Source organism: Cucurbita moschata, unplaced genomic scaffold (assembly GCF_002738365.1).
Source record: "Cucurbita moschata cultivar Rifu unplaced genomic scaffold, Cmos_1.0 Cmo_Scf00042, whole genome shotgun sequence".
Classification (NCBI taxonomy): domain Eukaryota; kingdom Viridiplantae; phylum Streptophyta; class Magnoliopsida; order Cucurbitales; family Cucurbitaceae; genus Cucurbita; species Cucurbita moschata.
This window is the reverse complement of record NW_019268558.1, coordinates 1,582,428-1,643,739: the sequence shown is the minus strand read 5'-3', so window position 1 is coordinate 1,643,739 and position 61,312 is coordinate 1,582,428. Positions and strand designations below refer to the sequence as shown.

The 61,312-nt window shown below is 38.8% G+C and overlaps 1 protein-coding gene across 1 annotated transcript; it reads left to right on the top strand.

Annotated features, from left to right (window-relative positions):
* Positions 1 to 34,453: 34,453 nt before the first annotated feature.
* Positions 34,454 to 37,499, top strand: LOC111433423 (trihelix transcription factor GT-2-like). Its single transcript, XM_023070475.1, has 2 exons — positions 34,454 to 34,860; positions 35,503 to 37,499. The coding sequence occupies exons 1-2, from the start codon at positions 34,544 to 34,546 to the stop codon at positions 37,094 to 37,096; spliced, it is 1,911 nt and encodes a 636-aa protein (XP_022926243.1). The 5' UTR covers positions 34,454 to 34,543; the 3' UTR covers positions 37,097 to 37,499.
* Positions 37,500 to 61,312: the final 23,813 nt, after the last annotated feature.

The following is a 61,312-nucleotide window of genomic DNA, read 5'->3' as shown; positions in this document are numbered from 1 at the left end:
AATGTACTTTCTATTCTCTGTACTCTCTCTTGTTGTACATATCTGAAGTCATCAATAAAAAAAATTCCTTTAGCTAGAGTTCTCCTTGTAATTTTCTCTATCCTGTTCTTTGTGTTCATCTAGATCGAGCGTGTGCGTTGTTGTGCGATCCTAACAACTGGTATCAGAGCTAGGCAAAATTCACTACGATCTGTGAAGATGGAAAGTTCAAAGATTAGAATTGAGAAGTTTGATGGATCCGATTTCGGTTTCTGGAAGATGCAGATTGAAGATTATCTGTACTAGAAAGATCTTCACGAACCTCTGTTGGGGGTGAAGTCGGATACCATGACCACGGAGCAGTGGAAGCTCAAGGATCGACAAGCCTTGGGGCTGATCCGGTTGATGCTATCCAGAAACGTGGCGTTCAACATTATCAAGGAGAAGACAACGTCAGATCTATTGAAGGCGCTGTCAAATATGTATGAAAAACCATCGGCTATGAACAAGGTGTATTTGATGCGGAGATTGTTCAATCTACAAATGTCTGAAGGTGGACCTCTTGCTGATCATATAAATGAATTCAATATGATCATAAGTCAACTGAGTTCGGTGGAAATTAATTTCGAAGATGAAATTAAAGTGTTGATTTTGATGTCATCCTTACCCGAGTCATGGGATACTGTTGTTGCCGCAATCAGTAGTTCCCGAGGATCTGATAAACTGAAGTTTGGTGAAATTTGAGATGTAGTTCTTAGCGAAAGTATTTGCAAACGAGAAACTGGAGATTCATCAGGCAATGCTCTCAGTGTTGATCGAAGGGGAAGAAGTAAATCAAAAAGCTCAAACAAACATGGGCGATCAAAATCAAAGAACCGGGAAAAATCTCTAAACAAACCCAACGTAACGTGTTGGAGCTGTGGGGGAAGAGGACACTTTCGAACAGATTGTACAAAACTGAAGAAGAAGCAGAATCATAAATCTGAAGATGATGATGATTCTATATATACAACAGAAGATACTGAGGACGTTTTAATCCCTAGTGTGGACAGCCCAGCTGATTCTTGGATTTTGGATTCAGGTGCATCGTTCCATTCGTCTCCAAGTAAGGAATTGTTTCGAAATTTCAAATTAGGAAATTTTGGGAAGGTGTATCTTGCCGACAACAAAACTCTGGAGATTGAAGGGAAGGGAGATGTCTCCATACAAACTCGAGCAGAAAATCAGTGGACATTACAAGATGTCAAATACATTCCTGGTCTCAAGAAGAACCTGATCTCTATTGGTCAGTTGGATAGCACAGGCTATACAGCAGAGTTTGGAAAGAGTTCATGGAAGATTGTGAAGGGTGTCATGGTTGTTGCACGTGGCACAAAATCTGGGACCTTATACACTACTGCAGAGTGTATAAACATGACTGTTGCTGCTGAGAGTGCTTCCAATTCAAGTCTATGGCACAATAGACTTCGACATATGAGCGTCAAAGGAATGAAGATGCTGACTGCGAAAGGATTTTTAGAAGGCTTAAAATCTGTTGATATGGTGGGCCTTTGTGAGAGCTGTGTTATGGGAAAACAAAAACGAGTTAGTTTCACAAAGGCTGCCAAAGAACCGAAGAAATGGCGGTTGGAAATGGTCCATACAGACGTCTGGGGACCATCTCCAATTTCATCACTTGGTGGATCAAGGTACTACGTCACCTTCATCGATGACTTCAGCAGGAAGGTATGGGTTTACTTTCTGAAACACAAGTCAGATGTGTTCACCACCTTCAAGAAGTGGAAAGCTGAAGTTGAAAATTAGACCGGCTTGAAGATCAAATGCCTGAGGTCTGACAATGGAGGAGAGTACAACAAATCAGAGTTTATAACATTTTGTGCAGCTGAGGGAATTAGATTAATAAGAACAATTCCCGATAAGGCAAGACAAAATGGTATTGCAGAAAGGATGAACAGAACATTGAATGAGCGAGCAAGAAGCATGAGGATTCATTCTGGACTGCCAAAGACATTCTAGGCTGATACTGTGAACATAGCAGAATATTTGATTAATAGAGGGCCGTCAGTACCCTTGAAGTTCAAATTGCCCGAAGAAGTATGAACAGGAAAAGAACTCAAGTACTCTCACTTGAGAATCTTTGGTTGTACTGCGTATGTTCATGTTGATCCAGAGAAGAGAGATAAGCTTAATGCTAAGGCTGTGATGTGACCTTTGATGAAAATGTCATGTATAAGGACAAAGAGAAGATAAACTCGGAGACTACGAAGCAAGTGGTAGTTGAACTTGAGTGGCAGGAAAATTCACACAGTGATGGTACAATAGAAGCTCAAGAAACTCCTGATCCTATTGTTGAAGAACCAAACGTGGAGCAAGTTGCACCTGAGCAGCTGTTGAGAAGATCATCCAGAACTACTAGAGCACTAGATAGATATTTAGCCTCATTACATTATCTGTTACTGACTGACGAAGGAGAACCAGAGTTCTTTGATGAGGCTCTACAAGTGGAAGATTCAACCAAGTGGGAGCAAGTCATGGATGATGAGATGAGCTCACTTGAAAAGAATAATACGTGGGTGCTGACTGAGTTGTCCACAGGAAAGAGAGCTTTGTTGAACAAATGAGTGTTCAGAATCAAAGTTGAACCAGATGGCAGAAGGAGGTTTAAGACTCGGTTAGTAGTTAAAGGATATTCACAAAGAAAAGGCATTGATTATGCCGAGATCTTTTCTCCAGTGGTGAAATTAACTACTATCCGAATTCTGCTGAGTATTGTTGCATCGGAGAATTTGCACCTTGAGCAAATGGATGTAAAAACGGTGTTTTTACATGGAGATCTAGATGAGAAGATCTATATGCAACAACCAGAAGGATTTGCAGCTCCAGGCAAGGAGCACATGGTGTGTAAGCTCAATAAGAGCTTGTATGGACTGAAACAAGCACCGAGACAATGGTACAAGAAATTTGACTTCTTCATGAGCAAGAATGGTTTCCACAGGAGTGAAAAGGATCAGTGTTGCTACCTCAAGAAATACACTGATTCTTATGTGTTTCTACTCCTGTATGTGGATGATATACTAATTGTTGAATCAAGTATGAGGGAGATAAACCACCTGAAGGCAAGCTTGTCTTCAGTATTTGAGATGAAAGATTTAGGTGCAGCGAAGCAGATCCTTGGGATGAGAATTTCTCGAGATAGATTTGCTGGCACATTAAATCTATCCCAAGAGCAGTACATTGAGAAGGTGTTGTCCAAATTCAAGATGAATAACGCTAAACCCAGGACTACCCTCTTGCAAATCATATTAAATTGTCAAAGGGGCAATCTCCCAAGACAGTTGAGGAGCGTGAGCACATGGCATCAGTTCCGTACGCTTCTGCAGTTGGGAGTTTGATGTATGCTATGGTCTGCACTAGACTTGACATAACACATGCAGTGGGAGTTGTTAGCAAGTACATGGCAAATCCAGGGAAAGAACATTGGGAAGCTGTGAAGTGGCTTCTGAGATATCTGAGAGGTACATCCAATACTTCACTTTGTTATGGCAATGGCAAAGTAGTTCTGCAAGGTTTTGTGGATGCTGATCTGAGTGGAGATGTAGACTCCAGCAAGAGCACATCTGGATATATCTACACTATAGATAAAACAGCAGTGAGCTGGATGTCCAAGCTTCAGAAATGCGTTGCTCTTTCATCTACTGAAGCTGAGTACGTGGCCATAGCTGAAGCTGGAAAGAAGATGATATGGATGACAGACTATCTAGAAGAATTAGGTCGGAAGCAGTGCAAGAAGATTCTTTATATAGGTAGTTAGAGTGCCATACAGTTGGTGAAAAACCCAGTCTATCATTCAAGGACAAAACACATTAGAAGACGGTACCATTTCACTCGCAGGTTAGTGGAAGAAGGCGATATGTGTTTGGAGAAGATAGAGGGTGCAAAGAATCTAGCAGACATGTTGACAAAATGTGTTGATGTTGAAAAATTAAGGTTATGCAAAGCCCTAATTGGTATGGTGTAGGATCAGTCTCCAAGTGGGAGAATTGTTAGGTTATAGAGTCTGCTCCCTGTATTTATAGCTTGGTCAACGGCTATATCCGTAAAGCTATATTTGGTAAAACCATATTTGGTAAAGCCATATATGGTAAAGCTATATCCAGTAAAGCTATATATGGTAAATAACTATATATAGTAGATGGTTAAATCTGGTAAAGCTATATATAGTAGACTGAACCATATATATATCTCATCCATTAGAGCTTTGAAAATGTACTTTCTATTCTCTGTACTCTCTCTTGTTGTACATACCTGAAGCCATCAATAAAAAAAAAAAAAAATCTTTTAACCAGAGTTCTCCTTACAATTTTCTCTATCCTGTTCTTTGTGTTCATCTAGATCGAGCGTATGCGTTGTTGTGTGATCCTAACATAAAGTTTCACATTCAAATTGAAAAGTTGCTAGTCACATGGTCATGGAATGCGTTAGCAAATATTTGATAAGATTTCTTGTCTCACGAACACAATAAAGGTAGACATGTTTTGATTGATTGTTTGTCAAATGATGAGTATTATGCTATGAGTTGCATGGGATCATTGTCAAATGTCGTTCATTAGGAGTTAATTTAGACTATGGATTATGGATGGTTTTTTCAAGTTATGTGAGGCAGGGAATCAAGAAGAGTTCATTAAACCAGGGTCTTTTGAGGCAAGAGTCTTATCTACACATTTTCCAAATTTAACAACTTCTCTCATTAGCTATCAACTTTCATTGTTTCGAGCCATCATTGCTATGATTAGTTCTATGATCGAAATATTAAAATATTAAAATCATAAAACCGACAACTCAATCTAAAATTTAATATCAAAATTTTCATAAAACAATTCGTGTAAAATAATGACAAAAGAAAAAGGAGAAAACAAAGTCGAGAGCTACTAGGATCTAAAGTAAGACTTTGTTCCATCACTACCCCAATAGACTGTCACAGTCATGCTCCCATAGTTGCATGCCCATAACATGTCAAACCCTTTATTTGCTTTCATGTTGTATTGTTTTAGTATTGTAATTTTTATTTTTATGACGAAATCATGTCTAGGCTGGTCAGAAATAGATCGCCTCAAAATGTACCATAGGGGGACCAAGTAGTCATCAAACCTCCACCGACCAAGTATTGTAATCTTTCCTGCCCACATGTTTTCAATGCAATTAAATTTTACAATGCCTAATTCCCACATGTTTTCAACAATTTTCTTCAACCACATTTTCTAAAATCTTTTCTCTCAAAGCGTGGCTCCGAGGCTCGACCATATGTCAGAATTGACCTTAAAGTTCGATTTTCACACAGCTAACTTTTTCACTAGATTAGAACAAGCGCTGCATAGCCACTAATTCGCTACCTAGAAAGTGTGATTGTGACAAGTAGTATCAGAGCTTTGTTAGCTCCTAGTCCCATCAAAGACTGAAACGATGTCGGCATCAAAACAGTTCGCTAAGTCGCACTTGTTAAGTTGCAAGTGGAGCGACTCACTGAGATCGAATATGACATGTCCTTCTTAAAAGAAATCTTTGACACCGTTCGCTTCCTCGAAGGATGAGTGCGACTTGAATGGAAAGGTCGATGGAATCAACACAATGGGCATTCTCCTGGATGGGTTGTCAATCAAAGAACTGATATTTAAGGGTTGACTCCCTAGGAGAAAGAGCTACATGGTCGAACAACGCAAAACGTGGAGGTAGCTTCGAGAGCTCTGTCGCACACATGGAAGGACATGTTGAAGAGATAGACATTACATAAATGACTATGTTGAAACTCTTCAGCAAGTTGACTGAAGATTTCAGCACAACAATAGACGTCATCAAGGCTGAGAGGGCTGAAATGGCGGAAATGAACACCTGAGTGAACTTGACCATGTGGGACGTAGAACATCAAACTCAAGGTCATGCCCTAGTTGAGCTTAATAAGCTAAAGTTCCCGGAATACAAACCCTTTAAAGGTAGCCAGGATGCAAAAGAACTAACAATTTCATCTTCGACGTCAAAAAGTACTTTAAAGTCACGAGGACTTGTTTAAAAGAGCTTAAGGTCACCCTAGTCACAATGCATCTTGAAGACGATGTAAAATTATGGTGGCGTTTGAAGGTAAATAACATTCAAAATGAGTTATGCACCATAAGCTCATGGAAATAACTCAAGAAGGAATTGATAACTCATTTTTTCCTCGAGAATGTAGAGTTCATAGCAAGGCGAAGACTATGAGAACTGAGACATATTAAAGGAATAAGGGACTATGTTAAACAGTTCTCAAAGTTTTGCATCCCTGGCAAGGACAAAGTTATACGAGAAAAGGGTTCAAGATCTTGCCGCTGTACTTGCTACTGTAGAGAGATTCCTAGACTTTGGGGACGAAGCTGGATATCAAAGAAATAATACACCACCCCAAAATCTAGGGCAAACCTTATAATCCACTCGGTTAGTGGAGTGAAGGCCCCAATAGGCCAAATGGTGAAAAAATAGACCAAATGGGAGAACAAATAGACCTCCTTAGAATACAAATTTCGGGCCATCCTGAGGGTCTTACTCCCAAAGAAACTATCCAACGATGACTTTACATTGCCTGTTATGTAAAGGCCCCTATAAGTTGTCCTATTGTCCTCACCAAGTGTCTCTCAATGCACTCCAAGTCTCCATACAAGAGGGCAATGACCCAAATCAACGGTAGAAAAAGAAGAAGATCAAGCTATCCAAAAAAGGTCAATATGAAGGAAGTAACCAAGAAGGGGTTGATGTTCGTGGACGCAACGATAAATTCGCAACCTAGAAAAAACACCCTGGTAGACTCAGACGCGACTCATAAATTTCATCTCTGACCAAGAAGTCGACAAATTGGTACTCAAATAGAGAAAGACCCTGAAAAACTTAAAGGTGTTAATTTAGAGGCCATCCCTATCTTTTGAGTCTCCTAGAAACTAGGGGCTTGGCAAGGAGAAATGGACCTAGTCGTAGCATGAATGATTTCAAACCGAGAAAGTTATCCCAGAACTTTGAACAAAGTGATAGTACGTAACAAATATCCCCTATCGATAATATCCAACCTGTTTTACCATCTTCATGGGGCCAAATACTTCATTGAGATGGACTTATGATCAGAGTACTACCAAATACGCATTGCTGAGGGAGATGAAGACAACGTGTGTAAAGAGATGTGGGACTTTTGAGTTTTTGGTAATGCCTTTCAAATGCCTACATTCTGTATATTGATAAATTAGGTATTTCAGGAATACTTGGATCAATTCATCGTTGTATACCTTGATAATAACATAGTCATATACAACACGATACTAGAAAAACAAAAGATACATATGAAGCTAGTATTTGACAAGCTATAACAAAATCAGCGGTATGTTAAGAAGGAAAAATGTGTCTTCTTATAAAAAATGTATCATCTTCTTCAGACACATCATTAGATATGGACAAATCAACATGGACAGCGATAAGATAAAAGTTATCCAGGACTGAAAAGTCCCCTCTTCGTTGACTGATGTTTGATCCTTTTTGGGATTAGCAAACTACTACAGACAGTTGATTGAAGGGTTTTCAAGGCGAGCCACCCTATTAACAGAACTTCTGAAGAAAGACCATCCCTAGTCTTGATTAGATGAATGTCAAAAGGCCTTTGAAGATTTGAAGGCAACCATGACGAGAGGCCATGTCCTCGACTTGGTAGACGTCTCTAAATCCTTCGAAATAGAGATGGATACATCTAATTTTTCCCTTGAGGGTGTCCTTGTCTAGGAAAGCCACCCAACTTCTTTGAAAGTCTAAAGCTTAATAAGGTAGAAAGGAGATACACTATCTCAAAATAAATAAATAAATAAAATAAGCTAAAATAAAAGGAAGAAAAAAAAAAAACTAAGTTCGACTTCAGGTTTGTACATATAGGAAAGAGTAATCAAAAGATCGATACATTGAGTCGAAAGAGTGAACATGTTACCGTGTGCATGTCAGATAAAAGGCTGTGATTTTTTTTTAGGTTATTCACGTTTTCCTTAAACTTAGTCGAATCTTGAATGGAGGGACACAGAATGGAAGAGCCTCATTTGGGCCATTGCAAGATTTGATGGCTGGCCAATTTTAGAATGTAATTGTTTTAAATAGTCAAATATTAAATGAGAAACATCCGCAAGAACCGTAAGTGAAATCCCAAGATTTAGTTCTCTTTATTATTTTTTGGGCTTTCTATTTTTTTCCTTCCAACAAATTTTCTTTTGTTATTTTTCCAACCTCAAACGATTTCCTCTCACTGATTTACTTAGTCGAAAGACATTAGTGCATAGTAACCCACATTCATTCTAGCAAGATTGATACGTCGATGAGCAATATCATAAGGGAACACTTGCACAAAGTTGGGAAGACTAGACAATTTTTGGTTGAAGGAGACCTTCTACTGACAAAAGAAAACAGGTTGTATGTCCCAAGAGCCGGAGAACTAAAGAAGAAGCTCATTTAGGAATGTCATGATACGTTATGGTTCTTCCAATAGGATAAAGCTGAGAAGGTTAAGGTCTCGAGACTTCTTGAACCCATGCCCATGCTGACAAGACCTTGGAAAAGTGTGTCACTGAACTTCATAACAAACCTCCCAAAAGTAGGTGAACATGAAGCCATCTTGGTTTTCATATACTGATTCTTGAAATATGCCATGTTCGTTCCCACACCCAAAATATACTCGGCCGAGTTAACAATCCAACTATTCTTGAAATATGCCACGTTCGTTCCCACACCCATAATATGTTCGGCCAAGTTAACAACCCAACTATTCTTTAAACATATTGTGAAGTTATGGGGCGTTCATTTGAGCATTGTCAGTGACAAAGACGATAGATTAATTGGAACATTTTAGAGTGAGTTATTAACGTTCCTAGGGACGACCTTAAATATCTTCGTAAGATAGCACCCCAGACCGACGGACAGACAGAGCGATTCAACTGCTTACTCGAAGAGTGCTTGCGTCATTTTGTTGATGCTAGTAGAGAATTGGGTACAACTACGAGATGTGACTCAATTCTATTTTAATTGCCGAACTAGTTCATCTATTGGGAAGATCCTCTTTGAAGTTGTATGTGGACGACAACCAACTCTACCACAAATTATTGACCACCCATATTCCGGGAAGGATTTTCAAGGCAAAAACTTCACAAAGAAATGGAAGCAAACAATAGATATAGCCCAAGCATACTTGGAGAAATCTTCCAAACTCACGAAGAAAGAACCAACCTTATAAAACTGAAACCAGAACAAATTAGATTTTGTAGTCGAAAGAATGAGAGACTTGTCGGAAAAGTATAAAGGACCAATCAAAGTTCTCAAGAAGATCGGGTCTACATCTTACAGGGTGACGTTGCCCACATGGATGAAAATTCACCTAGTAATTTATGTGAACAACCTAAAGCCCTACCACCCCGATCTAGGAGATGACAATCAAAATTCCATCATCAAACTTGGAAATGACCTAAAACATAAGTACACCAAGGAAGTTGAAGCATTCTAGCCAGCAGGGTTAGGAAAGTTGGAAAACATGTACGGAGGATTAAAAAATTTCTTGTCGAATGGAAGAACATCCCTATAGAGGAAACGAGTTGGGAACGTGCTGTAGACTTAGACTAAGCCACGATCCACATTGATGAGTTTCAAGATAGCTGGTTGACAGAGACGTCAATTAATTAGGTGGGGGAGGATGTCACGGTTATGCTTGTCCAGGTCGTGTTGCCCTTGGTCGCATGCCCATGACATGTCAATCCCTTTACTTTCTTCCATGTTGTGTTGCTTTACTATTGTATTTTATATTTTTATGATTGTTCGATGAAATCATGTGTAGGCCTTTCAGACATGGATCGCCTCAAAATGTACCATAGGGGGACCAAATAGTCATCAAACCTCTCCTAGACCAAGTATTGTAATCTCTCTTTCCCACATGTTTTCAATGTGATTGACTTTCACAATGTTTAATTTCAACTAGTTTTCAGAGATTTTCTTCGAACGTTTTCTATAATATTTTATCTCAAAATGTAGCTTTGAGGCCCGACCATATGTCAAAATTGACCGCAAAGTCTGAGTTCACATGACTAGCTTGTTTGCTATATTAGAAGAAGCATCATACAATCACTAGTCTGCTGCCTAAGTGCAATTGTGACACTATGCTGGTTCAAGTACCATATGGAAAAAAGAAAATTATGAGCGACAATAAAAATACTCCGTGAGTCATCTCACTGGTAGGACCACATTTACTATTCCCCTTTACTTTTAAAATAGTGGATTCTAGCCACTTAGAACTCATTGGGCATTGGACATTTTAGAATATAAAATTCACATTTCTAGGTTTAATCGGTCTATGTATGCAATTAGCTAATTCTAGCTAACCAACTATGATAGTGACCTTGTCAAGACAAACAAATGAGAGTTAGTTCAGTACCTTCTAGTAACTCCAACATAGTACTCCAATATTATTATAAATATTAGTGGGAGAACCCATCATAATTAATTAAAATAAGGGAAACTGATTTTTCCATTTCACTAAAATACCTCAACCAATTACCTTCTCAAATTTCCCATTTTGATTTAAAGAGTTTTCCCTCGACTGTATGATTCAAATCCATAGTGTTTCTATAGAACTCACTTTATCAACCATCCACTATTAAGCGCATTCAACTCCAGTTAGAATGGAATGAATATTTGTGATAGATTTCCAAATTTTGGCTAAAGAGAAAATACCGGTTGATATCTTTATCAGGATGCCTAAAGTGAAACAAGCCAGTTAGACCTCGTCCCTTGGTCAATTGCTCTAGATCATCTATCCTTTGTTTGAGAATTTCTATTTCTCAGACCATATCGTCATCTCTTTGCTTCATCAACTCTAAAAAGCTACAAAAATATACATATACTTTAGAATAACTAAGTATGCTTAAGCATTACTTTAAATTCACATTAGATAATAAAAAAATAAAAAAAATAAAAAACATGTATGTGAAACAAGGAGAGTAATTTCCATTTTTCAATCATCACATGAGAACACAAGAAAACGAAAGAAGCTTATACATAATACAAGAGAATAAAATCACAAGAATTTCTAGTGTACAAATTGCCTTGTCGTTGGTGCCCATAATTTTAACGATACAAAACAACCTACCTAGATCCGCTAAACTAAAATTGATATAAACAAATAACACATCTTTGAGATTCGAATCACTCCACAAGTAAAAACAATCATATCAAACTTGAATGATTGTAAACATGTAACCTAAATGGTATAGAATTGCAAAGAAACTTAGCCCTTTACTAAAATAAAGCAAAAGATCTCTTTTTACTACATTTTTCAAGTCTCATTTACAAAGACAACATACCTGTCTTTATATAGCCTTAAAATGAAACACTTAATATTTACAAAGATAACATACATGACTTTATATAGTCTCAAAATGAAACACTTAATCTTTGACGAGACATTTCAAGAGTTTGTAACCTTTGTACTTCATGACCATAATTAGCCACTATGTAAATAAATGTAACCTAAAAATATATAAAAAGTCTTAAAACTTAAAATACATTAATGAAATACCATAAATCTAGGTTTTAATCATCTATCATACATTTTTAAACATCTAAGAATAAATGAAACTAAAATTTGAAGTATCTTGAAGCCCTTGTTGCATAAATGAGACTTGATTCTTCTTCATGTGAAATTGATTGCAACTTGAGTTCAACTTTAATAGAACTTGACTTTATCTTGTGGTAATTTCAACAACATTGTTCACAACTTCCTTCAAGTTCATATTGTATGATTGAGATGCCTTAGTTCATATCAATGAGTTAATGAAAAATACCAGTGAAGTAAATGACTTAACTTTTTGTAACACGATGTCGTGGAATTTCTTAGGTGGAATCAAGACTCAAGGAGTAGAATTAGGCTAGCACTAAGAGACTTTAGTAACATCGGCTTAGGCCAACTAGGTAAGTGGCTCTACTATCATCTTGGTTGGACGAATTGTATTATGTATGATAATGCATGTCCCAAGCCCCTTGCACGTGTCATATGTATGAATTATGTTATGTTATACTATGTTGTTTGATACTATGTCGTGAATTGCCATGATAAGTTATGTCATGTATAAAAGCTATGTTATGGTGTAATCATGCCGTATCGTATAAATTTATTAGATAAACGATGATGTATGTGATGCATAAACCTCCATAGACCATGTCATGAAAACTATGTTATGTATGAAAGTATGTACAAGAATTATGTATGCACAATTCACAGACTTATAATGTTATAGATGAATAAAAGTTTGTCTTGCATCATAAATTATTTCATGATTATAAGCTATGAGGATCTTATGCATATTTTTGTGTCATGTGCATCAAGGTACTTCCTCATTATGATGAGTACGACTTATGATTTACGAAATTTATGTTCGCAATGATGTTATGCGGGCCCTTTCCTTCCGTGGTGTTAGGCAATAGCCGCGAGTGTCCCTACGAGCCAGACTTAGGGGGTGTACGAGTTCATCTGGTGAGCCCATGCTCGCACACGTGAGCCATGTGTAGAGAAGTACTACATATTCGACCTTGCCTTGACCGAAAATGTAACGACCCATATCCATCGCTAGCAGATATTGTCCTCTTTGGGCTTTCCCTTTCGGATTTTCCCTCAAGGCTTTAAAACGCGTCTACTAGGGGAAGGTTTCCACACCCTTATAAATGGGGTTTGTTCTCCTCCCCAACCAATGTGGGTCATCATAGGAAAGTTCCCTAAGGCCATGCTATGATGTTTTAAAAGGATAAGTCCCACTATGCAAATATGTTTGCATTTTTTGACCCTAATAATGGGACTACTTACTCGGTATCTTAAAATACTCAAGTCATGTGGTACTCTTACATTTCAAATAAAGGTAAGACACCACTATACGGTTGATAGAAACGTCATGGTGAAGACCATGGAACCAGTGTTAGGTTAGTTGCATTTACGTCTATTTTGTAGCCTTTATGTTAGAACAGAGCATTGTTTTATTCTTTTTTTGTATTTTATTTAAATTTCACTCTATTTATTTATTTTTTGTTGTTTTGTTTTAAACCTTTTATTAAGAATGTTAAAATCCATGACATCATTTTTTAAATATTTTAAATGAATATTTCCTCACTTAACCGTCTTTCATGCATGTAGTAGTAGCTATATCTCAGTAGAGAAACAGGTTTATTACAGTTGGTATCAAAGTCGTAGACTTATAGATTTTATAGACTAGTATAGATAGGCTCAGACAAAAATATATGTGGAAAATTAGAATAACTAAATATGTTTAAATATTACCTTTAAATTTAGATCAGTAAAACATGTATGTGAAGCAACAAGTGCCCTTTCCAATATTTTTCAAGAAAACAAAAGAATCTTTACATAATACAAGAGAATAAAATAACAAGAGTTTTTGGTTTAGCAAATTGCCTTGTCATTGGTGCATTTCCCCATAATTTTAGCAACACAAAGCAACATACAAAGATCACCAAAACTAAAATTGATATAAGCAAATAACACCTAGTTTTACAACTAGAATAGTGCAAATTCACAAAAATTGTATAAAACTATTTGCATACAAGTTAATGTGAGTTAATGTGAGTTATACATCGACTTCGTTGGACGAATTATATTATGTATGATGACGCGTGTCCTGTGACCCCTGCACGTGTCATATGTATGAGTGATATGTTATATTATGCTATGTTGCTCGATACTTTGATATGATATCCCATGCTATGTTATGTTATGCCATGATAAGCTATGCAATGTATAAAGTTATGTTATGTTGTAATCATTCCATGTTGTATAAAATTGTTATGAAATCGATAATCTATAATGCATAAATCTCCATAGACCATGTCATGAAAGATTTTCTATGTATGAAAGAATGTTCAGGAATTATATATGCATAATTCACTGACTTATTATGTTATAGATGAATGGATGTTTGTCTTGCATCGTGAGTTATGCAATGATTATAAGCTATCTAGACTACATACATATTTATGTTTCACGTGAATCATGATACTTTTCCATTATGATGAATACGAACCCTTCAAAACAACTTATGCTTTATGACATTTATGTTCTCCATGATGTTATGTGGGCCCTTTCCCTTTGTGGTGTTCGACAATAGCCCGTTAGCGAATACAAGCACAATGAGGTTGGCACAGGGGTGTGTGAACCCACTTGGTGGGCTCGTACTTACACATGTGAGTCATGCGTAGAGAATTACTACATATTCAACCTTGTTCGGACTGGAAAACTGGATAAGGACATGGTATGATGTTTTAAAAGGATAGGTCTCACTATGTTGCTTGTGTTTGCATTTTTCGACCCCAATAGTGAGATTACTTACTAGGTGTTTCTTAAAATACTCAAGTCATGTGCTACTTTTATATTTCAGGTAAAAGTAAGGTATCTCTACATTGTCTACAACTCATAGAATATTAGTGTTGAAGGTCAGGTGGCCACGTTTGGGGTGCGCTCCCCCTAGCTTAGGTGAGATATGTTGAAGCTAATTAATTTACTATGGTTTGTCTGGTGAGTCCTAGATCAATCCCGAGAGAAGGGTGAAGGAGACCCCAAATGGGATAGCCTCACAACCATTGGGTAGTTGTTTTTTCATGGTTATGTTGTGAGCCTCAAAGACCGAGGGAAGGTCCAGAGTAGGATAGCTCATAAATAGTGCGCATTTTTTGTATTCATTTAGAAGCACGTATTTCCAATGGGTTCATTAGGAGCGAGTGTGGAGTTTGGATCATCATGGAGGACGATGTCGAGATTAAGTGGGGGGAGAGTCTCACAATCCATGGAGCGATTGTGCCTCCGAGAAAGTCATTGAAAAATATGACTAGTTTAAGTGGGGTAGAATGTCACAACCATACTATGAAGAGAGTATACTGTGACCCTCACATTGTGATAATCAAAATAGCGATCCTCAAGTGGTGCCCATTAGGCCACCCGAGAGCCAAAATAGACGAGTATCATGATGTAATCAAGGAGGACGGTGCATCATCTAACACACCTAAGAGGTGTGCATTAAAGTCATGCTAAGACATAAGCATGAAGAAGTTAATGATATTGACATGGGTGTAGAAGATAACTTGTTGAAGGGTTGGGTAGCGCCCTGCGCCTTAACCTCGAAAGTTGGAATTCCAAAGAGAATTTGGGCATGCGGTTCTAGAGTTAAGTTCGTTCATATAAAATATAAAGTCTTGCCAAATTTGGTGTAAATGGGATACTGGACGGACGTTCCATGACAACGTATTGACCATTTGCCAAAATCATATCTATATCATCCAGATTGGAAATGCCTCAAAATGTATCTTAGGGGGAGACATGGTGTTAGCTCTCCACCACCCTTGGGCTTTGTGTTCTAAGAGAGCTACCTTGTGTTACATGGTGTGTCATATTGAAGGCAAGTGTTGTGAGATGAGTGTCTCATTTGGCTTTCTTTTAAATGGGTATTTCAAGGATAAGATCAGACAACACGGATGTACCGACATTGCACCCCCTCCCATGTGTCAGAGGTTGGATTATGCTCTCTATCTCAAACGGATGCCATAAATGACTTAGAACAGGCACGAGAGGGTTCAATGCCTTGATATAATCCAAATGGATGGATTTTTAGAATGTCCTGATGATATGAACGATACGAGTCTTTTCTCAATAAGCATGACTGAGCGAGCTATGATGGTGATGATATTTTGAAACTTGGGATGACATCATTACTTGAAGCCCATGTTAATTAGAAACCAAGGTGAGAATATGATATGCGATGTTGAACATGAGAGACTTCGCCCAAGTAGATGCAAGGTCAAGTTTAATGACTTGGGCTAGTGTAGAGACATCTTGATAGAGTCATAGACGCTTGAACATGCACACACGGGTAGCGTATGTGGCCAATCTATCTTGAATTTTGCACGAGTTGTGTTCAATTGGCAAAGACGAACCTCATTTAAGATGCAATGAAGCCAAAAAGACGGATGAAAAATATATATGGGGATTGATTTATCCTTAAGACTTTTCATGAGTGTGTTAAGATCCTGACGTCACACAATTCAAAATGTACAACCGTGATATGGAACATGGTCCCTTTCAACTTGTACCTTTCTTGCTAATTGTCACACTACACTCGCTACTGCTTGATTCTAACAATCATGTCTTGTAGATCATGCTCGTTGTTGGAGTCTTCTTTTTAATGTCTTTTGACTGAGGAAATCAACGTTGGTGAGAGGAAATCGTTCACGGAGGAAATTTGTTGGAAGAAGAATGAAAACAAAAAGCGTAAGAAAATAACAAACAAAAACTTGGGATTTGACTTTACTCATGTAAAAATGTTTCTCATTTAATTAGACTATTTAAAACAAACTAAATTCTAAAAATGGCGGAAGTGGCCAACAAATCTTGCGCAGAAAGATTACCGAAATGGTTAGCTAAAAATAAGCTATTCCATTCTACGTGTGTGCACGTAGATTCAACTAACTAATTTCAAATAAAACATGAAACAAAACTAAATAAAGAAAACTGCAAGCTTTTATCTAATAATCTCCTCGTAAAACCTGTGGTATATCTATCTTATTATTTGAACTCTGATCTTTGAACGTAGTTCCTTAAATCTTACCCACACTAGAGGCTTGGTGAAGATGTCTCCAAGTTGTTCCTCTATTCGGATGAAGTCAATCTTAATAAGCCCCTGATCTGCACACTCCCGGATGTAATGGAACCTGATCTTTTTGTGCTTGCTCCGGTCGTGCAAAACTAGATTTTTGGTCAAGGAGATCGTAGCTTTGTTTTCCACGTAGAGCATTGGTGGACCGCCTTCTCTTTCGATGAGTTCTTCCATCAGTCGCGCAAGCCAGACCCCTTGTGTTGCTACCATCGAAGCGGCGATATACTTTACTTCACAAGAAGACAAAACAACTACCTTTTGTTTAGTTGATTGCCAGCAGATCGCGTCACCTGAGAGGAAGTAAATCATCCCTCGGGTGCTCTTACGATCATCAACGTCTCTGGCCATGTCAATATCACTATAGCCGACTAGCTCAAGCTTCTCCTTTCCTCTCCCTACACAGTATTTTACACCCCAGCCTCCAGTTCCAGCCACATAGCGCAGGATGCACTAGACAGCCACGAGATGCTCCTCCCTAGGTGCTTCCATAAACCTACTCACGTATCCAACAGAATAAGCAAGGTCAGGGTGTGTGTTTACCAAATAACGCAGGCTCTCAAAAATTCTGCCGTGATTGGTGGCATCGACTACCGTCGTAGTGCCAGCTTTCCTTAGCTGGAGCCGGGCCTCCATGGCGTCCTTGTAGGGTTACTGTCTGCTAGCCTAGCTTTGTCCAGCAGCTTCTTGCGTACGCACTTTGGCAGATGGTGATGTCAGCAGAACTCTATTGCACTTCGATGTCGAGGTAGTAGCTGAGCACGCTGAGATCACTCATCTTGAAGTTCTTTGACATCTCCCTCTTGAATCTTCCAAGAACTTCCTGTCACCTCTAGTGATTATGAGGTCATCGACGTACACTCCTACAATCAGCTGCTGCTCGATGTGGCTACACGTGTACATGTCATGCACAAAGACACAACGCTTGAACTTCAGTGACAGTAGAGTATTGTCGAGCTTTGCGTTCCAGGCTCGTGGTGCTTGCCAAATCTCGTTGAGTGTCTTGTACAAGCCAAGTACCTTGTCGGGGTTGTCGTTGTCTAGGAAGCTAGGTGGTTGTCGGATGTAGACGGTCTCTTTCGGCTCTCCGTTGAGGAAAGTGGACTTCACGTCCACGTGGTGGACCTCCCAAGAGCAATGTGCCGCAATTGCCAACAATAGGCAGACAGATTCCAACCTTGCCACCGGCGTGAATACTTCTTCGGAGTCCACTCCTTGCTTCTGGACGTAGGCCTTTGCCACCATACGGGTCTCGTGCATCACAACTTCTCCCTCTTCGTTCCGCTTTAGTTTGAATACCCATTTGAGCACTATGGCTGGGTATCCTGATGGCATGTCCTCCAGCACGGATTCCTTTCTGCTTCGACGAAGGAGTTCGATTCATCCGATGCTGATGGCATGCAGTTCGGCCACTTCTTCTTCGAGCTCGCGTGCCGCCAGTCCCGGTGGTTCACCTCCTCCCAATAGGTCTTCAATCCTCTGGTATCTAGCCGTAAAACCATCATCGTGATCAACATCCGACGTCGAGTCCACAGTACGTGGTGTTGCGAACTCCACTGGTTTAGGGGGTGTAGTAGGAGTTGTGGTTGGTGTTGGCATAGGCATGCCCGGTGCAGTTGTTGGTGGTGGTGACAGTGCCCGTTGTTGTGCTCCTCCTTCTCCCAGCTCGATGACGAGGTATTCTACCGTGAATTGATTTGAGTTTTGGTCAGCCTTGATCACGTCGTTCCACCGCCAGAAGGTGTTCTCGTTGAAGACGACGTCTCCCGACACGTGAGCTCCCCCCCCCCCGTAGGATGATAGAGTCTGTACGCCTTGCTCCTAAGTTTGTAGCCGATGAAGATGACCTTTAGCCCCTTGAGATTGAGCTTGGCGAGGGTGGGACGCGTGACCTTCATGTATGCGATGCAGCCGAACACTCAGAGATGATATACCGCTAGCTTCTTGTTGTACCAGGCCTCGTGTGTCATCTTCCCGTCATCAGAATTGGGGACGTCGGTTTAGGTGGTCTTTCTTCCCGCAGTTCGAGCACTGGATTGGCCTGTCATTAGTTGACTCCTTCTTTTGATCACCTTCTTTCTCGCGCACGCGCCCGCGGGCTCAGGTGCGCTTTCTTTCCGCAGTTCGAGCACTAGATTGGCCTGCCATCAGTCGACGTGCCCAATCTAGTGCTTAAACTTAGCGCATCGGTCTTATCCGACGTCTCCAATTCCTGAGAGGTCCACTACATGGACGTGAAGCTCGTTTTCCTCAACGGAGAGCTGAAGGAGACCGTCTACATCCGACAACCACCTAGCTTCCTGGACAACGACAACCCTAGTAAGGTACTGCGCCTGCACAAGGCACTCTATGGGCTTCGGCAGGCACCACGAGCCTGAAACGCGAAGCTCGACAGTACGATGCTATCGCTGAAGTTCAATTGTTCTGCCTCTAAGCATGGCATGTACATGCACGACCATAGCGAGCAGCGGCTGATTGTGGGAGTGTACGTCGATGACTTCATAATCACTAGAGGAACATGGAAGTTCTTGGAAGATTCAAGAGGGAGATGTCAAAGAATTTCAAGATGAGCGATCTCGACGTGCTCAACTACTACCTCAGCATAGAAGTTCAACAAAATACTCCCGGGATCACCATCTACCAAAGTGTGTACGCAAAGAAGCTACTGGACATAGCTAGGCTAGCAGACAGTAATCCTACAAGGACGCCAATGGAAGACCGGCACTACGATGGCAGCCGATGCCACCAATTACCGTAGCATTGTCCAAAGCCTGCGCTATCTGGTAAACACGCCTTGACCCTGCTTATTTCGTTGGATATGTGAGTAGATTTATGGAAGCATTTACGGAGGAGCATCTTGTGGCTGTCAAGTGCATCCTGCGCTGTGTGGCTCGAACCAGAGACTGGGGTGTGAGATATTGTGCAAGGAGAGGAAAGAAGAAGCTTAAACTGGTCGGCTATAGTGTAGTGACATGGTCGGTGACGTTGATGATCGTAAGAGCACTAGTGGAATGATTTACCTCCTCTCAGGCGGTGCGATCTACTAGCAATCAATTAAACAAAAGGTAGTTGTAATGTCCTCTTGCGAAGCAAAGTACATCGTCGCTTCGACGACGACCACACAGGGGGTCTAGATTGCGCGACTGATGGAAGAACTCATCGGAAGAGAAGGCGATGCACCAATGTTATATGTGGACAACAAAGCTACGATCTCCCTGATAAAAAATCCAGTTTTGCACGACCGGAACAAGCACATAGAAATCAGATTCCACTACATCTGGGAATGTGTAGATCAGGGGTTCATCAAGATTGATTTCATCTAAACAGATGAACAGCTTGAAGACATCTTCACCAAATGTCTGGCGCTGGTGAAATTTGAAGAACTTTGCCCGAAGATTGGAGTTCAAACAATAAGGTAGTTATATATCACAGGGCTTTAGGAGGAGATTGTATGATAAATCCCTCTTTTAGGTTAAAAGTCATTCCTATTTTTTAGTTAAAGCCACACAATTAAAGTTAGTGGAATGTCCACGTCGAGTGGAATGGCTTTAATTGAGTTGTCACTCATTTCCATTTTTAGGATATAATTGTTATTTAAATATCTCAATTGAATGAAAAACAAGATCATGAGGTCTTCAGCGTAAAATCTGAAATATTCTCTCTCTCTTATGTTTTTTTTGTTATTTTCTTCTTCCAACATTTTCCTTCGATTTTTTTCCTCTGTCAACGATTTCCTCCGATTTTCTCAGTAAAAAACATCAGGCGTGTACGTTGATGACCTATTCGTCACTGGTACAAGTGTTGAAGGTATCAAAAAGTTAAGAAAAAAATGATGAAAGAATTTGAGATGACTGATATCGGGTTACTGACGATATTGAAGTGGACCAAAGGAAAGATTGCATCGTGTTAAAACAATCTGTTTGTTCTAAGAAGTTGTCCCAACAATTTAAGTTGACAGAGTGCAACTCGACCAAGTATCCCATGGAAGCAAAGTTACAACTCAAGAAAGATGTTGAAGGAAGCTTGGTAAATTCTATTGAGTACAGACGCATCATTGGAAGTCTAAGATGTTTGACTCATACTCGTCCGGACCTTTCATATGTGTTTAAATAGTAAGTAGGTACGTGGAAAAGCCCACTATGATGCACCATCAAGCAGTAAAGCACATTCTACACTATGTGAAGGGAACCACAAGCTATGGGTTGAAGTATCAAAGAGGGTCAGGTCCTGAAGAACTAGTTGATTTTACCGATAGTGGTTTAGCTGGAGACATTGACGATAGACAAAGCATTGCATGAATGACATTCTATCTCAATGAAAATTTGATCTCTTGGCAATTTCAGAAGCAGCGAACTCTGACACTATCTTCTTGTTAGGCCAAGTTCATGACAGCAACAGTGGCGTCGTGCCAAGCATTGTGGCTGAGAAATCTGTTGAGCAAGGTGACTAGAAATAAACTAAAGCTGGTAACTCATTAAGTCGACAAAAAATCTGCGATTGCACTGATGAAGAATCCAGTATTTTACGGACGTAGCAAACACATTGACACTCGCTTCCACTTCATCTGTGAGTGTGTTGAGAAAAGACAAATTGTTGTGAAGTTCATATGCACTAGAGAGCAACAGGTAGATATTCTAACCAAGGTCCTAACAAGGGTTAAGTTTGCAGATATGCAGGAACTGTTGGGAGTGAAGAATCTCGAACAAATCAAGTTTACGGAGGATATTGTGAGCTAATAAACTTGAGCTAGTAGAATAAGTTACTAACTTATATATTGACTTTAGGATTGTTAATGGTCTTAGTAGAACAAGTTACTAACTTATGGAGTAATCTTAGGAGAATTGTTAGTAGACTTAGGAGAATAAATTACTAACTTACAGAACAACTATAGGATTTGTAGTAGTTGCCAAATTGTGGACCAAGTTTTGTACTTTAATTAGGAAGATTGTTAGTGATTCTTAACTTGAGGAGAAAAATTAGGAAGCTAGTTAGTGCTTTCTCCCCTATAAATACTAATGAGATATATGCTCATTTCACTACAACAACAACTACAAGAATTGAAAAGCCAAGTTCTGAAGGTTACTTTGTTCCAAAAGATTTCTCCCCTCAAATTTTTTCCTTTGCTTATTTTACTTGCTTCAACATATTTCGGTCGTGGTTATAATCTACCAGTAGGATGAGGTTGAATTCAAGTCTTTTGATGCCTTTCTAACTGATCTCAATATTGAGGAGTCTTTTCCAATATGCTAGGAACTGTTGAAAACCACTTCTCGGTTCGTTGACCCCTTACGTCTTCTCTGTCAGAGTCTCTCATACTTTCTTCGCTAAAAAATTCTTCTTCTTTGCGTGAGGTCATTCCACCTCCTTATGCTTGTTATCTTGTTCATCGAGATAACAATGTTTCTAGTTACTGATGTGGACAACATGACTAGTCTGCATCCATGGGAGAAATTGGATCTTATATGATGTCAAACTGATCTTGTGGATAACTTTGACTGGTCCATAGTATTTTCGCACCAGTCTTTGGTTCATGTTGCTTTGAACTCATAGTTGATATGACCTCAACTTGATCAAAACTCTCTCTCCGTCTTGAAATTGACGTGGTCGACGCTTTCGACCGACCCTTCTCTTCATCTGTCTTTATGGTATTTCTATGTGAACATGTGTTGCTCCAGAGGTTTGTCTCTGCCTCCCTACTTTAGAAAAGGCGTTCGATGTCTCTCCCCAACATTTGGGTGATCATTGATAAAAGTCTTTGCAGGTCTAATGAACCTAACTATCAATAAGTCATTTAATTGTTTGTAGAATTTAGCTAGCGCAGGTTGAGTTGTATGATATCGGTATGTGGCAAGCGATCTTTCCCTTGACAAAAAATCAATCTTATGATTTATCTCCCTAGGTGGGGATAAACCCTTTGCCTGACCTTCTAGCTTTACGTCATGATGTCCATTTAGTGGCCGAGGGATTTTTGTTAGGTCTGTCTCACTCGAGCTCCCCTCTTCGACAGTAGCAATGGCATGAGCATAGATTCATCATGGGTAAGATCCTTTCTCAACTGTAGTGCCGACATAATTTTCACCCCTTTTGGTTGACGAGTTTGTTTGAATGATCGTCGGGTTAGACCTTGTTACTACAAAGGATTTTGCTAGGGGCATGTGAATGACTTTACGTTTTAGGAGGAAGTCCATCCCTAACATGATGTTGAAGCCATCCATTTTGACTATCACAAAGTTGGTTTATCAAGTCCAAATCCCCAGCTTGATCAAAGTTCTATTTGCAACTCCTAAGACAGTTAAAGCTACCAAATTTATGACCTTATCTTTCCTGTGTTTCAATACCAAAGACCGTTCAAGCGTTTTGCTTTTGTCTTTGTCATGAAGGTGTGAGTGACTCCAGAATCAACAATAATGTTTCCGACCACCCTATGATTAAACCAAGCCTCGACATACATAAGATTATGTTCCACTATCTCCTCTATCTCTTCCACTAACAAGTAGTTTAGAGCCCTATGTGGGGGTGTTCAAGATTTTCACCTAATGGTATTTTTGCTTCTTCTGTTTCATACTCAACTTCTAAATTCACTCTAGTTTTTGCTTAGAAGGCATATAGCGTCGCCTCTATGGGTATTCAAATTCTCGATGGGTCCCACCCTTGCATATGCAGCAAGACAAGGAGCTTTGATCGTGACTATTCTGGCTATGAGGTTTCTGCCATTCAGTTATACCTCTCTGTTGGGAGGACTCACTTTCCTCTCCTCTGTTTTCAAGTCTGTCACCTCCCCACCCTTAGGGAGTTGGGTCAGTAATTTCTACTACCCCCACTTACGGAAGCATGGTTTCACCTTTTGTCTTGGGACTGATCATTGTTAAGGTCAGATAGTCGTTCGATTGTAGCATATGTCATGAAAAGGTCTTAAACTCTTTGTTCATAAATTTTGGCCTTTGCTGACGGCTTTAGCCCCTCAACAAAATTGAAGAATTTAAAAATCCAACATAAACCTAGAAAGTCGCTTAACGTAGGCTCGGATATTCTCATTATGTCTCAACTCTCTTAACTTCTTCTTTGTTAGAAATTGCCCACGATTGAAATATGTCGAAACAAATAACTGATGCATGAAGAACAACTTGAGGGGAGAGAACTTTTAGATAGAGGAACCTTAAGCACTTATGCTTTTCAATTCTCTTTTTTGTTGTGAAAATAACATATACATCTCATGAGTATTTATAGTGGAGATTGCACAACCGATCTCCTAAACTTTCTCCTCAAGTTCCTAAACTGTTCTCCTCGAATTAAGCAACTACTGACAAATCTTCCTAATTGATCTCCTCAACTTTCTCCTCAAATTCTTAAACTTTTTCCACAAATTAACCAACTACTCACAAATCTTCCTAATCGATCTCCTAAATTTTCTCCTAAAAATTAACTAACTACTAACAAAGCTTACTAATTAAATACTAACAATTTCCCTAAACTTGTTCAAATCAATAACTACTAAATAATTATCTTAAAATTTCTCTAGGTTAATGACTTCTTTTGCTAAGTCAAGCTTATTAACCCACATCCTCCTCCGTAAGCTTGACTTTGCTCGAGATTCTTTACTTTGAGAAACTCTCGCATGTCTGCAACTTTAATCCTTGCTACGGTATTGGTGAGAATGTCTGCACGTTTGTAATAACCCAAAATAATGATAAAATGTATTTTGTGTGTATGTGTTGTGTGTTTAATAATAATAATAATAATAAATTAATTAATTAATTAAAAAAAAAAAAAAAATCGACGGAAACGAAGCAGCTGCGTCAAGCAGCTGCTGTAAAGGAGGAAGAGGGGCGGTGGACGCGTAGCTGGAGGCGTGAGAGGGATGAGTGGGTGATTAGGGGAGGTGGAAGCGTATTAGAGCCTGATTAGGCTTTAAAAAGGGAAGAAAAACGAAGAATGGAGATGGAGAGAAACCCAGTAAACAGAGGAAGAAATTTTTGGAGAATTCGAGTTTTTGGTTGCTTAAAATTGGACATCAATCGAGGGTAAAGGAAGAGGGGTTGTTGCTGAGGAATCTTTTGAGGAAAGGATACGGCCCCGAGCTGAAGCGGACGGTAATTCGAAGGTAACGAAAAAACCCACATCACCGAACCTTTAAATCTCGATATCTTGAGTTATACTGCATAATAAGTTATGAAATAAGGCTGGTTAGAACCGTAGTTAGAAGATCTATAAAGTTGTAGAAGAAATCAGAACGAAATTCGAGCTGTAGAGATGAAATTTTTGCTTCGGGACACAACGGGTATTAAAGGAAAAGATTGGGAAAAATTGCAGGGAGGAGAGGTTGAAGATGAGCGCGTGAGGGCCGCGACTGGGCGTGCGACTGGCGCGTGGGACAGACACACCGAGGTGCGTGAGGGCGCGTGAAGCGTCCGTTCGGTTCCCGGTTTGTCCCGTTCGATTTGTTTTGACCTGTTCTACCTAGATTGACCTATACTTACCTTGAAAATGGTGAAATATAGGTCTACTTGGAAGGAATTGTGTTGAAATACCCTATTAAATGTACAATCAAGAGAGAAAGGGATTCGAAACCAGGTAAGTAGCGTATCGACCTTTGAACTAGTTCTTAACTTGTTTTACAACATGTGAGTATGTTGTTTACCTGATTAAGAGCTTAATAAGTTATGATGAGCTTCGATGATAGTTCGTGTTTATTGTATATTGTGACTGCTTGCCTGTGATGTAAGCATGATATAAACGATTGTCAGAATGTTCTACGTGTTGATCATGATACATGTATGAAAGCATGCAGTAACTGTGAGTATGTTATGCATGTTAATGGAAAGGTTATGACTCTAGATATGCTTATTGGTGGTTGAGCTATGGCTTATTTACTGAGTATGATAGTCTACTAATTCCCGCGGAGTTCCTGGCCAACGCGCTGTGTGCTAAGTCAGGGAGCATGAGTACTCCTGACCGTTGGTATATGAGATAAACAGGCCGCCAGAGCAATTAGTAGACGGGCCGTATTTGACCGAGAGCGAGTCTTACATACGAGTCCGAAAATTCTAGATAAGCATATCGAGAGAGAGTCAGTAACCTAGCTGGAGGTAGCTGAGATACCTCATTAACGAACAGATGACCCTAGTAAGAGAACTAGGAGTCAATGATGAATAAAACCTAAAAACATCTGGAAAGATTAGTTATGAACTCTTGAATGATAAGCTGGCTACTTACTGAGTAATCTAATTACTCATCAAAATTATTATAACTTTTCTTTCCAGATTTAGATGATGCAGGCCAACCGAGGACGAGACCAGCGGACTGAAGACTACTGGGAATCCATGTCTGTGTCTGTTTTGTATAATTATGTTTTCGCTGTCAAGAATTTACTTCGGTTGTTTTAAGTTTAAATAGCATCGGTTTTAAACGTTTTACTGGATGTTTTTTTTTAAATATTTTGAAATTATGGTTGGGCGTTAGAGTATGTTGTCGTTGATGATGGTAACTCCTGTTAATCGCGTTGACGATGAGCGGGCGTTACAACGTTACTCTCTAATTTCAACTTTGTTTGGTCCTTGGTCAACTCTATCTTCTTCGGAAGAAATTTTAATTTTGTAACATGCATATTCTTCCACTTCTCTCTTTTGTGCAGAGAATTTATTGTTAGGCTTACATCTATAAAATTCTTGTGGCGTACTCTTCTATTTTTCAACCTTCTTTTTAGGCCTACCTCTAGGTTTTTTTGGTTGAGAAGGCAAGTTTGAAGTCTCATTTTTTCTTACGCCCTAGTGGTCTTCGTCTCGGCCTCCTTGGTTGGACGATAAGTCTAATGAAACATATCGACTTGTAGGTTGCACTTTGCTAATTGAAGCAACCTCTGCTTGCTTCTTGGATTTATTTTTCGATTCCTTTTTCTCATGACCCGTTGGTTTCTTCTTCACTTTTTTGCTGCCAATGCCAATAAATACTTCTGGAAGATGTTGGTAGCCTTTCAATAGTATCTTCTATAGGCAATTTTGCGACCGTTTTACCTTCATCAATAGGGCTCCGTTTCGGTCGTATATCTTGAGGAACATGCTGACTATCTCCACTCTGCTACCTTCTTCTGTCATTTGACCAAGGCTAATAACATTGCTCTTCAAACTCGGGATGTAATACACCTTGGTCAATAGATATTGATTACCATTTTTACACTGGAACAAGATAGATCCTTTACCTTGGATCGATACAGTTGATCTATCGCAAAGCTTCACGTTTCCAATGAACTTCTCAACAAGCTCCTTAAACTTTTCTCGATCTCCGGTCATGTGGTTGCTCGCAATGTTGTCGAGGTACCACATGCTGATTTCCACTTGGTCTTCTCCATCTATGGAGGGGTTCACCAAAACCTTCTCTTCATTGAGCATCAACAGGTTGGACATTTTCTCAGCCACATCAATGTGGGCTCTTCATCATCCGAGAAAATGAGGTTTGCCTCCTCATTGCATTGCATGTTGCGGCACTCTGCCGCATAATGCCCATACTTTCCACAAGAGTTTCACTTGATCATACTCTTGTCCTTCTGAGGGTTAACATTTTCATGGGTTTGTGAGGTATTGTCATGACCTCCTCTACCACCATGTCCACGGCCACGTCCACGTCCACGACCTCTTTTTTCTTTGTTATGGCTGCCATGTCCTCCTCTACCACCATGTCCACGGCCACGTCCACGTCCACGACCTCTTTTTTCTTTGTTATGGCTGCCATGTCCACTCGTACCTGAAAAAGAAGAGTCATTTGTATCTTTATTTTTCATTCGTGCAAGTCACTCCTCATGTGAGTAAGAGGTATTTCTCCTCCTCTTTGTCTTCGTAGTCACGAAGTCTCTCCTCATGGATCTTAAGACGACCAATGACTTCCTCAACTAACATGTTCTTGAGATCATTGAACTGCTCGATGGAGGTAACAATCTACATGATCTTGGTGGAACAGCTTGAAGGAACTTCTTGACGACGAAGATCTCCTCCACCACGTTGCCTAATGAATGGATACTGCTGACGATCGTCGTTAACTTCATGGCAAAGTCATCTATTGACTCACCATCCTTCATGCGGATAGCCTTAAACTCACTCTTCAAGGTCTGCATCTTTTCTTCCTTGACACGTTCCACACCCTCATGCATTATTTGCAGCGTCTCCCATGCCTTTGTCGAGTCCTTCTCTGCCAACATGAGAAGGATGTCCTCCGAAACTATTTGGTAGATTATGGAAAGAGTCATCCTGTCCTTACCCTCCTCAACGTCACCATGCTCGATGGCGTCTCACACGTCGTGTGCCTATAAGTTAACATGCATCTTTATTGACCATGCTACGTAGTTATTCTTCATGAGTAACGGGTACTAAAGTGTTACAATCCCCCCCCCCCTTCCACTTCTTATCGTTGTCACATCTCCTCTAGAAACTTCGTGTGGTGACATCCTTTGTTTCGACATTCTAGGTATGAAACCAAATGTTGAAAATTTCCCACAAACGACATATGTCGAAACAAATAACTGAAGCATGAAGAACAACTTGAGGGGAGAGAGCTTTTCCATTCTCTGTTTTTATGGTAAAAATAACATACCTGATGAGTATTTACCGTTAAGATTGCACAACCAATCTCCTAAACTTTCTCTTCAATTTCCTACCCTTTATCTTCAAATCAAGAAACTACTAACAAATCTTCCTAATCTATCTCCAAAACTTTCTCCTCAAATTAATCAACTACTAATAAATCTTACTAATTGATCTCCTTAACTTTCTCCTAAAATTAGGCAGCTACTAACAAATCTTCCTCATTAAAGATTAACGATTTTCCTAAATTTATTCAAATCAATAATTGCTAAATAATTATTGTAAAATTGTTCTAAATTAATAACTCTTTATACTAAGTCAAGCTTATTAACTCATATTCGTTGTGATTATCTCAACATTCTTTGAGAAAATCTAAGAGCAGAGTTCTTGTATTAAGCTCTCCCAAGTGCATATAGTACATCGACCATCTTGAATGTCCATGCACTTTGATCTCCACCACAACTTTGCATCATTGGTTAGATGCATTGTTGTCAACGTTACCTTCGTTTTTTCTGCCACAATGTTTATGGCTCGAAAGTACTATTCAAGGTCGAATCTAAAATTTTCTAGAGCTTTGGCATCATGAACTCTACAAAAGGGCTTAGGCTCCAGGATCTTTATTTTGTTGAATTGTACTACACCCCCCAGTTGAGGTTTATTTCTCCACTTCTCTCGTGGTGAGGTTTAGTCTAGTTCTCAATTTGCCACTTCAACCTTGATTACTCCAAGTGTTGCTCTCAAATCCATAGACATATACGAGACCATCTAAACGATCAATTGTTGGGCGTTATTTAAGCCTCGATGCGCTCCTTTATCCGAAAAAAGAGCCTATCGAGCTATCTCCACACTTGAAGCCACCAACAATTGTGGCCTTGTCTTCTAGGGTCTCGACCCTAACAATTAATTCACGGATAGGCATTGCCTTAAGGCGGCCTACCATCTCATTGATCATGTCGGCTTCGGCAGAAATTTCATTCATGTGAGACTTCAAAAGCCTCATTCCATCAAGAACTTCACTCAAGTAGAGTAATTGATCTTCGATGTCTACTAATCGATCAGCCTAGGACTTGCCCAGTTATTTTGCAGTGGACATGTTTGTATATTATGATTCAAGGAGTCGACAAAGGCTTTGATACCACTTGTCACAATTGCACTCTTGCATTAGGAGACAACAATTGTGCAACACTTGTCCTAACCCAACGAACAAGTCATCCATGTGAAAGTCAGACTTCGTGCATCGACATATGCTCGAGTCTGGTGTCAAATTTGAGAGAAATGTTTTAGAAAACGTGAGCGATGAAATACACTGAAAACAAATTAAAGAAAGTAATGTTATAAGCTGAAAGCGAATAAGCAACAACAACAGATTTGATAGCATATAACCGAGATAAAAAGAATTGACAACTAGTCACATCCCCTTATAGTACATTTTGGGGTATTTTAGCCTTGGCGAAGTAAACATGATTTTGGTGACTTGTCATACTCCTAGTATTGACACAACAATAATATTAAAGACCTATCTAACATGAAAGCAAAAAAAAAAAAGTTTGGAATGGATATACGACCATGGACAAAACATCCTGGACAAGCATGACTAGGACATTCGACATGTGGCCACTGACAACACTCCTTATATAAGCATGATCGTGACACTAGTGCATGCTAGGGGTTATTACATGGGGTTCCACACGTACATGTCACGGGTTGTAGGTAAGGCACAGTTGAGGGTCAACTGATCGGTTTGCCAATTCAGGTCAGACTGCATTTTCCAGTTCGAGCATCAGGTTTTTGGGTCACTCTTAGTTTATTGGGTCGAACGCAGGTGAACAAGTCAGGTCGAGTCGTGTTAGGTGACATGTGCCTTCGCTCGATATCATATGCATAGCTCCTCTCTTCAAAGCGATGTGTGTCCTCTACATGGCTAAATGCGCTTTGCCCCTCGCTGACCAATGCATCTCACTCCCAATTTCCTCTTCCACCTGCGCATTCATAAAAATTCTGATTCCATCAAAAGTTTCGAACATATATAATAAACCACAATAAGAAATAATCTCACTCAAAGTTGGCAAGAAATCACAACTTTACCGTTCTTGGAAATCTACTGAAACTCCAACTTCCAATAAATTACTTCACGGAAGTTGCGAGATATCTCTCCTAGGTTAAATTATCAAAAACTTATAACCTAACTCCAAAGAAAACTTGCAAATCTATAGAAAAATCGAGGTAAGAAATCCATAAACCTTACCTCATGTAATTCCTTAACTCGTGATGGAAAAGGATGAACCAAATTCCCAAGCCTATTTTTCTTAAGCTAGTGAAAATTTTTCTGGCAAAGAATTCTTGATCAAAATCAGACATCAAGCTGATATTTTGAGTGGATTAAGTTTTTTCCTCTTCTTCTCCTCAAACCCTAGCCTTCCTTTTCCTTTTCTTTCCCTTTATTTTTTCCCCTATTTTCCTTCGCCTAATGGTCTATCAGGGCACAACAAAACCTCTCATTAGAAAAGGGAGGTCAAAATGACTATTTTATCCTTCTATTGACTTTGATTAACTAGTTTTTTAAATAATTTTTTATTATTCTCTTTTATATTTTTCTTAGGTCCCTTCAGAGTTTCTAAGAATTTTTCACTTTTAGCTCAACTTGAAATTCATTCTCTAAGGCACTCAATCAAATCTGAAAATTTTTAAATTAAAAAAGGAAATCTAAGAAGAGTTATGTACCTATCTAGCTTAGGTGTTATATGGTGTTTTCTATGAACCTAGTTATCTTGTATTTACTATTTTTTTCCTCTATCATTTTGTAAACTGTGTTTCCATGAATATTGTTTTATTTTATTTAAATTAAATGCATGGAGGTTATAAATTGTTGTTGTGAACATCATGCAAGCAGTGGCGCCAAGCTGACACATACTAAAATGTTTTCTCTTGTGGCCAATTACTACGGTCAAAAATAGGCCATTACACACACCAAGGTTGACAGCGAGGAAAATTAAACTCTTGATCGTCTAAAAGGTGAGAGAACTTAGAGACGAGAGGGAATCGGTGAACCGAGGGCGAGAGACAGCTTACAAAATGAAATTTCATGCTAACCACCCTCGACGTAGTCAACCTTCAATTTTTCCAACATGAAAGTTTAAACTTTCTCATGCCAATAATAAATTGATCATATCTATGTCAAATAAGAACTTAAGTTCTAAAACTAAATGGAAATAAAGTCTAACCATCGAGAGTAAACAGGTAAAATAGATATATCAATTTTTGGTTGAACTAGTTTTCCACCCGAACCTGACTTCCCACTTTGTGTAAGATGTAGGAAGTTGTAATGAAGTCATATCTCTTATCATTAATCTCACCATTTCTTCTAAAAACATTCTCATTCTAAAGAATAAAGTTTGTAGAATAAAAAGGATGATTGGTAATGATGAAGGAAGAAGAAAAAAAGCAGCAAAAACCCTTAAAAAGATAATAAATTGAGGTTAATACTATGCGTTTCTTAAAAACTTGTGACCTAAAAACATCCCATACACGACCTTCATTATGTTTTGGAACTTTTAGTTTCTGTGAACCTAATAATGAAAGTATAGACATATATAGTTCCACATAGAAGTTGGCTGTTTCATGATTTTTTGCATTAAATTACCCTACATACCAACTTCTTATTCAAATTTGGTCCCACTCTAACTTGCATTATTGTTATGTCCAATCTACTTGGTTTTTTTTTTTTTTTTTTTTTTTTTAATCTCATTAATTGTATTCACTAAGTTTAATATAATTTCCATCCAATTATGTAATGATATATATTAAATAATATGTTGTTCTTGAACTTTCTATATCTTTTTTCTTTCCCAAGTCAAATAATATATGAAAGAGATGATAAAACTTATCTAAATACATCTTTTATTATTATTATTGTTATTTCAATGCTATTTGAGCCGATGATTTGAATTTCTAACGTCACAACATCGACAATTGGAAGCTCGTCCTATTCTTGATTTTAAAATGTTTGAATCTAGCTCGATATTTTTATTAGTAAATAGACTTTTTTTACTCTAATAGAAAGAACACAATAAAATACTTTCATTCAAATTTTAAAATGTTTCAAGCCAAAAAATGAAACGGCTCCATGTGACAATAACAATAAATTTATTTTGTCATGAAACAATATAGTCTACAACATTTGAGTGATACTTCATATTAACTTCACTACTTAAGTTAGCTATGGGATTTCTTACGTTTAGACTGAACTACAATGGTACGAGTTGGAAGATGCATAGTAGTAGTGCCCTTTTGAGAGGTTGATCACAAAGTCGACCTCGACCATACATTTTGTCTTCGGCTGAAATTCTTCTCTTCTAGTTTTTCTCATGGTCTGATCTTCCTATGTTTGACTCCGTAGGTAAGTTTGACATTTTGATGTCTCGAAATAAATAATTTTAAAAAGGAACTGAAAAATGAGGTCAATATTTTTTTTTCAAAATAAAAGTAATATGAGAGGGACAAAATTGTAATAAACAAATTAATTAATAATTTTTTACAAAAAGAAAAAAAGAATACAAAGTCGCTATACACTTGTCATACCCCGCAAACTGTATGACTACTCATCCTCCACAATTTTATACACACATTTCTTTAATATAATATAATTAAAAAAAAAAAAAGAGAGAGTAATAATCCTGTGTATTTCAGTACTCCGTAATTTGTGTGTTCGTGAGTGGTCAAATTAGTTGATTTAGGTGGAGTCCACCATAAAGTTTAATCCCATTTGTTGAATTAAAAAATAAAAAAGAGAAAAAAGAATGAATTATTTACTGCGTGGGAGGAGGGTAAATTTGAAATCAAGTGTGGATGATGATGAAATCAGGAGCGGTAATTTTGATTTTAGTTAATTAATATGGTAGGGCACATCTCAACTGAATTGCCCACCATTTACTTCTACTCATAAATGTCTTGGCCTAATAACATTGACCTACATCTAACTGGCTTAAACCCCCTGTGGATCCCACAATAAATATATATATTTTTAAATAAATAAATTTTCATTTTTTTTTTGTTGTAAAAAAATAGTTTTATTTTTATAATGAAATTATGGAAAGAAAGCAAAATCTTGTCAAACTACCATTTGTCCCAATCAGTGTAGCCCCATCTGTAGGCCCTGTTGTAGAGAATCACAGCCCCCCACTCCTCAACAAGTTGAAAACTGAAAGCAAGCTGTGGTTTTTCATTTTCTATTTTTTTTTTTTAAATATGTAAGTAATTTCAAATATGGATGGAGGGTATTTTGGACAATTTGAGAGTTACTCCAAAGTATAAAAATACTGAATTTATTCAGACAATAACAGATCACTAATCTGCTCATCTAAATATAAAATATACTCTTTAGATTAGCCTCTCAATGATTAAAGGTCAATGGGATCCATGTGAGGGGTAGTTCCGTCATTTCACCACCACCTTACCAAAAAAGAAAACCCTCCATTTCAAGGCAGTAAAATAATAATAATAAATAAATAAATAAATAAGATCTAGATCTATTTTTTTTTTTTCCTCCAAGAATTCATTCTCATTAATTGTAATTTTTTTTAAAAAAGAAAATAATGAACATTTATTTATAATTAAAAAAAAATTGTAAGCAAAAAAAAAAAAAGTGAGGTTATATGGGTCGGCTTTTAGCTAAATTTAGCTGGACAGACAAAAACCAACTTATTATCATTATTGTCTGTATGCGCAAGCTGTTCAAAAATCTCTGTAATATTTATTATCTTTTTACTAAATTAAAATGAAAACCCTTTTTTCTCTTTATTTTTTTATATTTTCTATTTCTATATAACTTTCTGTGCCACTTTTATTATTACTGAGAGAACCCAAAATACATAAAAGAAAGAGAGAGAAACCCCAGGTGGCAGGTTTTTTATTTATTTATTTATTTTTATTATTATTATTTTATATAATTAAAAAAAAAACCCATTAAAGACCAAAGATTCCGCAGCTAAAAAAAAAAAAAAAAAAAAAACCAAGCAGATCCCCACCAGAAATAAACAATAAAAAATTAATTCTATCCCCATAAACCCCCTCCTTTTTACACATTTCACTTTAATTTATTTTATTTTATTTTAATTTTAATTTGATTTTTTTTTTTTTTTTTTTAAATGTTTGTTGTTGTGTGTATTTATTTTAATTTATTTTTGCCCTTTGTTTCGATTGTGCTGTAATTTGGAAAGAGGAGGAGGAGGAGGAGCGTCCTTCCCAAGTAGGCTTGTTATTCTCTCTATGCTTGGGGACTCCACGACTTCCGTCTTGGGCGGCGGCGCCGGAGAAGACTCTGCCGTACCGGAGACGACAAATCAGCAAGATGGGCTGATGGACGATGTGGGTGAGAGCGGGGCAGTGACGGCGGAGGATAATAATAAGACTTGTGGTGAAGATGAGAGAGGGAGAAGTGGCGAAGGAGACAACGGCGACCGGAGCTTCGGCGGAAACCGGTGGCCGAGACAAGAAACTTTGGCGCTGTTGAAAATACGGTCGGAAATGGACGTGGCTTTTCGAGATGCAAGCGTTAAAGGCCCTTTGTGGGAACAAGTTTCCAGGTACTTACTTCTAAGATTTCAATTAAAATTATCAAAAACAAAAACTTTTTCTTTCTATTTCTCTTCAAAGATCTGGGTTTCATTTTCATCAATTTTTCATTTTTTTTTCATCTCACTGTCGGCAGTTCAATCATTTTCACTTAATCTCAACTCTTTTTTTTTTTTTTTTTTTTTTTTTTTTTTTTTTTGTTTTTTTTTTTCTTTCTTGGGAATCTCCAACCAAATTGAAATCCCAATTCAGTGTCACTGAAATTCAAGGAGAGATTTTCTTTTTCCTCTTTTTTTTTTATTTTTTTTTTTAAGGAATCTGTGAAGTCGAGTTGTAGTTAAATTGGTACTTTTTTTTTTTTTGGGTTAAAAAAACATTCTTTCTCTCTCATGTAACATCAACAACTGAGGAAAATTTTGCAGTTTAGAGAACAAAATATCATCAAATTTGAAGCTGAAATTTCTGTTGATTTTTTCATCAATTTTTTCTTCCGAATCTCTTCTGTTTTTCTTTTACCTCAATCATTGTTTTTACACATGCAATTGTTTGTATGAGAGAGAAATTGTTTTTTTTGTTTTTTTTTTGGTGAAATTTTCATTTTTATTTTGTGGGTTTTTTTTTTTTTTTTTTGGTTGGTTTGTTTTTATTATCAGGAAATTAGGGGAGCTTGGGTATCATCGAAGTGCAAAGAAATGCAAAGAGAAATTTGAGAATGTTTATAAATATCACAAAAGAACCAAAGAAGTCCGATGTGGGAAACCAGATAGTAAAAGTTACAAGTTTTTTGAACAATTAGAAGCTCTTGAAAATCACCCTCCTCTCAATTTCCACTCCCATTTGTCTAAGCCTCCACCTCCGGCAACGGCGGCTTCACCTCCAACCACCGTTATTTCTCACATTCCTTCAACTGTTCCATCGACCACCACCGCCGTACCCCACTTGATGAACATATCATTCACTCAACCAAACCCCACAATTCACCTCCAATCCATGCCCCCTCCGCCTCCCTTGCCATTCAATAACCCTACCAGTTTAGCTACCACCATTGCTCCGCTTTTTCAAACCAATGTCTCATCTGGGGCAGCTGGACTGGGGTTCGAAGCGGATCTCATCTCGAACTCATCATCTGATGATGTCGACTCGTCGACATCATCCGACGAGGCGTCGAGACAGAGAAAGAAGAGGAAATGGAAGGATTTCTTTGAGAGATTGATGAGGGAAGTGATTGAAAGGCAAGAGGAAATGCAAAAGAGATTCTTGGAAGCAATTGAGAAAAGGGAGCAAGAAAGAGTTGTAAGAGAAGAAGCATGGAGGATGCAAGAAATGGCCAAAATCAATAGAGAGAAAGAGATTTTAGCTCAAGAAAGATCAATGGCAGCTGCTAAAGATGCCGCTATTACATCCTTCCTCCAAAAACTAACACAATCCCACCACAATAACGACAACCCATCACCGCCACCACCGCCGCCGCCACCACCACGACAACAACCAATCTCAATATCAAATCCGACACCAGTCGTGCAACCACCGCCGCAACAAGCTTCTACATTGCAAGTTGTTCATCCAAATTCTACCCCACAAAAATTGGTGAACAACAATGAATATTTGCAAATGGAGATTGTGAAAAGAAGTGATAATGGTGGTGAAAGTTATAGGATGAGCCCAGCTTCAAGCTCATCAAGATGGCCAAAAGTGGAAGTGGAAGCACTCATCAAATTGAGAACAAATCTAGACGCCAAATATCAAGAAAATGGACCAAAAGGGCCATTGTGGGAAGAGATATCATCAGCCATGAAGAGACTTGGGTATAATAGAAATGCAAAGAGGTGCAAGGAGAAATGGGAGAACATAAACAAGTACTTCAAGAAAGTAAAGGAGAGTAAAAAAACAAGGCCGGAGGATTCCAAGACTTGCCCTTATTTTCACCAGCTTGATGCTTTGTACAAGGAAAAGAACATCAACAACAACAACGGCAACAAGTTCGACAATGTCATAATCGGATCATCGACACAGATTATGCCACATCAACAGCAACCATTGATGGTTCGACCAGAGCAACAATGGCCTCCGCAACAAGAACTCGTTCGATCCAACTCAGCCAACAAAGATATGGAGAGCGAACCAATGGATCGAGACGAAAAGGATGAAGACGATGACGAAGATGATGACGAAGAAGAAGACGAGGAAGGTGGAGAGAACTACGAGATTGTGGCAAGCAAGCCAGCTTCGATGAGTGTTGCAGAGTGAGTGAGAACAAAGCATGTTATGGTTCTGGAAAAACTCGAGCATGGATTGGATCGAAAACGGGGTTCTCGGACGGGTAAGTGGGTCAAGTTTTTTCGGTGTAGAAGGGGTTGAATTGAATATGTTGTTCATACATACACACTCACACTCACACTCACAAAAGTTACTGCAAAAAACCATATGATGTGGGAATTAAGGGGAAAAAAAAGAGGGTGTAAGGGGTTGGTTTAGAAATTGTAGAATAGAATTGGGCGAGAGTTATATGATTTTCCATTTTAATAATTAATTAATTTGTTTTTTTGGGGACTAAAAATGAAATAATGTTTGGGGTTTAGAGAGAGAATGGAGTTTAAGGTTTCAAAACAAGAAATAAAGAGACACTCTTTTCTAGTGTTGTATTTTGGCATTTGTGATGTTTCATGTAAATTTCAAAAAAAAAAAAAAACAGTCTATTTATTACATCATTATTAAAATTAATAAATTCTTAATAAAATTTATTTACTATTGTTTTTTTTTTTTTATCAGAATATTAATATTTTTTTTTTGTATTTTATAGAATGAGGACAGGATGAGGCAGTTCATTTGATTCCCTCAAATTTCTTCTCAATTATTTTTAGTAAAATTTCATTAATACAATTATCACTATTATAATAATAATATTAGAATCAATAAGCATATTGAATTTTATAGAAAAAAAGTAAGATGTTAGTTGAATAATATTTATTAGTTGCTTAATTTATTTGCTTAATGAGTAATATTGGAAATGGTACAAAAACACGTATGAAAATAACATAATATAATTACCCTTGTGAAAAACCCTGTAATATGAGTAATTAAAATTTCAAAATAGAAAGGGATAAAGTAAATAATAAAGGGAAGAGAGAGAGAAGGGTAGAGGCCCTTTAGAACAGTGTTGGTTGGGGTTGTCAAGTTGAGAGCATCACATGTAGCCATGGAAATGGAAAGGGACTCTTTGGATACCACAAAATATAAACTCTTGTAGGATTATTGGCCCTACTCACTCCCTTTGGATACCCACGCCTGCCATGCAAATACTGTTCTTCACACTACCACTCTTCTTCTCCTTTATTCTTCACTAAATCATCAAACCTATACCATTTTAGAGATGAGTATTACATGGAAATCGAGTTAAACTAAAAACATATAAACCCGGTTAAGTTTTTATATAAAATTTTCGACCCAAGTAAATTATTTTGGAGCATTTTTATTTTTCCCCATTCACTTGAAGAAATGGGACAATTTGTGTGGCATTCAAGATGTGGACCTCTAATTGTTTTTCTTTATTTCTTTTCTTTTTCTTTTTGTGGATAGCAATAAATATTCTGTTACAACTACTACAGTGTTTCTCAATTATAACATTAATATTAGATATATATATATATTTATTTATTTATTTATACATAGAGAGATTTAAAAAAAAAAAAATTAAAATCTCCTTTCTCTCTCTTTCGATTTATATGTTGCATTTGTCTCTTTTAACAAAATATATATATATATATATATATAATCATTTAAGAGAGAAAACATAGAGGGAATGGGCATTTTTATTGATCATAAAATATTTGGAAGAAAAGAAAAGGCAAAAAAGGAGAGGAAAACCCTCCAAACCCTTTCTTTCTCTCAACAAATAAATTTGGGTTCAATTCATTGTATGGTTTCACCAACTTTGATACCCCTTTCCCTTCTCTAACTTTTAATCATATTGCTCCCTTTGTGTCTCCATATCATTCTCCTCCCAACTCAAACCCTCCACCATTCCCTCCCATCTCACTTTTCTATCTCATCTTATCATCTAGTCGATCGTGATTCATCTCATTTATTATTTTTTATTTGCATTTTTTGAGTTACATAAAATATGTTTATGATAGACATGTAAGTACATTCACGGGAAGCTAGAAAGAGGAGGAAAAGAGGAAGCATTTTGATGTTATATATATAAATATAAAAAGAAAAAAAATGAAGTATTTTTTATAAATAGAAAAGGGTAAAGGGAATGATGAGTTTATATGCAGCAAATTGTGAAGGAAATGGGAGAGAGATGGGCCACGCATCCATATGGGGGAATTGCCTAAGAAAACCACACACACACAAAAAGAATCAAAGCTTTTCCTATCCATCTAGTGGACTCAATTTGGAACATAAAATCTTTTATTATTATAATAATTCTAAAATCAAAATCAACCATTTAAAAAAACAAAAGACCCATCAAGTTTTGTGTTTGGTTTTTTAAGAACTTAAGCTTGAAAAGTGGAAGCGAGTGTTATCCATTTTTGTTATGGTCAACTACATTGATAAGATAAGGCCTTTTGTTTTGTTAATTAGTTTAGATTTTTAAGCTCATAATAGAATACAACCTATTGCTCTCTCTTGGTGTTTACCACTATGCTCATAGCATCCAATACCGTTTCCAAACATAGAATTTGATGCCTTCTATGTCCTATCTATAATTAGTGTGTTTTTTTTTCAATGTTTTATGGCTTTTTGGATGGTGGAAGAACAATGTGAGAACCAACTCAACTTTACTCAACTTTATACTTCTAATCATCCATTCGAATAAAAGAAAAAAAAATTAATAGAAGACGTTAAGGTGATTGTAAATGAAGGATACATGAATGAACAAAAACTACATTCAAATGAGAGCTATCAAGACAGGATGATTAATAAATATTTAAAAGAATTGAAAGTTCCTACCCCTCAATCACAAGAACTCTAAAGTTAAACCTACTTTATTTAGAGCAATTTTAAGTTGAGTGACCAGAAACATGTGAGTAAAAACTTCATATTGGTCTGTGGTTATATTCTTCACTTTTAGAAACCAAGAGGAATGCATAATTATACAAAAAGAAAATGTTTTTATGAGCTGTTCATGAGAATATCTAACCCCATTAATAATTTAGGGTAACATGATTTTATTCAAAAGGCACATAGCCACTTAGTGTTGCTATAGTGATTTCATCTCATAACTTTATTAGTGGCATTATATTCACTCACACGATTCTACTATTTCGAAGTAATAAAACTATAGCAAATAGATGGTGAATTTGGTTAAAATGATTAGCCACTAATGATGACACTTTCTCTCATTGTTTATTCCCTAATCAAGTCATTAATAATGGTGAAATCTCATGAGTTTTTGCCCTAATTGAGAACAAATATTTAAATATAATAAAATGTTATTACATGTGACCATAAACTCAAAGCAAGATACCTTTTTGTGATACCTAGTAGAACATGTAGCTGTTTGTGATATGTCTGAAAATGACAAGCCACTTTATATATTATTAGCCAAATGTGTGGGAGCACATGTCATGGAATTACTATTTATTCTAATTCCATTTTTATCATACAATTTTATGTGGGTCATGTTTGTTTTTCCTTAATTTAACCGACATTTAAATATCTCATTTGCTTCAAACTACATAGTGAAAAGTGAATTAACCCAACATACAAATGTTGATATTGTCTTTATATACATATATGTTCTTGGAATTGTACTATTTATTACTATATTTAATCACTTCGCCAACTTTTGAAAAGTTAATACTATAATTCCTTTGCTTATATTGGTCCAACAACAAACTTCCATAAACTTATACTTATGGTTTGATTTAATAGCTTTTAGAAAGGACTTAATATGATAATGAGAGGGAAGAAATTAAGAAATTAACTTAGTCTTTAAGAATAATTAATAATTTATTTACTTTTACGAGATTTTACCCTACGAGGAAAAAAAATCGTGGGTAGAATCACATTTCTCGAACTTTAAAAAGGGTTTCATCATAAACTTTTAAATCAAGTCGAGAATTTAGATCATAGAACTATAAAACATAATCAAAGTTATGTTTCTATTCATTATTAATTTAGTCTTTAAGAAATTAAGAAATTAACTTAGCGTTTTAAGAATAATTAATAATTTTTTTATTTATATGAGATTTTACCCTACGAGAAAAAAAAATCGTGGGTAGAATCACATTTCTCTTAAGGGTTTCATCGTGAACTTTAAATCAAGTCGAGAATTTAGATACAGAATTATAAAACGTAATCAAAGTTATGTTTCTATTCATTATTTTAGTAAATTATTTAAAGACGAGAAACCAAGGAAAAAATGCTTTGAAAAAATATCATAGTTCAAAAAGTGTAGAGTAATTAGAGATCGAAGTATTAACTATTACCGTTGTAATAGATATCTTATCTCTTAGATTAACGTTGACGTAGTAAGCATCATTAAGTTGATTTGAATTAGCCTATAATACGACATCTCTAGAGTTTTTAATTACTATAGAAAAAGACACACGGATTGATATTATCTTTATGTTTATTTTGGAGGTAGGTGATGAATTTGGCAGGAAGTTGATAGGAAGGACAAAAATGTTGTGGTGAAGAGGATAGATAGGGTTTTAGGGAAGAGGGAAAGAGATAAATAGGATGTGTGAGTTTGATGGTAACATATCGACACGAGCTTTTTGTACTCAAAACATTAATTAAAGATTCAAAACTGTGTTAGGGATGAAACATGGCCACTCAGTTTTCAATGGGGCCTTTAGCTTTTAATGAAAGAGGGCCACCATTTCTCTTACCCTATCTATGTGGGGACGAAACTCTTTGGATATACATAGGGTTTACTTCTTAATTTGGATTACAAGGCTTCATCCATTTGTGTGTGTTATAGCTTGTACATATCAAAAGGGTAACTTTTCTGAACAACAACAAAACAATGGACCTCTTTCTCTCTCTCTAGGGTTGTTTTCTTTTCCTATTGTTTTTCTCCACTTAATTTGGAACATTTATGGATAGAAAATGGGTCCATCTTGAAAGTGATAATTAATTTATTTAGTACTTTTGTAGTCAACCATTTTAATTTTATTTTGAAAAGTTCTGAAGCATTTTATTTTGAAATATAAAAGGTAAAAAACTTGACTTGAATAAGGAGAATTGTTCGTGAACTTACTACAATAAGTTACTATATTATGGAACAACTTTAGGAGAATTTGAGAAAGGTTACTAGTTGCCATATTATGGACAAGTGTAGTGCTTTAATCAAGAAGTTTGTTAGTGAATTTTAACTTGAGGAGAAAGTTTATGAAACTAGTTAGTGTTTTCTTCCCGGTAAATACTCATTAGACGTATGCTCTTTTTTACGACAACAAAAAGAATTTAAAAGAATAAGTGTTTAAGGTTCTTTTATTCAAAAGATCTCTTTTCTCAAGTTGTTCCTCCTACTTCAGTTGTTTATTTTGGCATATTTCGATCATGGGTCACACTCCATATTTGGTATCAGAGTTAGGATGTCGAAATAAATGTCGTTACCATACAAAGTCGTCGGAAGAGATATGACAACGATAAAATGTGGAAAGGAGGGGAATGTAACACTCCAGTACTACTTACTCATGAATAGTAACTATGCAACGTGATCAATAAAGATGTGTGTTAACCTATAGGCAAAAAACGTGTGAGACGCCATCGAGCATGGTGACATTGAGGAGCATAAGGATAGGATGAATCTTTTCGTCATCTACCAAGCCGTCCTGGAGGACATCCTTCTCATGTTGGCAGAGAAGGGCTTGGCAAAGACAGCGTGAGAGACGTTGCAAACAATGCTTGCGGGTGTGGAACATGTAAAGGAAGCAAAGGTGCATACCTTGAAGAAGGAGTTCGAGGTTATCTGCGTGAAAGAAGGTAAGTCAATAGACTATTTTTCCATGAAGTTAACGACGATCATCAGCGGCATCTGTTCTTTAAGCAACAACTTAGAGGAGATCTCCGTTGTCAAGAAGTTCCTTCGAGCTGTTTTCCCAAGATTGATGCATACCTCTATTGAGAAATTCAACAATCTTAATAACATGTCAGTTGAGAAGGTCATTGGTCGTCTTATAGCCCATGAGGAGAGACTACGTGGCTACGAAGACAAAGAGGAGGAGAAACACCTCTTACTTGTTGGATGAAAGTCCCATATCGGCTAATTTAGGGAAAGATCATGGGTTTATAATCAACGAATACTATCTCCATTGGTTTGAGACCTTTTGGGGAAGTCCAAAACAAAGCCATGAGAGCTTATGCTCAAAGTGGACAATATCATACCATTGTGGAGAGTTGTGTTCATTTAACATGGTATTAAAGCCATGCCCTAAACTTAGCCATGTCAATAGAATCCTCAAAGGCATAGTAAAAAATGACCAAGACTCCAAAAGAAAAGGAGTCGAGCCTCGATTAAGGGGAGACATACTTTGTAACAGGGGAAATATTGGATGAAAGTCCCACATCGGCTAATTTAGGGAATGATCATGGGTTTATAATCAAGGAATACTATCTCTATTGGTTTGAGGCCTTTTGGGGAAGCCCAAAGCAAAGTCATGAGAGCTGATGCTCAAAGTGGACAATATCATACCATTGTGGAGAGTTGTGTTCATCTAACATTACTCACACATGAGGAGTGGCTCACATGGACGAAGAAGAAAGATACAATTGACTCTTCCTCTTCAGGTACGAATGGACATAGCGGTCACAATAAGGAAAGTAAAGGTCATAGGCGTGGTCGTGGTCCTAGTGGCAGAGGAGGTCGTGACAATACCTCAAAAATCCATGAAAATGCCAACCCTTGGTAGGACAAGAGTAAATGCCAACCCTTGGTAGGACAAGAGTATGATCATCCATGAAAATGCCAACCCTTGGTAGGACAAGAGTAAATGCCAACCCTTGGTAGGACAAGAGTATGATCAAGTGTTACTCTTGTGAAAAATACGGGCACTATGTGGTAGAGTGCCACAAGAAGAAGCGGGATGAGAAGGCAAACCCCACACTCACGCATGATCAAGAGCCCACACCGATATTGGCCAAGAAGATGCCCAACCTGTTGATGCTCACGAAGAGAAGGTTATGATGAACCTTCTCACAAAAGGAGAAAACTAAATGGAAACCAACATGTGGTACCTAGACAACGGAGCAAGCAACCACATGATCGAAGATCGAGCAAAATTCAAGGATCTTGATGAAGAACTCATTGGAAACATAAAGTTTAGCGATTGGTCAATAGTACCAATCCAAGGCAAAGGATCTTGATCAAGAACGGCAACTAATGTTTAATGACCAAGGTATATTAGATATCTCGAACTTGAAGAGTAATATTATCAATCTTGGTCAGATGACGGAAAAAGGAAGATAAATGGAGTTAGTTGGCTCGTTCCTCAAAATGTTCGACATAAATGAAACTTTGTTGATAAAGGTAAAATGGTCCATAACCGCCTATATAAGATACTATTGGAGACGAGTCAGCCCACCTCTCTATTGATGGTACTCACAGACCCAGCTTGGCTATGACATGCAAGACATGTGCACGTAAACTTTAAGATACTCAAAATCATTGGAGCGAAGAAGATGGCTATAGGACTGTTGTCTTTTGACTGAGCAACTCGTTGCTGGTGAGAGTAGGAAAAAGTCTTTGGAAGAAGAAAACCAAGAAGAAAGAAAAAGAAAGACAAGAAGAAATGTTTGGAAGGAAAAAACAAAAAGCAAGCAAACCAAAAAGCGAGGAAACCTATATTCTAAAAAATGGGTGAAGTGTACAACTAAGCTTAGAGCCACTCCCTTTCAAACATGGCCCAAATAGTTAGCTTAAATTATGCTATTCCATTGGACGTGGATGCCGTAAAATTGTCTAAAAAAAATTCAACTAACTAATTCAAGAAAGACATGAATAAACTAAATAAGGAAAAACCACAGTACTTTTATCTAACAATCTCCTCCTAAAACATGTAGTATATCTCCCTTATTATTTAACCTCCGATCTTTGAGCGAAGTTGCTCAAATTTTACCCGCGCTAGAGACTTGGTGAAGATGTCTCCAAACTGTTCCTCTGTTCGGATGAAGTCAATCTTGATAAGCTCCCGATCTGCACATTTTTTGATGTAATGGAATCTGATCTCTATGTGCTTGCTCTAGTCATACAAAACTACATTTTTTTTTATCAAGGAGGTAATAGCCCAACAATAAATAAAGAAATAAACAAATAAAAATAATTATAAAAAGAGTTATAATAATAATAAAAATAAATAAATAAACAAAATAAACAAGATATCGGCACTTCTTTCCCCTAACCTCTCATCTATTTCCACCCTTATCTCTCCTCAACCCATCCTTACGCCATAAAATAACTGTTACTATAAAAAAAATGAGAATGACCTTTACCCAGTTGAGATTCGCGGGAGATTTACATGAAATAGATCTGATCAATAAGTATATATTAAATCTTCATTTTCTTTTATTCTATTTTTTTAGAAATCACAACTTAGATCTTCGTTGAATTATTACAATGGTCTAACTTTGAGTTAGAAACTAAATGTCTATCATTTAATTTTAGTAAATCAAGTCAGATTAGTAATATTAAATTAAATTTTTATCAATAGCCAAATGAATAGATTAAAGATAGAATGACCATGAAACCTTCTCAAGAGGAAACATTGAGATAAGGAAAGATTTGGAAACAGAGATCCACTAGAAATTTGGAATACATGAGAACAGAATGAAAAGGCAACCGACAAGGAGGAAGAGATTAGGGAATTAAAAACCACAAACTAAATATAGGGGGAAAGGTAAACACAGAGGGTAAATAAAGAGAGTACTAAACCCCAGAATAACTTGAAATAGCTATTAAAGCCCATAATAACTTGAAAGAGTTGTATCTACTCTCTTATAGAACAGTAACGATGAAAAATAAGATTTCTAATAAAAATATAATTATAGATATATAACATTCAAGACTTTTAACCATGGACCAATGTAAATTAGAGAAATAATATTGTAGAGTTCAAGCCTGAAACTAATGTCATGGGTTCATATAGGTTGACTCGGATTTCAAAGGACGGAATCGAAATTTGATTAAAGATATATTCGTGACAACGACTTAAGCTAGACAGGTACCTTACTATCGACATGGTTATATTTGCTGTTGACACGTGCCTCATGGTTCTGCATGTGTCATATATATTGATATGTGTGAATTGTCTGTGGATTGATATGCTTCTTATTTGTTATGTATATGTTATAATTATGGTACGATGAGTTCAATGATACGTTTGAGATAGGATACGAGAAGGATGCACAAAACGAAATGTGACGATAGGAGTAAAATACGTTCATGAAACGTTAAGGTTAGGTTACATACCGGAGTGATATAGATAAGAGAGATTGATGGAAGAATACGGTTAGGCTACGGGTAGAAAATGATAGGTTTGTGATAGATTGTTAGAACAATAGCATTAGGATTGATAGAATAATAACGTTAGGATTCATAGAACGATGGCGTTAGGTTAAGTCCTTGTGATGAGATGATTAAGGTACGTTCACGTAATGATATGTCTGTGATAGGTATAAGAACGTTAATGCTATGATAAGTTAGAGAATGATATGATTATGAAATGTTTACGTTATGACTCGTTTATGATATGATACATTGTGATGCAATATGTCATGGTATGATGTGTATATGATGAAATGTTATGTTAAAAGCATAGAACGTTATGTTAGGTCTCTTAAATTTGTGTGTATACAGCATGAATTGTATGACATGAAATACGGTAAACTGCCTGGAATCATAACCCCGATAGGAATATATATGAAACGTAAATTGAAAATAAGAATGGCATGAAGCATGAAACATGACAGAGGGGTTAGGTTCATTAATGATAAATGTAGAAGTAGCGGGACCTCATGCATTATGTTTGTGTTCATGCATCTGGGGGGATACCCCTATCCCATCACGAGGGTACAGACGCGTACATCCAATGGCAGGACAACGATCGTTATGCTTTGCATAGCGCTGCTGTGACGGTTACTAATTCTAACGGGTTCCGACATAAGGGGCTTCCAGAGTATGCCCACTGAATAAGGAAAGTGGCCCAGCGGTGTGCGAACTAGCTGGTGAGCCCATACTCGCATGTATGGGCTGTGTGTAGAGTATATGGTACACGTCCAAAGTTACTCGTTAGGACAGCACCGTAGGGAAAACGAGATAAAACGGAACGAAAGATAGGTCCCATCATTTCATTGCATGTGATTGTTGCATTTAACCCCAATAGTGGGGTCACTTACTGAGTATTTCTTTAAATACTCAAGCCATGTGCTACTACATTTTTTCATGTTAAGGCAAGGCATTCCTGTAGGGCTGACGACGACATCGCAACTCGAGACCATGGCACATGCATAGGATAGTAGTATTTATTTTCTTAGTCTTAGGCTAGAATAGGACGTTTTTAACTTAAACTCTTATTCATTTTATTTAGTCTTTTGTTGTGTCGTTTTAAAGATGTTTTTGAAACACATAAGTCCATGACTGTGTTTTAAGATAAAAGTTGTGTTTTATGGAATTTAAATGAAGTCTTCCGCATTCAATGTTTATGGTATGTATACAGTAGGGACCTTAAATTAAGTAGAAAATTTCGGGTCGTTACAAGGGAGATGGTAGACTTGTTGTCCACGTACAACATTGATGGATCGCCTTCTCTTCCGATCAGCTCCTCCATCAGTTGCACAAGCCAGACCCCTTGTGTGGCCGCCGTCAAAGCAGCGATGTACTCTGCTTCGCAAGAAGACAGAGCAACTACCTTCTGTTTAGTTGATTATCGGCAGATCGCACCGCTTGAGAGGAAGTAAATCATCCTGCTAGTGCTCTTACAATCATCAACGTCACCGGCCATGTCACTATCACTATAGCCGACCAGCTCAAGTTCCGGCCACATAGCTTAGGATGCGGTTGACAGCCACAAGATGTTCCTCCCTTGGTGCTTCCATAAACCTACTCACGTATCCAATGGAATAGGCGAGGTCAGGGCGTGTGTTTACCAGATAGTGAAGACTTTCGACGATGTTGCAGTAACTGGTGGCGTCGATCGCCAACGTAGTGCCGGCCTTCCTTAGCTGGAGTTGGGCCTCCATTGGTGACCTTGTAGGGTTACTGTTTGTCAGGCTAGCTATGTCCAGCTACTTCTTCGCATACGCACCTTTACAAATGGTGATGCTGGTAGTACTCTGCTGCACTTCGATGTCGAGGTAGTAGCTGAGCCCACCGAGATCGCTCATCTAGAAGATCTTCGACATCTCCCTCTTGAATCTTCCAAGAACTTCCATGTCAACTCCAGTGATTATGAGATCGTCGACATACACTCTCACGATCAGCCGCTGCTTGTCGTGGCTGTGTGTACATGTCATGCTCAAAGCCACAGCGCTTGAACTTGAGCAACAGTAGGGTACTGTCGAGCTTCGCGTTCCAGGCTCGTGGTGCTTGTCGAAACCTGTAGAGCGCCTTGTGCAGGCGCTGTACCTTGTTAGGGTTGTCGTTGTCGATGAAGCCAGGTGGCTGTCGGACGTATACGATCTCCTTTAGCTCTTCGTTGAGGAAAGCGGACTTTACGTCCATGTGGTGTTCCTCCTAGGAGTGATAGGCTGCAATCGCCAACAATAGGTGGACAGATTCCAACCTTGCCACCGGCACGAACACCTCTTCGAAGTCCACGCCTTGCTTATGGACATAGCCCTTCGCTACTAGACAGACCTTGTGCTTCACAACTTCTCCCTCTCGTTACGCTTCAGCTTACACACCCATTTAAGCCCTATGGCATGGTGTTCTAGTGGCATGTCCTCCAAACTCCACGTCTTGTTCTCATGATGGATGCCATCTCTTCCTGCATTGTCTTCAGCCAGCACAGATTCTTCTCTGCTTCGTCAAAAGAGTTCGGTTCATCCCCGCTGATGGCATGTAGTTCGGCCACCTCTTCTTCAAGCTCGTGCACCGCCAATTCTGGTGGTTCACCTTCTCCTAGTAGGTCTTCAATCTTTCGAAACCTGGCTTCTAGACCATCATCGTGATCGGCATCCAATGTTCAATCTGCAATATGTGGTGTTGCAAACTCCACTGGTTCAAGGGGCGTAGCAGGAGTTGCGGCTGGTGTTGGTGTAGGCGTGCCTAGTGCAGCTGCTAGCAGCGGTGATAGTGTCTGGTGCTGCGCTCCTTCTCCCAGCTCGGTGATGAGATACTCCACCATGAAATGATCTCGGTTTTGGTCCTCTTTGGTCATGTCGTTCCATCGCTAGAAGGTATTCTCGTCAAAGACGAAGTCACACGACACGTAAGCTCGCCCCCCGCAGGATCATAAAGCCTGTACACCTTGCTCCCTATTTCGTAGCCGATGAAGATGACCTTCAACCCCCTGGGAGGAGAATCTTGTGGCTGTTGTTAACTTCTGGCAATTGAGAGGAAAATGTTGATTTCTGGAAATTGAGAAAAAAACGTCGACCGAGTAAATAACAACCGAAGGAAAATATTGATTGCGCACTCTTTCGAATGAAATCGCAACTTGCTCGAGGTGATCGACGGCGACCTAATGGAACCTAATGGAGAGAGACGCTAGCATCTCTGGGGGCACAGACCGTAGATCGTATTAATGGCAACGAACGCCAGTCGCGATCCTCCTGATTGTTTCTCCTTCCTCCGCGGCTCGACAGTGTGCCACAACCATTGCGCCAGTAGGTTGACGCACAATGTGTGTATTTTTACAATGTGTGTATTTTTGCGCTTTGCATTTTTTGCGCTTTGCATTTTCTTTGACTTGAACCTGAGACCTATGTGTTATTAGGTTGATGCTTTAATCACTTGAGTTATTCAACTTGATATTTGATAAAGTCAGCTCCTCTACAATGATATACCACTAGTGGATTAAACCTGGTTCTGAGATGACTTCTGGCAATTGAGAGGAAAACGTCGATAGAGTAAATAACGGCCGAAGGAAAACATTGACTTTTAGCAATTGAGAGGAAAATGTTGACTGAGTAAATAACGACCGAAGGAAAACTTCTTCGAAGAAGAAAATAACGGAAAACAAAAGGGAGAGAGAATATTTGCGCTGAAGACCTGATGATCTCATTTCTCATTCAGTTGCGATATTTAAATAACAAATTATCCTAAAAATAGAAAAGTAAATGGCAACTTAATGAATGCTCTTCCGCTAGACGTGTACTTCCCACTTACTTCAATTGTGTGGGTTTAATGTAAAAATAGTTACCTAACAAAAATAGTTAATTAATAATTAGGGATCACATTCACTCGATAGGGATTTATCTAACAGTTGTCAAGTGCGTCCTGCGCTATATGGCCAGAACCAGAGCTTGGAGTGTGAGATACTGTGTAGGGAGCGGAAAGAAGAAGCTTGAGTTGGTTGGGTACGGTGATAGTGACATGGTCGGTGATGTTGATTATCTCAGACAGCGCGATCTGCTGGCAATCAACTAAATAGAAGGTAGTTGCTATAACTTCTTGCCAAGCAGAGTACATCGCCGCTTCGACGACGGCCACACAGGGGGTCTGGCTTGCACGGCTGATGGAAGAACTTATCGGAAGAGAAGGCAATCCACCAATGCTATACATGGACAAAAATCCAGTTTTGCACGACCGGAGCAAGCACATAGAGATCAGGTTCCATTACATCCGGAAGTATGCAGATCGAGGGCTTATCAAGATTGACTTCATCTTAATAGAGGAACAGCTTGGAGACATCTTCACCAAGTCTCTGGTGCGGGTAAAATTTGAGTAACTTCGCTCAAAGATCGGAGTTTAAATAATAAGGTAGATATATCACAGGTTTTAGAAGAAGATTGTTAAATAAAAGCCTGTGGTTTTCTTTATTTAGTTTATTCACGTTTTTACTCAAATTAGTTAGTTGAATCCTTTTTGACAATTTGACGCATACAAGTCGAATGGTGTAGCATATTTTTAGCTAGCCATTTGGGCTATGTTTACATACTAGTGGTGCAGGTCTAGCTGGCCACTTGGGCCATTTTTAGCATAGAATTGTTATTTAGCCATTTTTAGCATAGAATTGTTATTTAAACAAATCACCGATCTTCAGCCAAATCTAAATACATCTTGTTTCTCTCTCTTGTGTTTTTTCTGTCATTTTCTTTCTATTCTCACTGGCGTTAGCTGCTTAGGCAAAATATATCAAGGAAGAGAGTTTTTCCACCTGGAGACGCCGGCTTGATGGGCCCGCAAAGATTGCCGTGTTCAAGCTCCAACAGCTCACCTGCGCGGTAGGATGCCTAAGACGGAAAAGGGGTGCACTTCTAGTTTGCTAGTAAACTGTACACCATCTCCTCCTTTTTTAGTTTCTGTAGAGCAGGAAAGCTCAGGTGTCCATACCTTGCGTGCTACCTCCAAGTTGCTTCTTCAATCCTTGCCGAGAGGCTAACCGGTTGTTCTATCTCCAATTCCAGGATGTAGAGGTGGTTCGTCGTGCGCCGAACTTGCGTGAGGAGCCGTCGTCGATCGTCGCAGATATTGAGCAGCCCACGCTCAATGGAAATGTAGCAGTCGGCCTTATTGAGTTGACCCGGGCTCACAAGGTTAGCCTTGAAACTCGGGATGAAGTAGACGTCGGTCGGCTTGCGATGCTCACCACCCTTACCGACGAATAGGATGGTGTCGCGCCCTTCGATCTCGATGATGGGGCCGTCATCGAATTTCACAGTCCCGTGAATCCCCGAGTTGAGCTCGAAGAACGCAAACCTGGCCCCGGTCATATGGTTTGTTGCCCTATCTCAAGGACCCATCGTCAGTGCCTGCGCTGGTTGCCCCTTCGTCGATCTGAACGAATACTCGCTCCTTCTTCAGATGAATCAGCTCCCCTGCCGGTGCCTATGCCACACACAGCTGGAGCACTTCCTCAAAATCTATCGAACTCTCACCGACGACGCTCACCGGAGCAGCACCGCCGTCGATTGCTTCTATGGATTTGGAATTGGAATTGGGAAAGACAAATAACATCGATGCAGTCACCTTGAAAAGTATTGGGTCTTCCTCCTCGGATTGGACCACATGGGCCTTCTCTTTGTTCCTGGGCTTGCTCCAGCAATTCTTCCCCAAGTGGCCCTTTTTTCCATCGTTCGAGCACCGGATTAGCCCCTCATCAATCGACTCCTTCTTCTGCTCCCCTTCTTTCCCGCGCGCGCACGCAAGATTTCCACTGCTTCTTGCCACATTTACCGCTGAAGGACCCGCTGCTCTCATTAGAGTTGTCGAGGAGCTTCAGGCGTGCAAACCACTCCTCCTTAGGGAGGAGAAGTCGACCCTGCTTGTCGATAGCTAAAGCGGTATTCATCTTCCTTCGCTCGACATTGGGCAATCTTCTAGTTGCCTCTTCTACCGTTAGGTCATTCATGTCAAGCAATGTCTCGATTGAAATCGCGACTTGCTCGAGGTGATCTAGGTAACCTACAACATCTTCTTCACGATCTCCGTCTCGCTGATGCTCCAACCAAGAGTGGTGATGTTTTTGGCGAGCCCCATGATCCACATAAAAAAATCATCAACGGATTTGCCATCCTTAAAGTGGATCTCCGAGAACTCCTTCCGCGGCTGCTCAATGTTGGATTCCCACACTTACTGCACACCAACCCGGTAGGATTTGATCCCCTCCTAGGCCAATTGTGTGGTGCGCTGTTAGATAAAAGCCTGTGGTTTCTTTATTTAGCTTTGACACGTTTTTACTTAGTTAGTTGAATATTTTATTTTGACCATTTGACATACACGTCGAATGGATTACCATCCTTTTAGCTGGCCATTTGAGCCATGTTTACAGGGGAGTGGCACACATTTAGTTGGCCACTTTTGATCATTTCTAGGGTAGAGTAATTATTTAAATAAGTGAATCCAATGAGAAACAAAATCACGGCTTTTTTCAGCAAAGTCAAATCCCAAGATTTCTCTCTCTTTTATTTTCTTAGGCGTTCTGTTTTCATTTTCTTCCAACAAATTTTCTTCGGTTGTTTTTACTCCGTTGACGATTTCCTCCCGATTGTCAAAAGTCAACATGCGCTTGGTGGAGAGAGACGCCAACATCTTTGAAGGCACAGCCCGCAGGCAGCAAACACCAGCCGATCCTCCCGATACTCGATTGCTTCTACTTCCTCCAGCTCGATAGAGTGCCACAGCCCTTGCGCCTGTAGATTGACGCACATCAACAAAGGCCACTTGTTGTAGTTGGACCTCGTCAGCATCGGGTACTACATAGAGGCGGTCATCACCTTGATCACGCACTTGACAACGATTCGGCGTCTATCTTCGCGGCGCCGGCCTCTTGGTGGCAGTGATGGAGACGCCGACACTCGGCTACGGCGTGGAGAAGTGCGTGAGCCTGTTCAGTATGGACCCCACAACGTGTGCATCTTCGTGTTTTGGTGCCTTTTCTTCTACCTTGAACTTGGCTCTACTTATTGTCTTTTGACTGAGCAACTCATTGCTGGTGAGAGTAGGAAGAAGTCTTTGAAAGAAGAAAACCAAGAAGAAAGGAGAAGAAAAACAAAAGAAATGTTTGAAAGAAAAAAAACAGTGTTAGATAAAACCTGAGTTTTTCCTTATTTAGATTCACACGATTACATTAATTCCTCATTTGATCATTTGACAAACATGTCATTAACGAAGTTTTAGACGGCAATTTTGTAGGAAGTGGCACAGATTCAGTTGCCACTCTACAACCATTTTTAGGATAGGTTATATTTAAATAGGAAATCTGTTCAGAAGATTTCACAACCTGATTTTGAGCGCAGTCAAAATTTCAGTCATTCTCTCTCCGTGTTATTTTACTCGTTTTATTTTTCTTCCAACAACCTCTTGTCGACAATTTCCTCTCACCGAAAAGAAAGGATTTTCCTGGCGGATTATCGAAATCCCACAAGTGGTATCAAAGCCCGGTTGAAGCCATCGGTGTATATCATTGCGAAGGAGCCAACCTATCAACAATCAAGTTGAATAGCTCAAGTGGTTAGAGCGTCGACCTAACAATACACAGGTCTTAGGTTCGAGTAGAAGAAAATGCCAAGTGTGAAAATAAACACATCGTGGGGTCCATCTCGAGCGGACTCGCTCACTCCTCCACGCCGTCGCCAAGTGCCGACATCTCCATCACCACCACGAAGGAGGCCGTGGCCGAGCCGTGATGATGGGCGTCAAGTTGTCGTTGAGCGAGTGAGGAGTGATCAGGGAGACAACGATCATCGTTGTTGTCCAGTATCCGATATTGACAAGGTCCAACTATATAACGAGTGGACCTTGTTGACGCGCGTCAACATACAGGCGCACTGCGTTTGCCACCATATTACGATCTGTGCCCCCAAAGCTGCTGGCATCTCTCTCCACCAAGCGCACCGCGCAATCGGCCTGGGAGGGAATCAAATCCCGTTGGGTCCGGTGTTGGTTACAGCCCAGCGAGTGCGAGAATCCAACATCGAGCAGCTGCGGAAGGAGCTCTCGAAGATCCGCTTTAAGGACCGGTGAATCCGTCGATTATTTTTCAATGCGGATCACGGGGCTCGCCAATAGCATCACCACACTCTATGGCAGCATCAGCGAGACAGAAATCATGAAGAAGATGCTGCAGGTCGTGAACGACCTAACGGTGGAAGAGGTGACCGGAAGACTGCATAATGTCGAGTAGCGGAAGAAAAATATCATTTCAGCTGTCGACAAGGAGGGTCGTCTACTCCTCATTGAGGAGGAATGGCTTGCACGCCTAAAGCTTCGTGACGACACCGGCGAGAGCAATGGGCCCTCCAGTCGCAAAGGCCGTAAGAAGCCGTGGAAATCTTGCCGGCGCATGCACGGGAAAGAGGCGGATCAAAAGAAGGAGGAGCCGACTGATGACGGGCCAATCGAGTGCTCGTACTGTGGGAAGAGAGGTCACCTGAGCAAGAATTGCTGGAACAAGCTCAAGAATAAGGAGACGACCGAGAAGGCCCATGTGGCTCAATCTGAGGAGGACGAGCCGGCTCTTTTCATGGTGATTGCATCAGTCCTACCTGACGTCCCTAATCCCGAGGAAGAGCTCCCCAAATCCATAGAGGTAATCGACGACGGCATAACTGCTCCAGTGAGCGTCGAACCTGAGGAAGAGCTCCCCAAATCCACAGAGGTAATCGACAATGGCATAACTGCTCTGGTGAGCGTCGAACCCGAGGAAGAGCTCCAACTGTGCATAACAAATGCACCGGCTGGAGAGCCAATTCAATTGAAGGAGAAGCGAGTGCTCGCTCAAATCGGTGAAAGAGGCGAGCAGCAAGAGATCGACGATGGGTCCTCGACACGGGGGCAACAAACCATATGATCGGGGCCAAGTCTGCGTTCTCCGAGCTTGACTCGGGGATTCGCGGGACGGTGAAATTCAGCGACGGCTCCGTCGTCGAGATCGAAGGGCACGGCACCATCCTGTTCGTCGGCAAGGGAGGCAATCATCACAAGCTGACCGGCGTCTACTTCATCCCGAGACTCAAGGCTAATATTGTGAGCCTGAGTCAACTCGATAAGGTCGGCTGCCACATTTCCATCAAGCGCGGGTAACTTAGGATCCGCGATGATCGACGACGGTTGCTCACGCAAGTTCGATGCACGAAAAACTGCCTTTACATCCTAAAGCTGGAGATAGAGCAACCAGTCAATCTCTCGGCTAGGTACCGGAAGATGGAAGACCTATTAGGAAGAGGTGAACCACCTGGACTGGCGGCGCGCCAACTCGAAGAAGAGGCGGCCGAACAAGACGTGAAGTCTGGAGGACATGCCGCCAGGGACACCGAGCCATAGGGCTCAAAACGGAGTTCAAACAAAATAAGGTAGATATACCACAGGTTTTAGGAGGAGATTGTTAGATAAAACCTGAGTTTTTCCTTATTTAGATTCACACGATTACATTAATTCCCCATTTGACCATTTGACAAACACGTCGAATGGATTAACAAAGTTTTAGACGGCAATTTTGTAGGAAGTGGCACAGATTCAGTTGCCACTCTCCGGCCATTTTTAGGATAGGTTATATTTAAATAGGAAATCTGTTAAAAAGATTTCACAACCTGATTTTGAGCGTAGTCAAAATTTCAGTCACTCTCCGGCCATTTTTAGGATAGGTTATATTTAAATAGGAAATCTGTTAAAAAGATTTCACAACCTGATTTTGAGGGCAGTCAAAATTTCAGTCATTATCTCTCCGTGTTATTTTACGCATTTTATTTTTCTTCCAACAACCTTTTGTTGACAATTTCCTATTTTTCTTCCAACAACCTCTTGTTGACAATTTCCTCTCACCGAAAAGAAAGGATTTCCATGGCGGATTATCGAAATCCCACAAACAGAAAGCAAGTGAGCTAAAAGTTTGGAAGAAAATAACACAAAAAAACAAGAGAATGAAAGCCTTGGGTTTTGTGGTTGCCAAAACACTATGATCATGTTTCTCATTACATTTCAATATTTAAAACAAATTTATATTCTAAAAATGGGTGAAGTGTACAACTAAGCTTGAGTCACTCCCTTCTAAACATGACCCAAATGCTCGGCTAAAATAATGCTATTCTACTCGACGTGGATGCATAAAATTGTCTAAAAAAAATTCAACTAACTAATTCAAGAAAGACGTGAATAAACTAAATAAGAAAAAATTATAGGGCTTTTATCTAACAAGGACTGCCAAAAATCTTACACCTGAACTACCAATGTGAAAGTTGTCTAGTCTCCAAATAAGCAAGACTATCGTTTCCAACGAAAATCGGTTTCCGTGCTGATCAACCACTACAACTAGTTCATGCAGATTTGTTGGCCCGATCACCCCATTATCAATTGTTGGTAACAAGTATTTTCTTTTACTTGTTTATGATTATAATCGTTGGATGTGGGCGTACATGCTAAGAGAAAAAGGAGATGTATTATGTGCCTTCAAGAAGTTCAAAAGATTCATTGAAAACGAGTATGATCACAAGTTAAAAACCTTGTGTAACAACCGAGGTGGCGAGTTCTTATCCCATAACTTCTTAAATTCTTGCATAGAGGAAGGTATCAAACCTCATCATCAATTGTTAGTAACAAGTATTTTCTCTTACTTGATGAATATAGTCGTTGGATGAGGGTTTACATGCTCGAAGAAAAAGGAGACGCATTGTTCAAAAGATTCATTGAAAATCGATCTGATCACAAGCTAAAAACCTTGCGCACCAACCAAGGTGGCGATTTCTTATCCCAGAACTTCTCAAAGTTTTGTGTATAGGAAGGTATCAAGCGTCAACTCACTAGACTGAACACTCAACAAAACAGTGTGGTCAAACGAAGAAATTGCACCATAATGAACATTGCAAGATACTCAAGAGCATGCAAGTTTTGGCGATTTTTTGGGAGGTAATACGGCATGCGATTTATCATCTAAACTGTTTACTGATAAAGGAGTTGGACACCTGCAACCCCTACAAAGCATAGTTCCGCAAGACACCACACCTAAGAGTTATTAGTTGTAGAACACATGTTAAAACTGCAAAGTCATATATCAAAAAGCTTGATGACAAAAAGCCAAAAGATGGTGTACTCTAGCGTAGAGGATGAAACCAAGGCACACAGGTTTTATGATCCACAACATGAGAAAATTCATAAAAGTAGAGATGTTGTATTCGAAGAAGAGAAGAAGTGAGATTCGTGCAGCATTGGCAATAACAAGCTGACTTATAGAGTTCACTACCCTAGAAGAAGAGGGGGACGCAATAGACCTAGAAAGTGTACCAATAGCGACACTAAAAATTCCACACATGTCATCACTAATGACACCGAAAGACGTGATGAATTCTCTAGAACAATAGAGCTCAAGCGAGAGCACAAGAGGATCTACAACAGAGGGTAGACCAAAGAAGTTCATTCTCTTGCTTAAATTTATGTGGATACGCTTGAAGAAGAATTGGATCCCAATGAGTTAGTGTTGTTGTCGTCGAAGAACCAACAACTTACCGTGAGGCAACAACTGAGACGATGTGGCAAGAGGCCATGCAAAAAGAGTTTGAAACCATTAAGAAGAACAAAACGTGGGCACTGGCTAACTTACCGCCTGGACACAAGCTCATCGATCTGAATTGGGTGTTTAAGTTGAAGAAGAATAATGAAGGAAATGTCATCAAGCATAAAGCAAGACTTGTGATGAAGGGATATGTGCAACGACAAGGAATTGATTTTAAGGAGGTTTTCGCACATGTGGCTAGACTGGTCATTGTAAGGTTGATTCTTTCCCACGTAGCTCAACACGAGTGGGAGGTACATCACTTGGACGTCAAAGTAGCATTCCTAAATGGTGACCTATGTTGCTCAACTTGAAGCATTTGTCATCAAAACTGAAGAGCACTAAGTGTACAAATAGTCAAAGGCCATCTACAGTTTACGGCAAGCACTGAAAACGTAGAACATATGTCTGGACAAGAGATTGAAGAATCTAAACTTCATGAAGTGCTCGTAAGAACAAGCAGTGTATACAAGAAATAATAGAGCTGAAACACTCATAGTTGGTGTGTACCTTGATGACCCAATTGTCATTGGTACAAGTGTGGAAGGAGTCAAGTAGCAAATGATGATAAAAAATTTGAGCTAACTGATCTCAGGTTACTCATGTACTACCTTGATATTGAAGTGGACAAAAAAAAAAAAAAAATTGCATGATGCTAAAGCAATCGACTTATGCTAAAAAGTTATTGCAGCAATTTAAGATGACAAAGTGAAACCTAACCAAGTAGCTCATGGAAGCAAAGTTACAACTTGAGAAAGCTGCTTGAAGGAAGCTTGGTGAATTCCACTGAGTATAGGCACATCATCAGAAGTCTAAGGTACTTGACTCATACTCATCCAGACCTTTCATATGTTGTCTGAATGGTGAGTAGCACGAGTAGCTATTAAGTTCGTGAATAACTAATCGATTTTACCAATAGTTATTTAGCTAGAGACATTGACGATAGAAAAAGCACCGCATGAATGACGTTTTATCTCAACGAAAATTTGATTTCTTGACAATTTCAAAAACAATGAACTGTGCCACCATCTTCTTGTGAGGTCGAGTTCATGGAAGCTACTGTGGCATCGTGCTAAACACTATGGCTGAGAAATTTGTTGAGCGAAGTGACTAGAAGTGAACTAAAATCTATAACACTCTACGTCGACAAACAAATCTTGTATTACATTAATGAAGAATTCAGTATTTCACAGACGTAGCAATCACATTGACACGCTTCCACTTCATCCATGAGTGTGTCAAGAAGAGACAAATCTTTATGGAGTTCATATGCACTAGAGAGCAACATGCAGATATTCTAACCAAGGCCTTAACAAGGGTTAAGTTTGTAGAGATGGAGGAGTTTCTGAGACTGAAGAATCTTGAACAAAGTCAAGTTTACTCGGAAGATTGTGAACCAATAAACTTGACTTAGTAGAATAAGTTATTAACTTAAAGGTAAACTTCACGAGAATTGTTAGTGGAGTTAGTAGAATAAGTTAGTAACTTATGGAGCAACATTAGGAGAATGTGAGAATTGTTAGTAGTTGACAAATTGTGAACCAATTTTAGTGCCTTAATCAAGAAGATTGTTAGTGGTTTTTAACTTGAGTAGAAAGTTTAAAAAACTAGTTAGTGTTTTCTCTCCTATAAATACTCTCATTAAATGTATGCTCTTTTCACAACAACAAAGAGAGTGGAAAAGCATAATTGCTTAAGGTTATTTTATTCAAAAGATCTCTTCCCTCAAGTTTTTCTTTCTACTTAAATTGTTTGTTTTGGCATATCTTGATCGTGGGCCACACCAAATAATAATTTTAGGAATTTCGACCCTAATGATTTGATAGGATGTAATTAGGCTTGATTGAGCATAAGTATGTTCTTATGGGTCATCGATGCTATGACATAGCTAACTAGGACTTGATTATGTATGAATATATTGAGGTTGAACTTTGAAGATCCTTGTGAATAGTTTGGGACCCTGATTAGATGCAATTATACTAAGGTAAACTATGATGAAATAGAAAATTTGATAGTGAATTGGATTAAGCGTAACTAGGTACCCTTATAAAACCCTATGATTGATTTAGATGATGACATCTAATATGACAGTTTGCAAACATGTTTGGACGATTAAATCTACATGTATGCCCCCTAATGATATTACTAGTTACCATGTATGTTCTAGATGTACGACAAGCATGTTAGATAGTTAAGCTATGCAGATTCCTAATCCCTGATTATGACCCACAACAAGTATCATGAGACTTTAGATGATTTATACATTATTTGGAGACGTCGGGTGCAACCCATAGTCCTGAATTCACCTTGATTGTTAGGGGTCTGCCTAGTACAAAAACATGCGGGGTTACCTATCTATTACCTATTATACAATGTAAGTCATTATTAAAGAAGCTTAAGTTAGTGTCTAATAGCATTAATCTAGACAGGTAAGGGCTTACATCATACCATAATGACACAAGTTGGTAGATGAGGAGTTTGTACCCTGTGATTAAACCTTGGGCACCATAAAATGACTATTATTACCTTGAGGGTACTAGGGGTAAACTATAAGGGAGCTTTAGTTGCACTTAATGGCAAACCTATCTAGCATTATTTGGGAAGCACAAATTGCAACTATATTGAGATTTGTTTGGTACCGTTGAGAGAGCATCGACTAGCGTTTGATAGTGATCATGGAGGAGAATATTAGAGAGACCGCAATTGGCTGCTAATAGTAGATCTAACACAATAGACATATTCCATACTAGTTATAGGAATCGTGAATCCTATGTTGACGAGAGCACATCTCAAACACCAGTCTGCAGCTAGAACTATATTGACTACAAGAAATAGTAATTAACTAGTTAGATAGCCTCAATGAGTTATGTTACACTTTTAAGAAGTGAGAGGCATGAATTGATGATCCAAACCAAGCCCAATAAGGTTAGGGCTCGCGAGATATAAGAATGAAAGGTCTAGATAGATCTGATGACACGAAAGGGTCTCAATATGGCCAAGTAATGAGATTGAGTAATGTTAGAACTCTAAGTTGAGCTTGATTAAGCTATAAACACCTAAAAGTTGTCTTTAGATAGCCTATATAATAGAACATGATAACTTAGTCCTAGATTGACAAGATACTTTCCTATGAAAGTATTTAGACATGATAAAAAGCCTAAAGTAGGTTACTTACTGAGTATTTATATAATCATTGCAGTTCTCTTATTTTATTCAAGAGGAGCTTGATGTTGTGTGGTCAAAGCAGGAGTGGGATGAGTTGTGAGGCTATAGGACATGTATTAGAATCGAGTCGTCACATGTTATAAATTGTTCAAAAAATGTTCTTAGGCCAATCAAGACGGTTGGATCAACTTGTGGAATA

What these genes read in the sequence shown, in the direction of transcription:
- LOC111433423 (XM_023070475.1), top strand. Translation starts at nt 34,544, where the DNA reads ATGCTTGGGGACTCCACGACTTCCGTCTTGGGCGGCGGCGCCGGAGAA. An exon ending in TTGTGGGAACAAGTTTCCAG is followed by an intron (nt 34,861 to 35,502) that starts GTACTTACTTCT and finishes TTTTATTATCAG; the next exon opens with GAAATTAGGGGAGCTTGGGT.